The sequence below is a fragment of the Diadema setosum genome, chromosome 6, assembly GCF_964275005.1.
Source record: "Diadema setosum chromosome 6, eeDiaSeto1, whole genome shotgun sequence".
Lineage (NCBI taxonomy): Eukaryota > Metazoa > Echinodermata > Echinoidea > Diadematoida > Diadematidae > Diadema > Diadema setosum.
This window is the reverse complement of record NC_092690.1, coordinates 34,535,450-34,607,538: the sequence shown is the minus strand read 5'-3', so window position 1 is coordinate 34,607,538 and position 72,089 is coordinate 34,535,450. Positions and strand designations below refer to the sequence as shown.

Below are 72,089 nucleotides of genomic sequence, written 5' to 3'. Positions count from 1 at the left end.
CAATTCCAGATGAATGCATCAATGTAGATGGATATAATATTGTTAGGAAAGATAGAAACAGGAAAGGAGGTGGAGTTGCAATCTATGTAAAAAATGATGTGATTTATAAGACAAGAGAGGATATGTATGATGAAGAGCTTGAGATGATTGTACTCCAAATTGAATTAGCCAAACAAAAACCATTTCTTGTTTGTGTATGGTATCGTCCACCCAACTCCCAGGTGTCATCTTTTGATAAGTTATCCCAAGTATTCCAAAAGATAGAGACAGTAGGCCTAGATGTACTTGTCATGGGTGATTTCAATTGTGATATGCTCAGATCTAACACCAATCGATATGCTGCGCATCTTATACGTCTTACCAAAGATTTTAATCTGACACAACTTATAGATAAACCAACTAGAGTTACAAGCTGTTCGTCTACTCTGATTGATTTGATATTTACCTCTAACACTGAAAAGATTATTTACTGTGATGTAGTCGAGATCGGTTTGAGTGATCATTATATGATTGTTGCTTCATGGGGTAATGTAAAACAGAAGTGTAATAGTCATAGATATATGATTTCACGGAATATAAGAAAATTAGATACTGAACATTTTCAGACAGAGTTGGCTGGCGTAGATTGGAGTAATGTGTATCAAGAGAGCGACACTGAATTGGCGTATGATAATTTCATAAATAAATTTCGCTCGATTTTGGATAAGCATGCACCACTGAGAATGAGGCGTGTTAAGCAAAATAATGATATTCCGTGGTTAAATAAAGAGGTTAAAGATATGATGAAGCAAAGAGATAGTTTAAAAAAGAAAGCTAAGGTTTATGGTAATCCAAGTGATTGGGAATGTTACCGTAAGTTAGGAAATAAAGTAACAAGTAAGCTTCATAAGCTGAAAACTGATTATATTCAGAGTAGCATTGAACGTAATATTCTGGTGACAGTGGAAAGACGTGGAAAACATTACGCTGTGTGATTCCTAAGAAGCGTTGTAACCCCAGTGTATACTCTGTTCAAGTTGATGGTGATGTAATTGAAGATAATCGTGAGGTTGCTGAGTTATTCAATGAATATTTTACTAAGATTGTTGGCAAACTAAAGAGTCAGTGTGAATTTGGGGATGGTTTCTTAAAATATTTTGGTGAATCTGTGAAATCGAAATTTGAATTTAATTCAGTAACAGAGATTGAAGTTGAAGAAATTTTACACGAGCTTTCGATGAATAAATCTACTGGGCTGGACAATATACCGGCAAAGGTCATTAAAATCGCAGGCTCGCTTATTGTGTCACCCCTAACACATGTGATCAATTTGTCTTTGAAAAACGGCATTGTTCCGACTGAATGGAAGATTGCTAAAGTCATTCCTTTGCCTAAGTGTAACAGTGCTTTTGAAATGTCCAACTATCGTCCTATTTCTGTACTGCCGGTATTGTCAAAAGTTCTAGAGAGAGTGGTCCAGCGACAAGTAACTAAATACTTGAACGAGAATTTAATTCTCTCTTGTAAACAATCGGGTTTTCGTGCAAACCACTCAACCAATACTGCCCTGTTAAATGTTGTTGAAGATTTACAGGATAGTATGGACAAAGGTCTTATTACTTGCCTTGTAACTTTAGATCTTAAGAAGGCATTCGACATGGTGGATCATGCTATTCTAGTAGAGAAGCTGAAGCATTATGGTTTTGATGAGGGAAGTGTGTCCTGGTTCCAAAGCTACTTAACTGGTAGACTTCAGGCCACTATGGTGAATGGATATACTTCATCGCACAGGAGAGTCGAGTTCGGTGTACCTCAAGGATCGATACTCGGCCCACTGCTGTTTTTGTTGTTTATCAATGATATTCCAAATGCAATACAACACTGCTAACTATCACTTTATGCTGATGACACTTGTCTCTATTTTTCATCTAGCGATCCTCATGTTATGTCTGTATCAATTTACGAAGATTTACAAAGTATTTCGTCATGGCTCACGCATAACAAATTGATTCTGAATGCGGCAAAGTCTGAATATATGCTTATTGGTTCCCAAAGGCGATTGACTAGATTTAATGATGATCTGATTAAACTTGCTATAGGTGGGGAAATTTTGAACCGTGTTTCAAAATGTAAATATCTGGGAGTGATTTTTGATTCTACTTTAAATTGGAAATATCATATTGATTATATTCGTAGCAAGGTTGTTAAGAGTTTATTTCTTCTTCGCAAAGCAAAATCATTTTTGAATACTCATGTTATAAAAATGTTATATCACACAATTATTCAATCTCATTTTGATTATTGTTCTTCTGTATGGACCAGTGCTAATAAGTCACATCTGAATATACTTTTTATTTTACAGAAAAGAGCTTTGAGAATTATTCTAAATGCTGATATGTTTGCACGAAGTGATGAATTATACAATCAGTCAGGAATTGAACCTCTTCAAAGGAGATGGAAAAAAATGAATCTTATTCTCCTGTTTAAATGTATCCATCATACTGCTCCTGAATACCTTGCCAATCGAATATGCATGCAAACTTCGCAATATTCTCTCCGTAATACTTTATGTAAAATATTTTTGCCAAAGCCAATCACAAATTTTAAACGGAACAGTTTTTTATATTCTAGTGCAATATTGTTTAATAGTCTACCATATGATATTCGTTCGAGTGATACAATCTGTATTTTTAAACGGAATATAAGGGGATATGATTTGTTTTGAGGCTGCGTTTTAAATATACATAATTTTTGTTGTTATTATACATACATTGATTAATATTCATATCACGAATGATTGTTTGCATACTCTGGCAGAAAATTCAATTCATCTAGGCACATTTTTTATGTTTTTGAAGTGAATAGGAATACTTGTACTTTTTATGTTGAGTATTTTTATTTTCATTCGTTTGTTTGTTGTATACAATTATTTATGTAATTTGTATGTATTGTTTTACCCTGTAAATCAGTGTATTTTTACGTGGACCCCTTTGAAAATCAGTCTTGTGCTGAAAGGGCTATCCACCCTGTGAATGGAAATAAATAAATAAATAAATAAAAAATGTTACAGCGCCATGCTTTGTTCATTTCTGTGGCAAGAAATGATCTCATCACTTAACTGTGCCCTATGTCCCGGGTATGTTGATGCACAGAAATGGGAGGCTTAGTTTCAACATTTCTTGAGAGTTTAGTGACAGTAATGGCTCCTTATATTGAATAATCTGACCATGCAACTCATCACAATAGCAGGTCAATGTCGATTTTTGTTGTTGTTATTGTTTGTCTCTGCAACTGAAATCGTATACTGCAGTTCTGAAACTCCAACTGTCCTAGAGGTATTGCAAATAATTTCATTTTTAGCACTTATTCACATGCTCTGCTATTTTACATTAAACAACTCTTTCATGTTATCTCTGAGGAGTAACATAAGATGACTGGCTCTTCAAAACTCAGCAAGGCATGCAATTTCATTATCTGCCTTTTCAAATTTACGATGTGCTTTCATTCTGGAATTTACTCTTTAATATAACTCAAAACTGACAATTTCTTTCACTTTGAGAGCATTAACTAAAGGGACGGTGTATAAAATGGTGATTGTGCACGCAGCTTTGTTCTTGGTCTACAGTGTAAAATGTATACAAGCATTCAGTATGAAAAGGACAAGATGATTGTTGGGCAACAAGTAGATTTTAGTGGGGCATGATGCATTTCTCATATACTAGTAGTATAATGAAATCATGTGCTTTTATGACTAATGGTGTGACTGCATCAAATGTGCAGACTGTGAATGTGCTTTTTACATGGTGAAAGCCACAGATAACAAATGACATCTTGATGTCAATAAGAATGTTTATATGTGCATGTATGTATGTGTCAATATACACGATCAGGGGTGGATCCAGGAATTCTGTAAAGGGAGGGGGGCACAACTAATATTCCTGGTGCCAATTCCAGGTTTCATTTAATTTTTTTCTTTTTATATCTTTTGTTTTAAACGAAAAATAAAGGGGGGTGGGGGTGTAGGCCAGTTGCGCCCCCTGGATCCGCCACTGCATATACATGTATCTATATTTTGTGTACATGTATTATACATATATATATATATATATATATATATATATATGCGTGTGTGTGTGTGTGTGTGTGTGTGTGTGTATAGATAGCTTATGTCGGATACATTCAAACTTTCAAAGAAAAGTAAACAACCACTGCAAAAATACTAGTAAAAAGATTTTCAATGCAGAAGTATAGCAGTTTGATTGATGAGTAAAAGTTGTCGCCGATATGGACATTTGTCGCAAGGTTAAGAGCTGTGACAAAATTTCACCAGATTTTGTTTGGTGGTGCTAATAAATACTTTCATTCTCAAAATCTGTTTGTTTTCATTGTTTCCAATTGGATGATTTTGGGGAACAATGCAATGGTATGCCAGGTTCCTTGAGTGACATGTTTATCCTTCACTGTTTACAGACTGCGATATGCACACAATGACTGTAACAAAGCAATTTAGAAGTAACTTTCAATAACTGTGAAGAGTAATGGTGATCTGCCAACACTTGACGATAGCTCAAATACATGCAATTAGTGAGCCGTGAGATCTTCCATTTTCTAGGCAAGGAAGACATGTAAGAACAATGGAAATGCTCACAAATTTTCAATGACCCGTTCATGTATTACTGTTGTCCCTAGACCAAGGATAATGTTCAGCCTTGTATTAGGTTATTGCAACAAAACCAACATTTCAAGTACACATTGTAATACATATAACTGAAATTGAACCAAGAATCAGAAGCATGTTCATTGGTACATACTAGAAGTGGCATGAGTATATGGACCATGGCAGTAATTGCATTACTGTATTTTATTGATATGTGCATTACATAATAAAAATGGCGATTTCATTGAAAATATGATTCTCAAAACGAAACTTTGTAAAATATGATGGGAGAACAATCGTTTTGTTGTTGTGAGTCGAAATGATTGCATGAAAGACAGATGATGGTTATCTGATGCATGTGATTGTGATAAAAGGGGGAATCTTGGAAACTGGCAAATATTTCTGATAGATTCCATATTCCATAGATCCACAAGTTAAAGTGAAAGTGGTAATAAAGTAATATAAAAAAAACTGAATTGTATGTATGTGATCGTTTGTGTGTGTGTGTTTATGTGTGTATGTAAGGTGTGAGTGACTGAGTCCATCAGTGTTTAGCAGCTCAAATTTTCTCTGCCTTTCTCTGCTCCTCTCCTCTCCTTTCCGATCTCCCTCTCCCTTTCTTTTTCCCGTTTTTTTTTCTCTCTCTGTGGCTAAACTTACGGTTGTTTCATTTTCTCCTCAAACAATCAGTTTCCAGTTGTGGTTAAAAAGGAAGAATTCAATTGCTCAGCCAACGACCTAAATTAAACAATAACGTAACTGGCATCTATGCTCATCACCATTATGTAGACCAAATACTGTACAGGTACTGTAATGATCAGTGCAAAGTAATACTGAAGAACAGTATACTGAAGAAGCGGTAAAAACAAATGAAAGTAACATGAAACAAATGTCTACACATATAGGATATATAACATAAAAAAATAAGAAACAATCACAAAAATCATAATATGTGAAATCAACGCCATAGGCCTATTCATTAAAAGTCAACAGACTACACTAAAATGTGTCGATTTCATTTTAGCAGACGCAAAGTAAAAAAACAAAACACTCTCATTCCAAATGAAATAATGAAATCATAATTCCATAACTTAGATATTCATCCCCTACACAAGATATCTCAGCTCATCAAAATGATTTAGACACGTATTTTTCCCCTACACAAGATATCTCAGCTCATCAAGAATATTTAGACACGTATCGGCTATAGCAGATTAAAAAAACAAAAACATATCCTGAAACAAGGCTAATTTTTCAGGACCCTGGCGTGGCGTCGTGTACACTTGACTACGTGTAGTCAACCTGACGTTACGTGTGCCTACCCCACGCGTAACGCGTGGTGGACTACGCGTAGCGCCAGGTACAACCACGCGTTACGCCAGGATACACGTCGCGTAACGTGTACCCACGCGTCGCGTTACGCGTGCTTGACCACGCGTTACGTGACGTGTGGGTACACGTAACGTGACGCGTGGGTACACGTAACGTCAGGTTAGGCACGTGTAGTTGTTTTGGACCACACGAGGTGTTTGAGAAACCTCACGTACTTCCAAAACCTTACGCGTGCCTGACCACACGTAACGCGTGGGTACACGTCACGTTACGTGTACCCACGCGTCGCGTAACGCGTGCCCCCACCACACGTAACGTGTGGTGGGGGCACGCGTAACGCCAGGTCGGGCTCGCCTATGGAATTTGTACAGTGAAGCCTGACCTGGCGTTACGCGTGCCCACACTACACGTTACGTGTGGTGTGGGCACGCGTTACGCGACGTGTGGGTACACGTAACGTGACGTGTACCCACGCGTTACGTGTGGTCAGGCACGCGTAGGTGTTTCGAGGTACGTGTAGTGACCTGACGCAGTGAGCCGTATGGCTTGCCATACTGGCGTGGCGTCGTGTACACTTGACTACGTGTAGTCAACCTGACGTTACGTGTGCCTACCCCACGCGTAACGCGTTGTCGACTACGTGTAGCGCCAGGTACAACCACGCGTTACGCCAGGGTACACGTCGCGTAACGCGTACCCACACGTCGCGTTACGCGTGCTTAAGTACACGTTACGTGACGTGTGGGTACACGTAACGTGACGTGTACCCACGCGTTACGTGTGGTCAGGCACGCGTAGGTGTTTCGAGGTACGTGTAGTGACCTGACGCTTTGACCCGAACGGCTTGCCATAGTACACGTCGCGTAACGTGTACCCACGCGTCGCGTTACGCGTGCTTAAGCACACGTTACGTGACGTGTGGGTACACGTAACGTGACGTGTACCCACGCGTTACGTGTGGTCAGGCACGCGTAGGTGTTTCGAAGTACGTGTAGTGACCAGACGCAATGACCCGAACGGCTTGCCATATACTGTATACATGTACAACACGGTCCACATCACGCACATGGTTTTGCAGCAGATTTCACGGTCGACGGTCGGTCGATGCTACACTACAGCAGTGAATGCGATTGAAGGATAGCGAGCTTCGCGATGCCGCGGGCTGTATGTGATGATTTTAATCACAAATCGTGTTTGGTAGTGTGATTTTTTGAGCAAATTTGTGCTCAAACCTTCTGAAAAGACCTTTAGTCTGACATCAGATAGAAAAAGAAGACATACGAGAATGAAGTGAGTATCAGTATGTTATAATAAAACTGAATGAAAATTGTGTCATTTTCGCGTTTTCAGGAGCCGGTGAATTCGCCCGGCTCGCGATCGCGAGTTTGTTTTATTCTGTTACGGAGGGATACCATGCAAGAAGCCTCGCAAAATTACATGACGGTCCTATTAACGAACCTTTTGACACACTCTGGTTAAATGACCGACTATGACGCACATAATGGGTCAGTATGTGACGGACATTTTGCTCCCGTGACGGTACCACGCGTCATCAAATTGGTGGTACTTGACGCGACCATGACGCACTTTTCCCGGGGGGTCAAGAGGTGCGTCATACAAATGACAGCTGCATAAACATATACACTCGTGGCTATCTGGTTCAATGCTCAGACACTTCTGCTTGGAGAACAGTTGCTCTAGTTTGCGTTCCTAACAAGAAATATTATCCGTAGTGTTGCTCCACATAACAAGTCATGATGTACAATTTTATTATAACTAGCGGGTACCCGTGCTTCGCAGTGGCCATGGCCACTGTGCACAGTGAACGCGTCGCCGCAGTCACCGTGCATTCGCGTCTGACGCGAGCATCACCGTCATCGCGCGTATAACATGACCCTGATGTTGCACGCGTAATCCATGTGTAGGACCGCATAGCAACCAAGCTGTTTATTGTTCATTTTTTTTTTGTTATTTGCATAGTAAACGATTGACCCCCTACTCTAACCTACCCATTGCACATCTTAGATACCTGTTCTATCATTGTACGGGGTCAGTTCAGTATATGAAAGTACATCGTTTAGGAGCCTATTCGTGAACAGACAAAGAGAGAGTCTCTGATTTTATTAGTTTAGATTTCAAACGGGTTAAGTTTGCATCATGTTTGCTCTAAATAGTAGGTGCCAAAAGAGGTGTTGCTAATGAGTAATGACATCCAAATAGTAGGCCTAATAATGTTACTTCTGAAAAACTGTTGCTGCTTATTGTCAATTAGAGAATGAAGGTATTGTTTTTAGTTGCTGACGTGCATCTGTCGTCTCATATAACACAGGCGATATCAAGAACTGTGAGACGTAGCCGAACGGTTCTATGCTAAAAATAATGGAATCCGATCGCTTGTTATATGATATATAGATGCAAGTCAGCAGCTAAAAACAATACCTTTATTCTCATTCTTAAACACTTCAATTCAAGATTGGTTTTAATTTTAAAAATAGACTAACTTTTAGACTAGGCAATTTTTACATTTTTTACACAAAATATTACCTGGGCTTTAGAATCGATTAGTCCCGTTATTACTATGCGGCTCCAATTGGTTCGAGCAGCGCGTGTGCGCATTGCGTAGACGTGCACATGCTGCAGCCATGTGTATATCATCTCATGTAACACGGCCAGGAACCAATGAAATTTCAAGAACTGACTAAAGTGTTTAAGAATGGTTGATAAAGTTTAGTGATAATGTTTGTGAGACAAATATTTCACCTTTATAAAACATTGTTAGAATTACACGCTTCATATAAACTGTGAAAAGTGTTAGTCATGATGAGAAGTACATAGGCTTAGGACATGATGATTTTGATTGGTGGGGGGGGGGGGGGGGGTTGGGACTGAGATGCAATGAAATTTCTGTCCAATGTTATGTATTCCAGGAGGCAAAGCTACTTGGCAGGGGTTCCAGGGGGAAAGCCCCTTATTGAGGATCATGGCAAAAATGTGACCGTCCACAACGAATCACTCGTTAAGTTGGTACCAAGGTGAGTCTGGTTTCTGGGTTCTGTTTGTTTCCAGTGGAAGAATTGAACAGGTGTTCTCTACGATAATGTGATCCATGGGCGTTTGTTTGCATTGATTGAATGAAGTATGTTATACATGACCGACCCAGTTACCACCCATTGCCTTTTATCGTTCTTCGTAATCAACAATGCCCAGGGATTGCACTATGGTACAGAACACCTAATCAATTCTTCTACTGAAAACAAACAGAAACTAGTCTCAAGTCGGTGCCGACTTTACAAGCGATTTGTGGTGGATGGTCACAAATATGCTGATGCCTTAATGAGATAATGAAGGTCTAGTAGATTTGTTCATAGGGTCTTCCTTTGCATATGAAGTGATGGCTTGAGAAAACTACTGGTAACCACAGTATTTCTTGTGTTTTTACTACTATGTAAAGTGTGCTTGTGCATGTCAACAAAAATCAGTATCAGGTAGCCATTGCACATAGATATACCACTATTGTTATTTATATTAGGCCATATGAGCCGACCCATTCATTTTTAACAGAATTTTTATTGGACTTTTTTTATGGGAGTATCCGCTACAGACCCTATATGCATTCCACCATGCGGAACAGCATTACAATTGAAATTGCCGCTATCGTGGAGGGCATGGCTTGTCATGTACACCATTTCGCTGGTTTGCATCAGAGTTGACAACCCATTGATACCGGGAATCGGTTGACCAGGCAACATTTCAATATAACCATTGTTTTCTGGCATCTTGTAGGGGCAGAAATTCTATGCATAGGGTCTATTGCATTTGCAAATGAAAGTGAGTCAGAATTCCCAGTTACGCCAGCCCAAATCAAATTATTGTCCCCTGGATTTACATTTGGAAAACTGTTTATAAACAATGTCCCTGCTGTGCATGTATCACAAGCAGTGGTGTGTGTATTGTGTAAAAGTATATTTCTTATATTTAAGAATCCCTATATTCCTTAGTTTCTTTTTGTTTGTTTGTTTGTTTTGTTTATTTTTTAAAGATATCGAAATGACAAAACTGGCTCAAAGCCTGTTCACTTACTCCTTTATCTAATTTTTATTTTCTTGTGACAGCTTCTAAAATCCACCAGGAACTAGTAAGAGAACTTAAGTCTGATGGAAAATGGTCAGAAAATTGTAACAAGCTCCTCTGCAGCACAGATGCTTCGTTTCTCCTTTATGAGTTTGACCGATTCAGGAGCATGACTGGCAAAGTTTATGGCAATAAGACCTATGAAGTACTGACAATAAATCCAGTTATGTTCTGGTGTCCAGTGATGGACTGTAAATCAAAGAAAGGTATGATACAATTATCTATAATGGAGCTCTAGGGTCATTCCATGCCAATTCACCCAATGAAAGTGCAATTTTGCACCCTTCCGTCTCAGAATTTGCTCAAATTTGGTACACATAAAGTTTAACATTACCTTCCCATGAAACAAAAAAAAAAAAATTAGCATTAACGGTCCGTCGGTTTCCGAGCTATGGCCCGCCCTATTTGATTCGTTTTGGCAAAAATGGTTGTGACCTTCCATTTCAACGGCACAATGCGCCTGAACTGGTTGACCAATTTTTGTGAAACTGGTACCATTCAAAAGGAAATTCAAAGAGGAATTCAAAAATGGTATCAAACATATTATTGGAGAAAGTTAAAGTGCTATGACCTTTGACCTTTCCTTTAACCTTGCTTTTGCCCCCCCCCCCCCCAGACGAATAATATTTTTACTTGATTTTTATGTATGTTAATTGTCAGTATAGTATTAACATAACATGTAAATATCCAGGATGATATTTTATTTCTTCACCTTTAAAAACTCTTTTTAATGCAATTTACAAAGTTACTGTTACCCCCACATACTGATATTGTGTTGGTAATGTGTGTACAAGACTCCATTATAAATGAATACTTTCAAACTAAAGTAACATTACAATCAAATGCAATAATGTATTCCATATCTGTTGCTGATGCTTCAAAGATCTCAAGGATGTATCCAGTTTGGGACAGTAGAGCTGACTACATGTAGGAAGCATTTTGTTTCTGTCAAAACTGCAGATTTCTGATGATTTGTATATGTATACCTATTGCACCCCAATCAAAAGGGCTAAACAAATGTCTCTCTTCATAAGCAAATGGAGTCTACGTACATGTATACATTATCATTGTGTTTAATGTTTCCTTTATTACCTGAAATGTTTAGTTTTCTGTTTTAATTGAATGTAATTTAACTTCAGTTTGGAAGTATTCAAGTAAGCCTGAAGACACGTGTAAAGAACGTCGCTGCATTATTTTTTTTCGCAAAAGTTCTTAATTTTTTTAATTATATTTTATGCAAATGAGGTGCATCAAATTTCATAAAATTCACAAATATATCAATATTTCCTTCAAAAATTATAATTGGATTCTAATTCTTTGCAGAAAGTATCCCAGAAGCATTGTCAACAAGATTATATGGTAATATTTTCAAATTTCAAAACATTTTCTTTGTATTGTATTGTTTTCCGAATTTCTTATGTATTCTATTGTTTTTAATTCTTATGTATTTCTTTGTTTTTAAGATTTTTTTTTTGTTTTCTAATCTAAAATTAGTTGATGTGAAGTCACATAACATCTTTTAAATGGCCTAGAAGATTGAAAAAGCTGTGTTTTAGAGCAATTTATGAAATATGCTGCTTTGCACACAAACGTATGGGAAAAGCAGGTTTTTGCCAAATTTTGGGCAGACATGCACTTACGAAATGTCACGTGACCTCGCGACCGGTGGTCGGATTTTCGCAAAATTTATTTCAAAAGAAAAAAAAAGTCACCAGAAATTATCACGCGATCAGCGGCGGTCGCGCGGCAGCAGAAAATTTTGTACGGGGGGGGGGGGGGGGTCAATTTGACCCCCCCCCCCCCAGTGGACATAGGGTTAAGGGAATCTCTTAACCATGATTAAGTTAAAGGAAGCACATAGTTTAAGGGACTCATGGCGAGTGTTTTATTACACAAGTGTTAATGGTGAAAATGGCCACAGGACAAAAGTTCCTTCTAAGTCAGCAATATTTAATTCTCCATTTTCAGTGCCACAAAAATCTTCTTAATGTGTGTAATTATGGAAGTTACATCTCACTATGATAAATGCTTTTTCCTGACCCCCCCCCCCCACTATACTTCATGATCAATTTTGCCAAAACTGGTTTACGTCATTAAGAGACAATGCCGACGAACTGTTCAATACAGTTAGAGGAAGGGTAGTAAACAAAATCCAGCAGTCATATCACATGTATCACATTTTTAAGTATAATAAATTGTTTCTTCCATTACAAAATATTTTTGCAAGCAGGTCTTTTTATTTTGTTCACTAGTACCACATAAAATACTCCAGGCATTGCATGTCATCGTTAGATTTGCGATAGTATATTTAATTAGTTAATGCTAGAGTTCCATGTAATTATCTCCCAAAGAATTTAAAAGGTGGGTGATCCGTTCCACAGCATCATCCCCCACTTTACCGTATTGCATATATGGAGATTTTGGAACCACATGAATGTTAATATTTTCTCCATGATCCCTTTAGATATGAACAAAATATTATAGAGGGCTAGAGGATTAAAAAAAATAATAAAGAAATCTTTTATATACATGCACATCTGACATTGCACCATTCTTGGTGTCCTCACACTCTGTGACTGAAGTACATGTATGAATACAGAGTTTCAAAGATGATGTTCAACTATGTGATTGTTTGGCAGAAGTGCATGACCACAGGAAAGATGCAATAGTATTATTATAAAGTCCTGATATTTGAAATCATATACAAGATAAGATTTTGTGACGAATGAAAGAGAGCAGGCACCAAAAGTCAATATATTTTGAAAACCTGCTCAAAGTGGCATTGTATTGTGTGCAGGTGCTAAAAATTGCTAAAAAATGTTTGATATTGTGCAAAGTTCCCTTAAATTGTGCAAACTTTTCCAAAGTTTCCTGAAAATGTGCTAAGTTGCACAAAATTGCTGGAAATGGCGCAAAGTTGGGCAAAATTGCCTAAAATGGCGCAAAGTTGTACAAAATTGCCTGAAATGGTGCAAAGTTGCGCAAAATTGCCCGAAATGGCGCAAAATTGCACAGAAATGCCGGAAAATGGCGCGAAGTTGCGTAAAATTGCTGGACATGGCGCAAAGTTGCGCAAAATTGCCGGAAGTTGCGGAAAATTGTCAGAAATGGGCACAAAATTGCCGGAAGTTGCGGAAAATTGCCAGAAATGGGCGCAAAATAGCCGGAAATGGCGCAAAGTTGCGCAAGCAAATGCAAAGTTGCCTAAACTTGCATGTCAACTTTGCATAATGTTGCGCAATCTTTGTCAATTTTGTCAATTTTTGGCAACTTTTGTCAATTTCCATTGTGACATGGGGCCTCCTTTTCTTTGGCAGATAGACACACAACCCCTTTGAACACACTATAATTGACAAGGAGGGACATGAAAAAGTTCATTACTACTACTAAACAGTGATGCCTTCTACTCATGTGGCACACGATACCTCTATAGCAACATAAAACCTGTCTACAATTCCGTTATTGGGTCAAACAATAACAACCTGGAATTTCAAAGAGACGAGCGAGACGCCATACACCTGGCCTAGAGTTAATTTATTCAGTTGCCATTCCTGCTCCAGTTGTGTTATGTAAATTATTTTCCGACCTGTCTTGTGCAGTGTAACAGGAACAAACGTAGAGAAAAGGAAAGAGAAAACGAAAGGTGGCAAGCGGGGCACTGTATACCAAGGGCAATTTACAACATTACGTATGATAAATGAAGCAAATCCAACCTCCAGCCTCCGACAAAAAAAAAAGGGGGGGAACTTGAGTGACTGTGTGTCGTGGGGTAATGACATCGGAATGAAGCTGAACTGCCAAAAGAAAAACAAAGAGAGAGAGAGAGAAAAAAGAAATAATAGCGTCCTGCGGGTTTCAAACATCTCGTCCTAAGGTGGTGCGTAATGACCATGCCGCGCGCCAAGTGACTATGGCTGTGTTTATCAACTCCTTTTCTCGGCAGAAACAGGTTATCCAAACAGCTTTCAAGGAATTTTCATGAGTTGATAAACGCAAAGCTGTTTTGAAAGCCCTTTAGGAAAGCCTTTTCGAAAGCCCGAAATTTGTGACGATCCAAACAGGTTTCCTAAACAGGTTATCAGAAACCTGTCTGTAAAAGCCTTTCGAAGTTGATAAACGCAAAGCTGTTTTAAAAGCCCTTTAGGTCGCCCTACTGCGGTTACGCAACCATGCGTTTCCAGTTTCTGAAAAGACGCGCGCCACGTAAAGTGCACACGAGTACGTGTACACAGGTGTATACATACAGCTGTGTGTAATGCACGCATATGCTTGGAACAAGGAGATGTTTCTCTCACCAACAAGGTTTGAGAAATAAAGTAACAACAGTCTCATTCCCTTTGATCCCATGTCTCATGCTGCTACTCAGAAATATTTGAAGTATGTGCTAAACTGGAGCTGCCTCACAGATAGGAAGACAATTGATTCATGTGGCATTGTATCATGACTCGTCACTCTCAAAGGAAGATTATGTTTTTATGATGGTAATTGCTTTTCGCCGTCCTTTCTTAGAAAACAAGCGGCACATTAATAGTACAGGCAGTCAGGGCTTTGGAAAGGGCTCTCGAAAGGGCTATGGAAAGGGCTATGGAAAGGGCTATCGAAAGTTGATAAACGCAGCCGACGAAAACAAGCGGCACACTAATAGTACAGGGAGTGGACAGGGCTTTCGAAAGGGCTATGGAAAGGGCTTTCGAAAGGGCTATGGAAAGGGCTATCGAAAGGGCTATCGAAAGGGCTTTCAAAAGTCGTTTAAACTGGGGAAAGTTGATAAACGCAGCCTATAAAGCCACACGGCTGTCCCGAAGATTGGATGTGAAATTTATATCTTTATACCATACTAATTATACAACATGAAAAAGTTCATTACTACCACTAAACAGTGATGCCTTCCACTCATGTGGCACAAGATACCTCTATAGCAACATAAAACCTGTCTACAACTCCGTTATTAGGTCAAACAATAACAACCTGGAATTTCAAAGAGATGAGCGAGACGCGGCTCGGCCAAAAGGCCAAATGCGGGGCCAAAATTGGCCTCGCATAAGGCCACGCTCTGGAGGTGGTCTCGGCCGCGGTCGCTCCCGGCCTTTTTCTCAGTGTAAACGCAAACTGGGGTAAATGCGCGGCCAATTTTTGTCTGGCTTCCAAACCCTAGCCTGTACTATTTCGCTATTCAGGATATTAACCACTTCAACATCGATAACTAGTATAATTTAAGGTGGTTTTGTCCTGCAAAAGATTTTCTCCTTCGGCAAAGGCCTTTGCCCGAACGGCGACTTCGTCGCCGCAGAATTCAGTTGGCAAAGGATCTGAAAACCAGACAATACCAAATTGCGTTTGTTTACAAGTAGAGGGCCACTACGACAAAATATTGAAAGGTTTGAATCAAAAGCGCGGCAGAGCCCGGCAGTGTAAACGGACTAAATTGCGGGGCTCGGCCTCGCAATTGAGGTTGGCCGCGGCCGCGGCTCGGCCGCGGCTCGGCCCAGCCCCGCACCGTAAACGGGGTCTAAGTTTATGCACTTTACGTACTCAAAAAGTCCGTAAATCGATTTAGTCGCACAGGCACAGAATTTCCACTTAGTTTGTGTGACAGAAAAACAAATGTGATCTGAATAATGAAGGCCCAAAAAAGTTCAACTAAATATCTCATTATAACTTCAAGGTGCTATATCACATTCTTTTCTTTGTCGATCACGGATGACCGACATCTGACGACCCCAAGCGTATCACCTAACTCGTCTTCAGTGTGACGAGTTTCATATCTCGTTTTTTATTCTTCTTTCTTTCTGCCACATTTTGTGTCGTCAATATCTCAACAATGACATTACGGAATGACATGACATTTTCAGTCAACTTGTCTCATAACAATATCTGGGCACAATAAGGTTTTCATGACAGTAACATATCTATGACGTCATCTAGGCGCCATTTTGTGATTTTCGGACCTTGTCACATGATCGATCATAACTTCATAACTAGATATCATTTCTGTATCATTTTCGGTGGACATAAAGTTCAGGTCAGGCTCTATCTTACTTTCTAACGCTAGTCACCCAGGTCATCATTACGCGCGCGTTTGCGCGCGTCAAAATTTTAAAAGGCTCTAAACGACTTCCCAATGGGAAATCTCGAAGTTTCAGACAATTTTAAGCGTTTGAAACATTTTTTTCGCGTGCGCGTCCGTCCGCGCAATTTCGCGCGCAGAGGGCGTAACCAACATGAAAATACAATTATTTTGACTGATTTGGATTTCTGATACTTTGAGTAACAATATCCTTTGATTTCCGATCGATTTTGACCTATAACAAAGGCATGCACTGGCGTCAAAGTTGAAATTCCGCGCGCGCGTCTTTCTGCAAATATAGTAAAAAACATGCTTTTGTTTATGTCGCCATAGCTCTTTAAAACGTCTGGTGACCCTATATTTCTATTGCATATTACAAAAACATATGAATTGGAAATAACGTTTCAAGTACCAATATTGCCAGGAAAACTCATGACGTCATATCATCATCTGAAATCAAAAAAATGGAATTAATTATTTTGAGGTAGGAGCCTACTATTTCTGACATTCATTTACTCGTATCTCTGTTGTTTAAGCTCAATATTATCCCAAATTCAGATATGTTGTACTTTGAACATTTGCCTTTTAAGTCCATGTCATGCTTTTAATATTTGATGACGTCATCATACCTTAAATTGTGATTAAAGGTAAAGACGCAAAATCGGACTAGTTTACGTGTATTGTCTATGGGAGGTGATTTTTTTTAAAAACCATGCATTGACTTAACAACGTTTAAGCACCTTTATCTCAGCTGATTTTGCTTCATTTCCTCTGAAACTTTAGTATGTTGTAGCTGAGACAATAAGCTGCAGTAATCATGTATTTTATTCTTTGAAATCTTCTCATCAGATTGACAATTTTGCAGTTTAAAACTGAAAGTGAAAATGGAATGTGTACAAAACGATTCCTCATGTATCTTTCACATACATAAGTTTACGTTCCCCATTTTTTCTCGTCGAGACGTATGGCCGAGTGGATAAAGGCGACGTCTCAGAGACTTGAGGTTGCGGGTTCGAACCCCACAAGATCACGAAACAAAATACTTAGCTATTTTACTTTTTTTTTCTTCAATTTTGTATTACATATTCGTCCATGTAGAAATCACGTTCGTATATAAACGCACCTATACACACACACAGACACACACACGCGCCATATCCCTCTTTTTTGTGTGTTGGAGACCACATTGCTTCGACTGCAGCAAAATTTTGCAGGTTGACTTTGTCAAACCGATCAAAGTATGTAATGACGACGACTGAGGTGTTGTACTTTGAACAATTGTCTTTCAAGACGATGTCATTGTTTTGTAATTTGATGACGTCATTACACTGAAAATTGTGATTAAAGGCAAGGTATGAAAACCAGCCGATTATAGGTTTTATGTCTGCGGGACGTATTTTTCCCAAGTTGCCAGAAATGGCATAGCTACCTCAGTCGTTACAAGGCCGCTTTTCCGTCTAGCAATGCAATAGATGTTCACACGGCCACGTTAGTTGAGTGGGCATTGACTTTCCCCCTGTTATATCTATACATTGTTGTTGTTGTTTTTTTTTTTTTGTCTTACCATTTCCGCGGATGACCCGTGGCCGAGTGGTTACAGAAACGGTTTCGCATGCACGCTCAATATAACTTCAAGGTGCCTATATCACATTCTTTTCTTTGTCGATCACAGATGACTGTCATCTGATGACCACAGGCGTATCACCTAACTCGTCCTCAATGTGACGAGTTTTCATGTCTCGTTAGGTGATACGCTATCAGCGTATCACCTATTGTGATTGTCAAAATCTGTCTTTTTAGGTGATACGCTTTTAGCGTATCTCCTATTGTGTTTGTCAAAATCTTCCTTTCTTTCTTTTTATTCTTCTTTCTTTCTGGCACATTTTGTGTCGTGAATATCTCAACATTGACATGACGGAATAGCATGACATTTTCAGTCAACATGTCTCATGACAATATCTAGCCACAATAAGGTTTTCATGACAGTAACGTATCTTTGACGTCATCTAGGCGCCATTTTGTGATTTTCGGACATGTTACATGATCGATCATAACTTCATAACTAAAGGACATTTCTGTATCATTTTCGGTAGACATAAAGTTGAGGTCACGCTCAATCTTACTTTGTAATGCTAATTACTAAGGACATCTTTACGCGCGCGTACGCGCGCGTCAAACTTTTTAAAGGCTCAAAACAACTTCCCAATGGGAAATCTCGAAGTTTCAGACAATTTTAAGCGTTCCGCGCGTTCGCGTCCGTCCGCGCATTTCCGCGCGCAGTGCGCGTAAGCAACATGAAAATGCACATTTTTTGACAGATTTGGATTCCTGATACATTAAGTAACAATATCCATTGATTTCCGATCAATTTCGACCTATAACAAAGGAATGCGCTGGCGTCAAAGTTGAAATTTCGTGTGCGCGTCTATGTGGAAATATAGCGAAAAACATGTCGTTGTTTATTTCGCCATAGCTCTTTAAAACGTCAGGTGACCCTATGTTTTTATTGCATATTACAAAAGCATATGAATTCTCGCTATCGCCAATGACGTAAAAAGTACCCGGATGTGGCTTTTTCGTCAAGATTTAGTGCACTTGGTAGCAAGGGCACTTCCGGCGCGGGGCATAATTTGCACAACGCTAGCGTGCGCGTACGTGTACCTTACCTATAGCGCAGCGCCGACCACGGATACTAGTACAGTAGGCCGCTGTACCGCCCAGTCGAGCCAGCGAGTGATGGCCAGGCCTGTCATACTCGCACACTGTAGTCCCCGCCGGCGGCCGGCCTTGTATTAGCATGCACCACTGCACGCAGCGCATAAGCTAACACATACCGGTACAGCGTACTGCTTGATCATGCGATCGATGTGCACATCACAGATCAGTCATCTCTGCATACGCTGAAAATATGCTGGAAAATATTCACCAACCTGGATATACAGTATATCGTCATGGAATGCCCATCTTTTTTCTTTATTTGTTCTCTGTCGAAATGTCGCGAACACAATCGGGAACGAACAGTGATCTCGAACTTACCCTGTCTCCGAAGCAATTCTTCCAAGTAAGTACGTACAATGTACGTAGGCACTAGGCCTACCTAGTGCTACTACCACTACTAGTAAGTCGCGCGTGCACGTACTGCGCTGTGGAGTCACCCGCAAACTTCACCCACGCTGCCACGTCACGTCTCGCATGCCAGTAAGGGTCCTATTTCTGCAGATTTTTTTCATTTATTGTCGTGCGGACAACACATGGCAGCTTCGCAGCAACAACCAATAGTTGTGTTAACAGCAATTTCTTAAGAATGGAGAAATTTCAAATCATATTAAAGCTGTAATTCAAGTTGAGAAAACCGGAAGTACACGTAGAATACAGTCGGTTGTGTGTGTAAATAGCATTAGTCACGTATCACGCGCGTACGAACAGAAGTGACTTTGCTACCGGACTATCCCATAATGCACCGTAAATGACGCTTAAATCAACATCCGGGTACTTTTTACGTCATTGGCGATAGCGAGAATTGAAAATAACGTTTCAAGTATCAATATTTCCCTAAATACATTATGACGTCATCATACCATCATCTGAAATCAAAAAAGTGGAATTAATTTTTTTGAGGTACTGTTTCTGACATTCATTTGCTCGTATCTCTGTTGTTTAAGCTCAATATTATCCCAAATTCAGATATGCTGTACTTTGAACATTTGCCTTTCAAGTCCAAGTCATGGTTTTGAAATTTGATGACGTCATCATACCTTAAATTGTGATTAAAGGTAAAGATGCAAAATCGGACAAGTTTACGTGTATTGTCTATGGGAGGTGATTTTTTTTAAAGCATGCATTGACTTAACAACGTTTAAGCACCTTTATCTCAGCTGATTTTGCTTCATTTCCTCTGAAACTTTAGTATGTTGTAGCTGAGACAATAAGCTGCAGTAATCATGCATTGTATTCTTTGAAATCTTCTCATCAGATTGACAATTTTGCAGCTTAAAACTGAAAATGAAAATGGAATGTGGACAAATCGATTCCTCATGTATCTTTCACATACATAAGTTTACGTTCCCCATATTTTCTCGTCGAGACGTATGGCCGAGTGGTTAAAGGCGACGTCTCAGAGACGTGAGGTTGCGGGTTCGAACCCCACAAGATCACGAAACAATTTTTTTTTTATTTTACTTTTTTTTTCTTCAATTTGTATTATATATTCGTCCATGTAGAAATCACGTTCGTATATAAACGCACCTATACACACACTCAGACACACAGACAAACAACATATCGCTCTTTTTTGTGTTGGAGACCACAATGCTTCGACTGCTGCAAAATTTTGCAGGCAGACTTTGTCAAACCGATCATAGTATGTAATGACGACGACGGAGGTGTTGTACTTTGAACAATTGTCTTTCAAGACCATGTCATTGTTTTGTACTTGGATGACGTCATCACACTGAAAATTGTGATTAAAGGCAAGGTATCAAAACCAGCCGATTATAGGCTTTATGTCTACGGCGCGTATTTTTCCCAAGTTCCCAGAAATGGCATAGCGACATCAGTCGTTACAAGGCCGCCTTTCCGTCTAGCAATGCAATACATGTTCACGCGGCCGCGATTGTTGAGTGGGCATTGACTTTTCCCCCCTGTAATATCTATACATTTCTTTTTTGCCTTACCATTTCAGGGGATGTCCCGTGGCCGAGTGGTTAGAAAAACGGTTTTGCATGCACGCTCAATATAACTTCAAGGTGCCTATATCACATTCTTTTCTTTGTCGATCACAGATGACCGACACCTGATGACCCCAAGCGTATCACCTAACTCGTCAACGTGACGAGTTTCATATCTCGTTTTTTATTCTTCTTTCTTTCTGCCACATTTTGTGTCGTCAATATCTCAACAATGACATAACGGATTAACATGACATTTTCAGTCAACATGTCTCATAACAATATCTAGCCACTATAAGGTTTTCATGACAGTAACATATCTATGACGTCATCTAGGCGCCATTTTGTGATTTTCGGACCTTGTCACATGATCGATCATAACTTCATAACTAGATATCATTTCTGTATCATTTTCGGTGGACATAAAGTTCAGGTCACGCTCTATCGTACATTTTAACGCTAGTTACCCAGGTCATCATTACGCGCGCGTACGCGCGCGTCAAAATTTTTAAAGGCTCAAAACGACTTCCCAATGGGAAATCTCGAAGTTTCAGACAATTTTAAGCGTTTCAATAATTTTCTCGCGTGCGCGTCCGTCCGCGCAATTTCGCGCGCAGAGGGCGTAACCAACATGAAAATGCAATTGTTTTGACTGATTTGGATTTCTGATACTTTGAGTAACAATATTCATTGATTTCCGATCGATTTTGACCTATAACAAAGGAATGCACTGGCGTCAAAGTTGAAATTCCGCGCGCGCGTCTTTCTGCAAATATAGTGAAAAAACATGTCTTTGTTTATTTCGCCATAGCTCTTTAAATCGTCTGGTTACCCTATATTTCTATTGCATATTACAAAAGCATATGAATTAGAAATAACGTTTCAAGTACCAATATTGCCAGGAAAACTCATGACGTCATCATATCATCATCTGAAATCAAAAAAGTGGAATTAATTTTTTTGAGGTACTGTTTCTGACATTCATTTGCTCGCATCTCTGTTGTTTAAGCTTAATATTACCCCAAATTCAGATATGATTTGCTTTGAACATTTGCCTTTCAAGTCCATGTCATGGTTTTGAAATTTGATGACGTCATCATACTTTAAATTGTGATTAAAAGTAAAGACACAAAATCGGACAAGTTTACGTGTCATGTCTATGGGAGGTGATTTTTTTTTTTTTAAACCATGCATTGACTTGATAACGTTTAAGCACCTTTATCTTAGCTGATTTTGCTTCATTTCCTCTGAAACTTTAGTATGTTGTAGCTGAGACAATAAGCTGCAGTAATCATGCATTTTATTCTTTAAAATTTGCTCATCAGATTGACAATTTTGCAGTTTAAAACTGAAAATGAAAATGGAATGTGGACAAAACGATTCCTCATGTAACTTTCACATACATAAGTTTACGTTCCCCATATTTTCTCGTCGAGACGTATGGCCGAGTGGATAAAGGCGACGTCTCAGAGACTTGAGGTTGCGGGTTCGAACCCCACAAGATCACGAAACAAAATACTTAGCTATTTTACTTTTTTTTTCTTCAATTTTGTATTACATATTCGTCCATGTAGAAATCAAGTTCGTATATAAACGCACCTATACACACACACAGACACACACACACGTCATATCCCTCTTTTTTGTGTGTTGGAGACCACATTGCTTCGACTGCTGCAAAATTTTGCAGGCTGACTTTGTCAAACCAATCATAGTATGTAATGACGACAATTTTGCAGTTAAAAACTGAAAATGAGAATGCAATCTGTACGGAACGGTTCCCGATTGTTCTTTGCAACTGTATATTGGTTGAATCCACGCGGCCACTTGTGGGAAGTTGAATAGCGCCATCTCAGTCAGCACTGTGACGATAGCATAATCATACATTTAAGTTTCGCATAGGATCTTCAGGACAGCCGTATGGCGTAATCGCTTAGCGCGCCGGGTGTTCATAACGCCATACCGGAAGGAGAGAAGTTCGACTCCCGCAGGAGTTTTCTCTTTCTTTCTTTTTCTTGTTTTTCGGCAGTTCAGCTTTACTCCGATGTCATTTATCGTATTATTTTATCAAGTATACGTAACCCGTGAACACGGCTGCTCTATTTCCCTTGTTTTGTATTGGAGTTTGGAGATTGGGTTTGCTTCATTAATTTTGTCACACTTTAAAAATGTTGTAAATTGCCCCGTTACAGTGTCCCGCTTGCCACCTTTCGTTTGCTCTTTCCTTTTCTCTTCATTGGTTCTTGTTATATTGTAACAGGATAGGTAGGAACATGTATATACGTTTAGATAACTGGCAGGAATGGAAGCTGAATTGATTAACTCTAGTCCAGGTGTATGGCGTCTCGCTCATCTCTTTGAAATTCCAGGTTGTTATTGTTTGACCCAATAACGGAGTTGTAGACAGGTTTCATGTTGCTGTAGAGGTATCTTGTGCCACATGAATGGAAGGCATCACTGTTTAGTAGTAATGAACTTTTTCATGTTGTAAATGATATAAAGATATGAATTTCACATCCAATCTTCGGGACAGCCGTGTGGCTTTATAGTCGCTTAGCGCGCTGCATGGTCATTATGCACTACCTTAGGACGAGATGTTCGGGACCCGCAGGACGCTATTATTTTTTTTCTCTCTCTCTTTCTTTGTTTTTCTTTTGGCAGTTCAGCTTCTTTCCGATGTCATTACCCCACGACACACAGACACTCAAGTTCCCTTTTTTTGGTCGGAGGCTGGAGGTTGGATTTTCTTCATTTATCATTACGTAATGTTGTAAATTGCCCTTGGTGTACAGTGCCCCGCTTGCCACCTTTCGTTTTCTCTTTCCTTTTCTCTACGTTTGTTCCTGTTACACTGCACAAGACAGGTCGGAAAATAATTTACATAACACAACCGGAGCAGGAATGGCAACTGAATAAATTAACTCTAGGCCAGGTGTATGGCATCTCGCTCGTCTCTTTGAAATTCCAGGTTGTTATTGTTTGACCCAATAACGGAATTGAAGACAGGTTTTATGTTGCTATAGAGGTATCTTGTGCTACATGAGTAGAAGGCATCACTGTTTAGTAGTAGTAATGAACTTTTTCATGTCCCTCCTTGTCAATTATGGTGTGTTCAAAGGGGTTGTGTGTCTATCTGCCAAAGAAAAGGAAAACCTTATTTTCGTCATGGCTATTTCTCTATACGTAACCGTAGGTAATGAGTGTTGTTGGTATCTTAGCAGTGAATAACACAGCATCAGGCTAAAATCCCCCTTAGTTTATACGCGCTAAGCGTTCAATTTGATATATCTTTATTTATGTAGTCAATCACTGCTAATGGAGTTACAGAATTATGTTATGACACCTTTCACTGAAAGTTTGTAAAGCAAAGTTTATGGACAAGGCAAGCAATTGTACATGAATAATACCAATGATTTCAGAGGGAAATTATGGTATACCTAAATGTAAGGGTATCATTGCTTTGGAATTGCTGAGACAATATCTTGGTACGAGGGCTTCCACCTCTAATAACTGATCCCTTTGAAGATGTGTCGGTCACGGGAGATCGTCATGATTCATCTTTCACGTAGAAGCTTCCGTTCCACACTCTTAGTTCGAGAAGACTTACCATCATACTTCAAATTGAGATTAAAGGTAAAGACTCAAAATCAGACAAGTTGACGTGTTATGTCTATGGGAGGAGATTTTTTTTTTTTTAAACCATGCATTGACTTGACAACGTTTAAGCACCTTTATTTCAGCTGATTTTGCTCCATTTCCTCTAAAACTTAAGTATGTGGTAGCTCAGACAATAAGCTGCAGTAATCATGCATTTTATTTTTTCAAATCTCCTCATCAGGTTGATAATTTTGCAGCTAAAAACTGAAAATGAGAATGGAATGTGGACCAAACGATTCCTGAATCATCTTTCACATATAAGCTTACGTTCCTCATATTTTCTCGTCAAGACGTACATGGCAGAGAGGATAAAGGCGACGTCACAAGAGACGTGAGGTTGCACACGTACGGGTTCGAACCCCATAAGAGCACGAAACAAAATACTTACATCTTTTGCTTTTTTTCTTTTATGGAGTATTCACCTTCGTCCATGTAGAAATCACGTTTTCATATAAACGTACACACACACACACAGGCACACACACACACACAATATCCCTTTGTTTTGTGTTGGAGACCACATTGCTTTGACTGGCAATTTGGACTTGAAATTACAAAATGTTAAAGTGAAGATGACTCTTAAAAGACCGCATGGCCATGTTTGATTTTCTTTTACAATATAAAGACCTAAGTATTGGTTAATATTCATTCACATATCCTTTCCAATCAACTTACATGGACACGCCGACACCACACGAAATTTTCAATTGGTTGCATGACAGAAACAATTTCATCTGAATTATGTAGGACTGTATAAAGAATTGGACTTCACGAATATTTCTCAATATTACTTCAAGTCGCTACTTAACATTATTTTCGTTGTCGATCACTGAAAATGAGAATGGAATCTGGTCGAAACGATTCCCGATTTATCTTTGCAACTGTATATTGATCGAATCCAAGCGGCCACTCGTGGGAAGTTGAATAGCGCTATCAGTCACTTGACGTATATCGCCAAAAAACTGAATATCAATGTAAATTTGTGTTGTGTATAGCATACATAGATAGATTTAAGTTTCGCAGAAGATCTTCGGCTCTTCCGTGAGGCAGAATCGCTTAGCACGCTGCGTGTTTATAATGCCCGACCGGAAGGAGAGAAGTTAATCGAGTCCCGCAGGACTTTTTCCTTTTATTTCTTTTTTTCTTTTTATTTTCTGCAGTTCAGCTTCACTCTGATGTCATGAACATCACTCTGATGTCATGAACACAGCTACTCTATTTCCCTTGTTTTGTATTGGAGTTTGGAGGTTGGGTTTGCTTCTTTAATTTTGTCACACGTAATGTTGTAAATTGCCCCTTGAAACAGTACCCCGCTTGCCACCATTCGTTTTCTCTTTCCTTTTCTCTTCATTTGTTCTTGTTATACTGTAGCAGGATATTTAGGAACGTGTACGTTTACATAACTAACAGGAATGGGAACTGAATTAATTAACTCTAGTCCAGGTGCATGGCGTCTCGCTTATCTCTTTGGAATTCCAGGTTGTTATTGTTTGACCAAATAACGGAGTTAAAGACAGGCAGGGAAGGAAGTGATTTGATATTGCTTCAGAATGAGGAATTTCGGGCAACACCTTTCCAAGTGTAGTGATTATGACGGGGTTCTCTGTCGTTTATTTTCGTCATGGCTGTTTCACTAGTTTAGCCATAGGTGATATATGTTGTTGGCATCTGGGAGAATAGAACAGATCAGTACCAAACTGGAATAGCCCTATAAGAAATGTGGTAAGCGTTCAATTTTTTGCATTATCTTTCTTCTTTAAAGTCAATCACTACTGATCGAAATACACAATATAATATGACACGTTCCACTGGTAGTTTAGGAAAAGAGAGTTAATGCACGATGCAATGATAAATGTGCTACCATTGATTTTAGAGATGTCATTGTGGTGTGGTACTGGTGATGGTAAGGGAACCATAGATTGCTTTTAAAGTAATGAGACAATCATTGGACCTTTGCATCAAGACCGTATTCCCACCTAGAATATAATGCATGTTCGTGCGGCGTTTTTTTTTTTTTTTTTTTAATCCTGACGTGGACATATTCTTTTTCTTGTTTTTAATTTAAGAATGTTATATCTAAATTTGTTTCTTTCCCCTAACATTTTTTTTTTGTTGAATATAAAGTTGGACGTTCCGTGAACGAGTAGAAGAGCAGCGATTTAGTTACAGTTTGAATGCGTCTTGTTTACCATCTTCTCTGACATTAAATTGATGGTTTTTATATTTGACATTGTCTGTCTATTTGCCTGTTTATGCTCGTAAAACGCTGCTATCACAACTAATACATTTGCTTCACTTGTCACACGCAATGATATGGATTGCAGTTGTGCATGCAGTTTTACTTCTGCCACCTCTCGCTTTTCTCTCCCCTTTTCCCTCACTTTGGTTTTGTTATACTGCAAATGGGAATGATTACAATAACATAACCCAACTTGAAGTAAGAATGAGAACTGAATAAATTAACTCTAGGCCAGGTGTATATAGCGTCTCGCTAATCTCTTTGAAATTTCAGGTTGTCATTGTTCGACCAACGGAGTTGAAGACAGGCTTTATGTTGCTATAGAGGTATCTCGCGCCACATGAATGGAATGCATACGCTGTTTAGTATTAGTAATGAATTTTTTCATGTCCATCCCTGCCAATAAAAGTGAAGTGTGTTTGACGGGGTTCTGTGTCATTCTGCCTATGAGAAAGCAAAGTTTTATTTTCGACATGGCTGTTTTTCTATGCGTGGCCGTGGGTGATGGGTGTTGTTGGCATCTGGGCAGTAAAGAACCGAGTATCATGCTATAATACCCCCCCCCCCCGTTAGGTTCTAAGCGTTCAATACGGTGATATATCTCTCTTCTTTATTATGTCAATTACTGCTGATGGAATTACAGAATTATGTTATGACACGTTTCACTCAAAGCTTAAAAAACAAAGTTTATGCACGATACAAGTAATGGTGCATGAGTCCTATAGACCATTGATTTTAGATGAGAAATTATGATATGCCTATAGTAGGGGTGTCATTGATTAGGAATTAATGACACGATTAAACACTCCTTCCACTTCTAACTGTCCCCTTTGAAAATGCGTCGGTCACGGGTGATCGTCATTATTCATCTTTTACGTAGAAGCTTACGTTCCATCTAACACTCTAGGTTCGAGATGACTTACCATTTAATTACGTGGTTATAGCGATGTCTCTTTATTTATTTGGAAGGAGGTAATGCCGCTTTCGTCCAGGTACAAATCACACTGTTATCTAAACAACCACACACTCTCTCTATTTGCCTTTGTTTTGTACTGGACGCTTTATTGATTTTACTGCTTGAAAGTTCCATAGGAGCTTTCTTTCTTTTCTTTTTTTTTTCTTTGGCAGTTCAGCTTTACCCTGGTGTCATTTTCTTTTATCGTACAGTTTCATCAAGTACTCAGTATATGCAACCCCCTGAAAACAGCTACTCTACGTCCCTTGTTTTGCATGGGATTTGGAGGTTGGGCTTGCTTCATTAATTTTCTCACACGTAATAGTATGAATTGCCCCTTGAAACAGTGCGCCGCTTGCCACCTTTTGTTTTCTTGTTCTTTTCTCTTCATTTGTTCTTGTTATAATATAACAGGATAATTAGGAACGTGTACGCAACTAGCAGGGATTGGAACTGAATTAATTAACTTAGTCCAGGTGTATAGCGTCTTGCTCATCTCTTAGAAATTCCAGGTTGTTATTGTTTGACCCAACAACAGAGAAATTTTGCCAGGAAGGGAAGGAATGGGCTTCATATTGCTTTATATCATATGAGTTATTTCATGCCACTGATAGTTTAGGAAAAGGGAAGTAAATGCACGATGCAATGACATGTGTATGAGTGCTACCATAGATTGATTTCAGAGACGTCATAGTGGTGTGGTACTGCAGGTGGTAAAGGAGTCATTACTTTGAAATGAATGAAACAATCGTTTGTATCAAAATCGTATTGCCATCTTAAGTATAATGCATGTTTCTTTCCCCTAAGGGTTTTTTTTCTGTGTGTGTGTGTGTGTGTGTGTGTGTGGATATTCCGTAGCCGAGAAGTAGAGCAGCGATTTAAGTTACGGTTTTAATGCATCTTGTTAAGTATCTTCTATGACATTAAGTTTATGGCTTTTTAATTTGACATTGTCTGTCCTCTATTATTTTGTTTGTTTATGCTTAAAAAACACTGCTATAACATCTAATACATTTGCTTCACTTGTCACCCAAAAGGTTATAAATGGCAGTTGTGCAGTTTAATTTTTGCCAGCTCTCGTCTTCTTTTCCTTTTCGCTACGTTTGTTTTTGTTATACTGAAGGTGGGGATTTGTGCATTTTGCATAACACCAACTTGAGTGGGAATAAGAACTGAATTAATTTACTCTAAGCCAGGTGTATGCGGACTCGCTCGTCTCTTTGGCATTTCAGACTGTATTGTTTGACCCAATAACGGAGTTGTAAACAGGCTTTATGTTGCTTTAGAGGTACAAGTGTATCTTGAGCCACATGAGTGGAATACATATGCTGTTTAGTATTAGTGAAGAGCTCTTTCATTTCCCTCCGTGCCAATTACAGTATGTTTAAAGAGGTTGTGTGTCGATCTGCCAAATAAAAGGCAAAGGTGTTATTTTAGTCATGGCTGTTTCTCTATACGTAGCCGTAGGTGACGAGTGTTGTTGCCATCTGGGCAGTGAAGAGCAGAGTATCAGGTTATAATCCCCCTGAGTTACATGTGCTAAGCGTTCATTTTGATATATCTTTGTTTATGTAGTATAGTCATTGGTAATGGAGTTACATAGTTATGTTATGACACGTTTCACTGAAAGTTTGTAAAGCAAAGTTTATGGACTATGCAAGCAATGGTAGGCGTACATGATTAATACCATTGATTTCAGAGCGAAATTATGGAATGCCGTATTGCTTTGTTGAGACAATATGCTTGACACTCCTTCCACTTCTAACTGTTCCCTTTGAAGATGTGTCGGTCATGGTTGATCGTCATGATTCATCTTACGTTCCACACTCTTGGTTCGAAAAGACTTACCATTTAGCTACGTCATTAGAAGCTATGTCTCTTTCTTTATTTTAGTTGAGGTAATGCCGCTTTCGTCTAGGTACAAATCATATTGTCATGTAAACAAACACACACTCTCTCTATTTGCCTATCTTTTGTATTTGACGTTTCATTGCTTTTACTGCTGGAAAGTTTCACAGGCTTGTAGCTGTAAGGGCTTTCTTTATTTTTCCTTTTTTTTCTTAGGCAGTTCAGCTTCACTCCTATGTCATTTCTTTTACTATTTCCTCAAGTATGCGCATCCCCACGAACACAAACACGCAATTTCCCTTGTTTTGTATCGGAGGTTAGAGCGTTTCTATTGCTCGTGGGAATTTTTGGTTATCGCCGAATTACAATTCATTTAGCTGAACAAGGAAACTCAAGCAGCAGAGCCCTTAAAATAAGTCGGTAAGTAGTTACACGAGACATGAAAACTCGTCACATTGAGGACGAGTTAGGTGATACGCTTGTGGTCATCAGATGACGGTCATCTGTGATCGACAAAGAAAAGAATGTGATATAGGCACCTTGAAGTTATATTGAGCGTGCATGCGAAACCGTTTCTGTAACCACTCGGCCACGGGTCATCCACGGAAATGGTAAGACAAAAAAAAACAATGTATAGATATAACAGGGGGAAAGTCAATGCCCACTCAACTAACGTGGCCTGGTGAACATCTATTGCATTGCTAGACGGAGAAGCGGCCCTGTAACGACTGAGGTCACTATGCCATTTCTGGCAACTTGGGAAAAATACGTCCCGCAGACATAAAACCTATAATCGGCTGGTTTTGATACCTTGCCTTTAATCACAATTTTCAGTGTAATGACGTCATCAAATTACAAAACAATGACATCGTCTTGAAAGACAATTGTTCAAAGTACAACACCTCAGTCGTCGTCATTACATACTATGATCGGTTTGACAAAGTCAACCTGCAAAATGTTGCTGCAGTCGAAGCAATGTGGTCTCCAACACACAAAAAAGAGGGATATGGCGTGTGTGTGTGTCTGTGTGTGTGTATAGGTGCGTTTATATACGAACGTGATTTCTACATGGACGAATATGTAATACAAAATTGAAGAAAAAAAAGTAAAATAAAAAAAAAATGTTTCGTGATCTTGTGGGGTTTGAACCCGCAATCTCACGTCTCTGAGACGGCGCCTTTAACCACTCGGCCATACGTCTCGACGAGAAAATATGGGGAACGTAAACTTATGTATGTGAAAGATACATGGGGAATCGTTTTGTCCACATTCCATTTTCATTTTCAGTTTTAAACTGCAAAATTGTCAATCTGATGAGGAGATTTAAAAGAATAAAATGCATGATTACTGCAGCTTATTGTCTCAGCTACAACATATTAAAGTTTCAGAGGAAATGAAGCAAAATCAGCTCAGATAAAGGTGCTTAAACGTTGTTAAGTCAATTGATGCTTTTAAAAAAAATCACCTCCCATAGACAATACACGTAAACTTGTCCGATTTTGCGTGTTTACCTTTAATCACAATTTAAGGTATGATGACGTCATCAAATATCAAAAGCATGACATGGACTTAAAAGGCAAATGTTCAAAGTACAACATATCTGAATTTGGGATAATATTGAGCTTAAACAACAGAGATACGAGCAAATGAATGTCAGAAACAGTACCTTAAAAAATTAATTCCACTTTTTTGATTTCAGATGACGATATGATGACGTCATATTGTAATTATGGAAATAATGATACTTGAAACGTTATTTTCAATTCATATGCTTTTGTAATATGCAATAAAAACATAGGGTCACCTGACGTTTTAAAGAGCTATGGCGAAATAAACAAAGACATGTTTTTTTTCACTATATTTGCACATAGATGCGCACGCGAAATTTCAACTTTGACGCCAGTGCATTGCTTTGTTATTTGTCAAAATCGATCAGAAATCAATGGATATTGTTACTCAAAGTATCAGGAATCCAGATCAGTCAAAAAATGTGCATTTTCATGTTACTGACGCGCTGTGCGCGCGAAAATGCGCGGACGGACGCGCACGCGCAAAATTGTTTGAAACGCTTAAAATTGTCTGAAACTTCGAGATTTCCCATTGGAAAGTTGTTTTGAGCCTTTTAAATGTTTGACGCGCGCTTACGCGTCCTAGATGACGTCCTAGGTAATTAGCATCAGAGAAAGAAAGATAGAGCGTGACCTGAACTTTATGTCCACAAAAACTGATACAGAAAGGACCTTTAGTTATGAAGTTATGATCGATCATGTAACATGGTCCGAAAATCACAAAATGGCGCCTAGATGACGTCATAGATACGTTACTGTCATGAAAACCTTATTGTGGCTAGATATTGTCATGAGACATGTTGACTGAAAATGTCATGTTACTCCGTAATGTCATTCTTGAGATATTGACGACACAAAATAGGCCAGAAAGAAAGAAGAACGAGATATGAAACTCGTCACGCTGACGAGTTAGGTGATACGCTTGGGGTCATCAGGTGTCGGTCATCTGTGATCGACAAAGAAAAGAATGTGATATAGGCACCTTGAAGTTATATTGAGCGTGCATGCAAAACCGTTTCTCTAACCACTCGGCCACGGGACATCCCCGGAAATGGTAAGGCCAAAAAGAAATGTATGGATATTACAGGGGGAAAAAGTCAATGCCCATGCACTCAACAATCGTGGCCGCGTGAACATGTATTGCATTGCTAGACGGAAATGCGGGCTTGTAACGACTGATGTCGCTATGCCATTTCTGGCAACTTGGGAAAAATACGCGCCGTAGACATAAAGCCTATAATCGGCTGGTTTTGATACCTTGCCTTTAATCACAATTTTCAGTGTGATGACGTCTCTCATCAAAGTACAAAACAATGACATGGTCTTGAAAGACAATTGTTCAAAGTACAACACCTCCGTCGTCGTCATTACATACTATGATCAGTTTGACAAAGTCAGCCTGCAAAATTTTGCAGCTGTCGAAGCAATGTGGTCTCCAACACAAAAAAGAGGGATATGGTGTGTGTCTGTGTGTCTGTGTGTGTATAGGTGCGTTTATATACGAACGCGATTTCTACATGGACGAGTATGTTATACAAAATTGAAGAAAAAAAGTAAAATAGCTAAGTATTTTGTTTCGTGATCTTGTGGGGTTCGAACCCGCAACCTCACGTCTCTGAGACGTCGCCTTTAACCACTCGGCCATACGTCTCGACGAGAAAATATGGGAAACGTTATGGACTTGAAAGACAGTTGTTCAATATATAACACATTCATCGTACGTTGTCAGTTTGCTATTGACATGAAGATATATCACATGAATACGAGGCAGGTATTAGTACCTGTATGAAATTATTATAGGCATGGTTATCAAATTCCCCTAAAATTTCCTTATAATTGCCTTATTTTTACACACAGTTATGCTATCCCTTTAAACTCGTCACAGTTTAATTAGAATCATTAACATCATACATTAGTACCATATTCAGTTCCATAGCTGATCATGTTTGCTAATTAATTAAGATTAATTGTCTAGAATGTGTCATATGGCCAACCTGTATACATACGTATATACACACACACAATGCTAAATGTATGTATCAAACATCTGTAACACAACTTTGAACTAACTGTAGGAATTATCGCTGCACTTATCATCCATACTTTTTATCACTATCTGAAACTCCACAAAAACCACTAATTGACAAATAATCATCAATACAGAAGACTGACTTAAAGGAACAATGAAAATACCTTTTTTACAATGTATAGCTTGTTACATGTATAAATCAGCACAAAGTAACCACGACTACATTGTGTTACTGAATTGATATGAACAAATTTCATTTTGTAACAATATACTATATCAGTTTGAAAAGCCCAGCCTGCAAAATTTTGCAGCAGTCGAAGTAATGCAGTCTCCAACGCAAAACAAAGGTATGCTGTGGGAGTGTGTGCGTATAGGTGTGTTTACATGGAAACGTAATTTCTACATTGACGAAGGTTTAGTACTCCATTGAAGAAAAAAAAGAAAAAAAAATAATTGTTTCTTTCGTGCTCTTGTGAGGATCGAACCCGTACGTGTGCAACCTCACGTTTCTGAGACGACGCCTCTAACCACTCGGCCATACGTCTCGACGAGAAAATTGGAGGAACGTAAACTTATGTACGTGAAAGATGAATCAGGAATCGTTTCGTCCGCATTCCATTCTCATTTTCAGTTTTAAATTGCAAAATTGTCAACCTCATGAGGAGATTTCAAAGAATAAAATGCATGATTACTGCAGCTTATTGTCACAGCTACAACATACTTAAGTTTCAGAGGAAATAAAGCAAAATCAGCTGAGATAAAGGTGCTTAAACGTTGTCAAGTCAATGCATGGTTTCTAAAAAAATCACCTCCCATAGACATAACACGTAAACTTGTCCGATTTTGCATCTTTACATTTAAACACAATTTAAATAATGATGACGTCATCAAATTTCAAAACTATGACATGGACTTAAAAGGCAAATGTTCAAAGTACAACATATCTGAATTTGGGATAATATTGAGCTTAAACAACAGAGATACGAGCAAATGAATGTCAGAAACAGTACCTTAAAAAATTTAATTCCACTTTTTTGATTTCAGATGATGATATGATGACGTCATAATGTATTCATGGAGATATTGATACTTGAAACGTTATCTCCAATTCATATGTTTTTGTACTATGCAATAAAAACATAGGGTAACCAGACGTTTTAAAGAGCTATGGCGAAATAAACAAAGACATGTTTTTCGCTATATTTGCACATAGACGCGCACACGAAATTTCAACTTTGACGCCAACGCATTCCTTTGTTATAGGTCAAAATTGATCGAAAATCAATGGATATTGTTGCTTAATGTATCAGGAATCCAAATCTGTCAAAAAATGTACATTTTCATGTTGCTTACGCGCACTACGCGCGAAAATGTGCGGACGGACGCGAACGCGCGAAACGCTTAAAATTGTCTGAAACTTCGAGATTTCCCATTGGTAAGTTGTTTTGAGCCTTTTAAAAGTTTGACGCGCGCGTACGCGCGCGTAATAATGTCCTAGGTAATTAGCATTAAAATGTAAGATAGAGCGTGACCTGAACTTAATGTCCACCGAAAATGATACAGAAATAACCTTTAGTTATGAAGTTATGATCGATCATGTAACATGGTCCGAAAATCACAAAATGGCGCCTAGATGACGTCATAGATATGTTACTGTCATGAAAACCTTATTGTGGCTAGATATTGTCATGAGACATGTTCCCTGAAAATGTCATGTTATTCCGTAATGTCATTCTTGAGATATTGATGACACAAAATTGTCCAGAAAGAAAGAAGAATAAAAAGAAATAAAGAGAGATTTTGACAATCACAATAGGTGATACGCTATCTAATAAGAAAAAAGACAGATTTTGACAATCACAATAGGTGATACGCTGATAGCGTATCACCTAAATATAGCACCATATTTCTTCCGGGTATAAATCCCATTGTCATGTAAGGACACACACTCGCTGTATTTTCCTTTGTTTTGTATTGGACGATTCATTGCTTAACTGCTGGAAAAATTTACAGGCTTGTAGCTGTAAGCGCTCTCCAAACTGATCATATTAATGACAAGATTCGATATAGCAGTTTTGGTTATGGAATTAAGGGCTAAAGTTCATATCTTTAAAAGACCAATATCAAAGTCAAGACGATCTTTGAAACACTGTATTGACGTGTTTCAATTTGTTCGTGTTTATATTTGTTCGTCATCGTACAGGTACACTGTACTAAGAAAACCTGTTTATCTACTTGGGCCTACTTGCACACGCAGACACACATACAGGACTTTCCATGTGGTTTGCATTGTTATAAACAATTTGATCTGAATAATAAAGGTCCAAAAAAAATCGACTTTGCTCAAATATTATTGCAGAAATATAACGTAAAGTCGCTATATTTTATTGTTTCGTTGTCGATCACTGGTGACCGATATCTTTATGACCCCAAGCGTATCACCTAACTCGTCTTTGAAGTGACGAGTTTCATGTCTCGTTTCTTATTCTTCTTTCTTTCTGGCACATTTTGTGTCGTCAATATCTCAAGAATAACATTACGGAGTAACATGACATTTTCAGTCAACATGTCTCATGACAATATCTAGCCACAATAAGGTTTTCATGACAGTAACGTCTCTATGACGTCATCTAGGCGCCATTTTGTGATTTTCGGACCATGTTACATGATCGATCATAACTTCATAACTAAAGGTCATTTCTGTATCATTTTTTGTGGACATAAAGTTCAGGTCACGCTCTATCTTTCTTTCTCTGATGCTAATTACCTAGGACGTCATCTAGGACGCGTAAGCGCGCGTCAAACATTTAAAAGGCTCAAAATAACTTTCCAATGGGAAATCTCGAAGTTTCAGACAATTTTAAGCGTTTCAAACAATTTTGCGCGTGCGCGTCCGTCCGCGCATTTTCGCGCGCACAGCGCGTCAGTAACATGAAAATGCACTTTTTTGACTGATTTGGATTCCTGATACTTTGAGTAACAATATCCATTGATTTCTGATCGATTCTGACAAATAACAAAGCAATGCACTGGCGTCAAAGTTGAAATTTCGTGTGCGCGTCTATGTGCAAATATAGTGAAAAAACATGTCTTTATTAATTTCGCCATAGCTCTTTAAAACGTCAGGTGACCCTATGTTTTTAGTGCATATTACAAAAGCATATGAATTGGACATAACGTTTCAAGTATCATTATTTCCATAAATACATTATGACGTCATCATATTGTCATCTGAAATCAAAAAAGTGGAATTAAGTTTTTTAAGGTACTGTTTTTGACATTCATTTGCTCGTATCTCTGTTGTTTAAGCTCAATATTATCCCAAATTCAGATATGTTGTACTTTGAACATTTGCCTTTGAAGTCCATGTCATGCTTTTGATATTTGATGACGTCATCATACCTTAAATTGTGATTAAATGTAAAGACGCAAACTCGGACTAGTTTACGTGTATTGTCTATGGGAGGTTATTTTTTTTTAAACCATGCATTGACTTAACAACGTTTAAGCACCTTTATCTCAGCTGATTTTGCTTCATTTCCTCTGAAACTTTAGTATGTTGTAGCTGAAACATTGAGCTGCAGTAAACATGCATTTTATTCTTTGAAATCTTCTCATCAGATTGACAATTTTGCAGTTTAAAACTGAAAATGAAAATGGAATGTGGACAAAACGATTCCTCATGTATCTTTCACATACATAAGTTTACGTTCCCCATATTTTCTCGTCGAGACGTATGGCCGAGTGGATAAAGTCGACGTCTCAGAGACGTGAGATTGCGGGTTCGAACCCCACAAGATCACGAAACAAAATACTTAGCTATTTTACTTTTTTTCTTCAATTTTGTATTACATATTTGTCCATGTAGAAATCACGTTCGTATATAAACGCACCTATACACACACAGACACACACACACGCCATATCCCTCTTTTTTGTGTGTTGGAGACCACATTGCTTCGACTGCAGCAAAATTTTACAGGTTGACTTTGTCAAACCGATCATAGTATGTAATGACGACGACTGAGGTGTTGTATTTTGAACAATTGTCTTTCAAGACGATGTCATTGTTTTGTAATTTGATGACGTCATTACACTGAAAATTGTGATTAAAGGCAAGGTATCAAAACCAGCCGATTATAGGTTTTATGTCTGCGGGACGTATTTTTCCCAAGTTACCAGAAATGGCATAGCGACCTCAGTCGTTACAAGGCTGCTTTTCCGTCTAGCAATGCAATAGATGTTCACATGGCCACGTTAGTTGAGTGGGCATTGACTTTCCCCCTCTTATATCTATACATTGTTGTTTTTTTTTTTGTCTTACCATTTCCGTGGATGACCCGTGGCCGAGTGGTTACAGAAACGGTTTCGCATGCACGCTCAATATAACTTCAAGGTGCCTATATCACATTTTTTTCTTGTCGATCACAGATGACCGTCATCTGATGACCACAAGCGTATCACCTAACTCGTCCTCAATGTGACGAGTTTTCATGTCTCGTTCTTCTTTCTTTCTGCCACATTTTGTGTCGTCAATATCTCAACAATGACATTACGGAATGACATGACATTTTCAGTCAACATGTCTCATAACAATATCTGGGCACAATAAGGTTTTCATGACAGTAACATATCTATGACGTCATCTAGGCGCCATTTTGTGATTTTCGGACCTTGTCACATGATCGATCATAACTTCATAACTAGATATCATTTCTGTATCATTTTCGGTGGACATAAAGTTCACGTCAGGCTCTATCTTACTTTTTAACGCTAGTTACCCAGGTCATCATTACGCGCGCGTAAGTGCGCGTCAAAATTTTAAAAGGCTCAAAACGACTTCCCAATGGGAAATCTCGAAGTTTCAGACAATTTTAAGCGTTTCAAACATTTTCTCGCGTGCGCGTCCGTCCGCGCAATTTCGCGCGCAGAGGGCGTAACCAACATGAAAATGCAATTTTTTTGACTGATTTGGATTTCTGATACTTTGAGTAACAATATCCATTGATTTCCGATCGATTTTGACCTATAACAAAGGAATGCACTGGCGTCAAAGTTGAAATTCCGCGCGCGCGTCTTTCTGCAAATATAGTGAAAAAACATGTTTTTGTTTATGTCACCATAGCTCTTTAAAACGTCTGGTGACCCTATATTTCTATTGCATATTACAAAAGCATATGAATTGGAAATAACGTTTCAAGTACCAATATTGCAAGCAAAACCTATGACGTCATCATATCATCATCTGAAATCAAAAAAGTGGAATTAATTTTTTTGAGGTACTGTTTCTGACATTCATTTACTCGTATCTCTATTGTTTAAGCTTGATATCACCCCAAATTCAGATATGTTTTACTTTGAACATTTGCCTTTCAAGTCCATGTCATGGTTATGAAATTTGATGACGTCATCATACTTTAAATTGTGATTAAAAGTAAAGACACAAAATCGGACAAGTTTACGTGTTATGTCTATTAGAGGTGATTTTTTTTTTTAAACCATGCATTGACTTGACAACATTTAAGCACCTTTATCTCAGCTGATTTTGCTTCATTTCCTCTGAAACTTAAGTATGTTGTAGCTCAGACAATAACCTGCAGTCATCATGTATTTTATATTTTCAAATCTCCTCATTAGGTCGACAATTTTGTAGTCAAAAACTGAAACTGAGAATGCAATCTGTACGGAACGATTCCCGATTTTTCTTTGCAATTTTGTATTAGTGAATCCACGCGGCCACTTGTGGGAAGTTGAATAGCGCCATCACAAGTCGACTGTCACGACAGGATTATTATAGATTTAAGTTTTACGATCTGTCTTCAGGACAGTCGTGTGGCGTAATCGCTTTGCGCGCTGGGTGTTCATGACGCCATACCGGAAGGCGAGAAGTTCGACTCCCGCAGGAGTTTTCTCTTTCTTTCTTTTTCTTTTTTTTTTCGGCAGTTCAGCTTTACTCCGATGTCATTTATCGTATTATTTTATTAAGTATACGTAACCCATGAACACGGCTGCTCTATTTCCCTTAATTGTTTTGTATTGGAGTTTGGAGATTAGGTTTGCTTCATTAATTTTGTCACACAAAGGGTGCGTTTATCAACTCCTTTTCTCGGCAGAAACAGGTTATCCAAACAGCTTTCAAGGAATTTTTACGAGTTGATAAACGCAAAGCTGTTTTGATAGCCCTTTAGGAAAGCCTTTTACGAAAGGGTGCGTTTATCAACTCTCCTTTCTCGGCAGAAACAGGTTATCCAAACAGCTTTCAAGGAATTTTCACGAGTTGATGAACGCAAAGCTGTTTTGAAAGCCCTTTAGGAAAGCCTTTTCGAAAGCCCGAAATTTGTGACGATCCAAACAGGTTTCCTAAACAGGTTATCAGAAACCTGTTTGTAAAAGCCTTTCGAAGTTGATAAACGCAAAGCTGTTTTGAAAGCCCTTTAGGTCGCCCTATACTGCGGTTGCGCAACCATGCGTTTCCAGTTTCTGAAAAGACGCGCGCCACGTAAAGTGCACACGAGTACGTGTACACAGGTGTATACATACAGCTGTGTGTAATGCACGCATATGCTTGGAACAAGGAGATGTTTCTCTCACCAACAAGGTTTGAGAAATAAAGTAACAACAGTCTCATTCCCTTTGATCCCATGTCTCATGCCGCTACTCAGAAATATTTGAAGTATGTGCTAAACTGGAGCTGCCTCACAGATAGGAAGACAATTGATTCATGTGGCATTGTATCATGACTCCTCACTCTCAAAGGAAGATATGTCTTTATGATGGTAGTTGCTTTTCGCCGTCCCTTCTTAGAAAACAAGCGGCACATTAATAGTACAGGCAGTCAGGACTTTGGAAAGAGCTCTCGAAAGGGCTATGGAAAGGGCTATGGAAAGGGCTATGGAAAGTTGATAAACGCAGCCGACGAAAACAAGCGGCACATTAATGGTACAGGGAGTGGACAGGGCTTTCGAAAGGGCTATGGAAAGGGCTTTCGAAAGGGCTATGGAAAGGGCTATCGAAAGGGCTATCGAAAGGGCTTTCGAAAGTCGTTTAAACTGGGGAAAGTTGATAAACGCAGCCAAAATGTTGTAAATTGCCCCTTGTTACAGTGTCCCGCTTGCCACCTTTCGTTTGCTCTTTCCTTTTCTCTTCATTGTTTATTGTTATACTGTAACAGAATAGGTAGGAACATGTACGTTTAAATATTTTGCAGGAATGGGAGCTGAATTGATTAACATTACTCTAGTCCAGGTGTATGGCGTCTCGCTCATCTCTTTGAAATTCCAGGTTGTTATTGTTTGACCTAATAACGGAGTTGTAGACAGGTTTTATGTTGCTATAGAGGTATCTTGTGCCACATGAGTGGAAGGCATCACTGTTTAGTGGTAGTAATGAACTTTTTCATGTTGTACATAAAGATATAAATTTCACATCCAATCTTCGGGACAGCCGTGTGGCTTTATAGTCACTTGGCGCGCTGCATGGTCATTACACACCACCTTAGGACGAGATGTTTAAGACCCGCAGGACGCTATTATTTTTTTTTCTCTCTCTCTTTCTTTGTTTTTCTTTTGGCAGTTCAGCTTCGTTCCGATGTCATTACCCCACGACACACAGTCACTCAAGTTCCCCCTTTTTTTTGTCGGAGGCTGGAGGTTGGATTTGCTTCATTTATCATACGTAATGTTGTAAATTGCCCTTGGTATACAGTGCCCCGCTTGCAACCTTTCGTTTTCTCTTTCCTTTTCTCTACGTTTGTTCCTGTTACACTGCACAAGACAGGTCGGAAAATAATTTACATAACACAACCTGAGCAGGAATGGCAACTGAATAAATTAACTCTAGGCCAGGTGTATGGCGTCTCGCTCGTCTCTTTGCAATTCCAGGTTGTTATTGTTTGACCCAATAGCGGAATTGTAGACAGGTTTTATGTTGCTATAGAGGTATCTTGTGCCGCATGAGTAGAAGGCATCACTGTTTAGTAGTAGTAATGAACTTTTTCATGTCCCTCCTTGTCAATTATAGTGTGTTCAAAGGGGTTGTGTGTCTATCTGCCAAAGAAAAGGAAAACCTTATTTTCGTCATGGCTATTTCTCTATACGTAACCGTAGGTGATGAGTATTGTTGGTATCTGAGCAGTGAATAACACAGCATCAGGCTAAAATCCCCCTTAGTTATACGCGCTGAGCGTTCAATTTGATATATCTTTATTTATGTAGTCAATCACTGCTAATGGAGTTACAGAATTATGTTATGACACCTTTCACTGAAAGTTTGTAAAGCAAAGTTTATGGACAAGGCAAGCAATTGTACATGAATAATACCAATGATTTCAGAGGGAAATTATGGTATACCTAAATGTAAGGGTATCATTGCTTTGGAATTGCTGAGACAATATCTTGGCACGAGGGCTTCCACCTCTAATAACTGATCCCTTTGAAGATGTGTCGGTCACGGGTGATCGTCATGATTCATCTTTCACGTAGAAGCTTCCGTTCCACACTCTTAGTTCGAGAAGACTTACCATCATACTTCAAATTGTGATTAAAGGTAAAGACTCAAAATCAGACAAGTTGACGTGTTATGTCTATGGGAGGTGATTTTTTTTTTAAACCATGCATTGACTTGACAACGTTTAAGCACCTTTATTTCAGCTGATTTTGCTCCATTTCCTCTCAAACTTAAGTATGTGGTAGCTCAGACAATAAGCTGCAGTAATCATGCATTTTATTTTTTCAAATCTCCTCATCAGGTTGATAATTTTGCAGCTAAAAACTGAACATGAGAATGGAATGTGGACCAAACGATTCCTGAATCATCTTTCACATTATAAGCTTACGTTCCTCATATTTTCTCGTCAAGACGTACATGGCCGAGAGGATAAAGGCGACGTCACAAGAGACGTCAGGTTGCACACGTACGGGTTCGAACCCCATAAGAGCACGAAACAAAATACTTATATCTTTTGCTTTTTTTCTTTTATGGAGTATTCACCTTCGTCCATATAGAAATCACGTTTTCATGTAAACGTACACACACACACAGGCACACACACACACACACACACACAATATCCCTTTGTTTTGTGTTGGAGACCACATAGCTTTGACAGGCAACTTGGACTTGAAATTACAAATGTTAAAGTGAAGATGACTCTTAAAAGACCGCATGGCCATGTCTGATTTTTTTTTTTTTTTTACAATATAAAGACCTGTTGGTAAATATTCATTCACATATCCTTTCCAATCAACTTACTTGGACACGCCGACACCACACGAAATTTTCAATTAGTTGCATGACAGAAACAATTTCATCTGAATTATGTAGGACTGTATAAAGAATTGTACTTCACGAATATTTCTCAATATTACTTCAAGTCGCTACTTAACATTATTTTCGTTGTCGATCACTGAAAATGAGAATGGAATCTGGTTGAAACGATTCCCGATTTATCTTTGTAACTGTATATTGATCGAATCCACGCGGCCACTCGTGGGAAGTTGAATAGCGCTATCAGTCACTTGACGTATATAGCCAAAAAACTGAATATCAATGTAAATTTGTGTTGTGTATAGCATACATAGATAGATTTCAGTTTCGCACAAGATCTTTGGATCTTCCGTGTGGCAGAATCGCATAGCACGCTGCGTATTTATAATGCCCGACCGGAAGGAGAGAAGTTAATCGAGTCCCCCAGGACTTTTTTCCTTTTATTTCCTTTTTTTTCTGCAGTTCAGCTTCACTCTTATGTCATGAACACAGCTACTCTATTTCCCTTGTTTTGTATTGGAGTTTGGAGGTTGGGTTTGCTTCATTAATTTTGTCACACGTAATGTTGTAAATTGCCCCTTGACACAGTACCCCGCTTGCCACCATTCGTTTTCTCTTTCCTGTTCTCTTCATTTGTTCTTGTTATACTGTAGCAGGATATTTAGGAACGTGTACGTTTACATAACTAACATGAATGGGAACTGAATTAATTAATTGTAGTCCAGGTTCATGGCGTTTCGCTTATCTCTTTGGAATTCCAGGTTGTTATTGTTTGACCAAATAACGGAGTTAAAGACAGGTAGGGAAGGAAGTGACTTGATATTGCTTCATAATGAGGAATTTCGGGCAACACATTTCCAAGTGTAGTGATTATGACGGGGTTCTCTGTCGTTTATTTTCGTCATGGCTTTTTCACTAGTTAGCCATAGGTGATATATGTTGCTGGCATCTGGGAGAATAGAACAGATCAGTACCAAACCGGAATAGCCCTATAAGCAATGTGGTAAGCGTTCAATTTTTTGCATTATCTTTCTTCTTTAAAGTCAATCACTACTGATCGAAATACACAATATAATATGACACGTTCCACTGGTAGTTTAGGAAAAGGGAGTTAATGCACGATGCAATGATAAATGTGCTACCATTGATTTTAGAGACGTTATTGTGGTGTGGTACTGGTGATGGTAAGGGAACCATAGATTGCTTTTAAAGTAATGAGACAATCATTGGACCTTTGCATCAAGACCGGATTCCCATCTAGAATGTAATGCATGTTCGTTCGGCGTTTTTTTTTTTTTTTTAATCCTGACGTAGACATTTTCTTTTTCTTGTTTTTGATTTAAGAATGTTATATCTAAATTTTTTCTTTCTCCTAACATTTTTTTTGAATATAAAGTTGGACGTTCCGTGACCGCGAGTAGAAGAGCAGCGATTTAGTTACAGTTTCAATGCATCTTGTTTACCATCTTTTCTGACATTAAATTGATGGTTTTTATATTTGACATTGTCTGTCTATTTGCCAGTTTATGCCTATGAAACACTGCTATAACAACTAATACATTTGCTTCACTTGTCACACGCAATGATATGGATTGCAGTTGTGCATGCAGTTTTCCTTTTGCCACCTCTCGTTTTGCTCTCCCCTTTTCCCTCACTTTGGTTTTGTTATACTGCAGATGGGAATGATTACAATAACATAACCCAACTTGAAGTAGGAATGAGAACTGAATAAATTAACTCTAGGCCAGGTGTATATAGCGTCTCGCTCATCTCTTTGAAATTTCAGGTTGTCATTGTTCGACCAACGGAGTTGAAGACAGGCTTTATGTTGCTATAGAGGTATCTCGCGCCACATGAATGGAATGCATACGCTGTTTAGTATTAGTAATAAACTTTTTCATGCCCGTCCCTGCCAATAAAAGTGTGTTTGACGGGGTTCTGTGTCATTCTGCCTATGAGAAAGCAAAGTTTTATTTTCGCCATGGCTGTTTCTCTATGCGTAGCCGTGGGTGATGGGTGTTGTTGGCATCTGGGCAGTAAAGAACCGAGTATCACACTATAACACCCCCCCCCCCTCGTTAGGTTCTAAGCGTTCAATACCGTGATATATCTTTCTTCTTTATTATATCAATCACTGCTGATGGAATTACAGAATTATGTTGTGACACGTTTCACTCAAAGCTTAAAAAACAAAGTTTATGCACGATACAAGTAATGGTGCATGAGTCCTATAAGCCATTGATTTTAGATGAGAAATTATGATATGCCTATAGAAGTGGTGTCATTGATTAGGAATTAATGACACGATTAAGCACCCCTTCCACTTTTAACTGTCAACTTTGAATGTGTGTCGATCACGTGAGATCGTCATAAATTATCATTCACGTATAAGCTTACGTTCAAAGTGTACTCTTAGTTGGAGGAGACCTATAGTTACATGGTTAAAGGTGATGTCTCTTTCGCTAGAGCCGTACGTTTGGCCCGTTTTTCTTTTGCCCTTTTCTCTTTAATTGAGGTATCACTTTCGTCCACGATAAATCACATTCTCATGTAAACAGACTCACTTGCTCTATTTCCCTTGTTTTGTATCGGAGGCTTCATTGGTTTTACTGCTGGTATCTCACAGGCTTGTATATAGCTGTAAGAGCTCTCTGAACTGATCATTGTGATAGCAAGATTAGAGGGAGTCATATTGGTTATGTAAATAATGGTCAAAGGTCATGTTTTAAAAGGCCACTGTTAAAGCCAGGATGGTTATAAACACTTATTATTGTCATGTTTTATTTGTACGTGCCGAGGATCACTTGGACCCCGTTTACAGTGCGAGGCTCGGCCGCGTTCGGTGTAAACGCGCAAAAGGCCAAATGCAGGGCCAAAATTGGCCTCGCATTAGGCCACGCTCTAGAGGTGGTCTCGGCCGCGGCCGAGCCCCGGTCACGCCCGGCCTTTTTCTCAGTGTAAACGGAAACTGGGCTAAATGCGCGGCCAATTTTAGTCTGGCTTCCAAACCCTCCCCTGTACTATTTCGCTATTCAGGATATTAACCACTTCAACGTCGAAAACTAGTATAGTTTAAGGTGGTCTTGTCCTGCAAAGGATTTTCTCCTTCGGCAAAGGTCTTTGCCCGAACGGCGACTTCGTCGCCACGGAATTCAGTTGGCAAAGGATCTGAAAACCAGACAATACCAAATTGCGTTTGTTTAAAAGGGTAGAGCGAAACTACGATAAAATATTGAAAGGTTTGAATCAAAAGCGCGGCCGAGCCCGGCAGTGTAAACGGACTAAATTGCGGGGCCCGGCCTCGCAATTGAGGTTGTCCTTGGCCGCAGCTCGGCCGCGGCTCGGCCCAGCCCCGCACCGTACACTCTTAGAAAAAAAGGTTCTTTTGAGAACCATTAAATGGTTCTCAGCACTGTCACAATAGCGACACCCTTTTAGGTGCTCGTGAGAACCTTTTCTAAATGGTGCTTGTCGGCACCTTTTGCAAAAGGTGCCCATTAGAACCTTTTTCCCGATGAAATGGTGCTCGTGAGTACCATTTAAAAGGTGCCCATGGGCACCTTTTTGACTAAAGATGGGCACCTTTTTGACTCTTTTCAAAAGGTGCTCATGGGAACCATTTCTTTGGAAAAGGTTCTAATGGGCACCAATGTTAAAAGGTGCTGACAGGCACCATTTAAAAAAGGTTCTCACAGGCTCCAAAAAAGGTGTCGCTATTGTGACAGTGCTGAGAACCATTTAATGGTGCTCAAAAGAACCTTTTTTTTTTCTTAGAATGTAGTATGTGAATTGATGTCTGTGTATTTTTGGTGTGTTTCACATGCTGTGCTGGTAAAGTGCTTCACTGGCACCATTCTTAAAGGTACATTACCTATCTGCATTGAAAATGTGCATCACAAACTCATTTGAAATGAAATGAATTCATCTGAATTTCATCTCATCAGTCAAACATACGTTCAAAACATGTGTATGAGCAATACATCAGCATATCATACATTATCATTGACACTGGAAAAAAAAAAGAGCAAGGATAACACACCCATGCACACACAGTTTCACAAGCATGAATACATGTACATGACATTCACCAATTTTTTTTTTCATGAAACATTACTCAATAACTGAAAACCATAGAAATTTGCTTTCACAAATTCGCAGAAATGTATTTATTCACCTTCACTTTTACAATCTAAAGGTGAGGTTTGTATTTGTCTTTTTTCCACAATATTTGTCATTTGTGTACCGAGCAGTTCTTGAAACACCATCACACATCTCTGTACAGATGATATGAAATAGCAAGAGGTGCATCAGGCTTTTGAAATGCATGTACATAACAAAATTTCTATTTCTCTGTGAAATAATTCCTGCATGGATGAGATACAGTATAACTGTGTAAGTCTTAAGATAGGCAGAAGTCAAGTACATTACCTGCTTAAGCAGAATGAGGAACTTTTTCCACATATTTGCTAGTTTGTTCGGTGTTGTTTTTTTTTTCGTTTAACGCATTTGTCCCAAAAGCAACTACAAAGGGCAGGAGAACAATTCCATTAAACAGGACCTTTGGTATTGTCACAGAAAACACACATTATATTGCTGGAATGATACTTGGGATAGGATAAGCCTTACACTTCTTCACTTCACTTCACTTCACACTCATAACGTCGAGTACTTGAATTAACTTATCTTTGTTTGTATACGAGTGACCTTTTTTGTTGTTGTTGTTCTGCAATTTGAAAGCACCATACCACACATCTATACAACTGCAAATACAAGAAGAGTATCAATTCAGGTTAATCATGACTTCTGACAATTTACAGCATGTCCTACGAAAACACACACACAAAAAAAGAAAAGAAAAGAAAAGAACACATTGTTTTATGATGAGAAGGATAATAAGAATCCCAAGGGGAAAAGAGCTAGGATACCACACCCACACAGTTTCACAGGCATGAATGAACAAAATTCCTCAACCATGATCTAAAATATATAACATTGGGAATCGATAAAAATTTGAAGAGTTTGATAGCAAAAACCGATAAGTCCATTTTTGAAGATTTTGAAGTACGGTCTCTGTCATAAAGTACAAAATAATACCTTTTAAATTATATATTGGTTACTACATATAAAGGTACATTTTTGAAGTTATGGTCAAAAGAAGCAACAATTTTCTTATTGTTCTCTTTATTGTTCTTGACCTTTAATCGCAAATATCTCCATTTGGCAAATATGGACTTATCGGTTTTTGCGAACAAACTCTTCATTTACACTTTTTTTTTTTAAAGCAGAGCAACAAATTCATTAGAGTAAACTATAATGCAGGCCTAAAGCTGAGGTTTGAATTTGCTGTCCTATAACCTGGCTATGACAATATGTTGTTAGCATTTTTGCCATTTTGTTCACCAAATTTGCCAACAGTCTTTTAAACACCACCACCACGTACATGTACATTTTGTATTTCTGCAAAAGCAATATAAACTGGTGACAAGAGGTGCATCAGTGCTTTGAAATAAATTACATAATCTTCAATTCTCTACACAATACGTAATTCCTGCGTGGGTATAAATGCAATAAGTTTTGCCAGTCTAGGTGCAAACTTTAAAAGTGAGCAGAAATCGACCACACAATGACTGGAGAAGTATAAAGAGCATTTTCCGTTTGTGCTTTTAAAGTTTAGAACTATGAATGACTCCACTTCTCAGATTGGCATCTGGTCTGATCTCATTACGTCAACCCCCCCCCCCCCAATACAGTTGATTCAAAGATGTTAAATGCAAATTATAGTGAAACATTATCACTGGTACATTGTAAGTTGCAAATACTGTATTGGGATCATAACAAAACATATGTGACCCTCCATCACACAAACCAACAAAAAGTCGCCTGACATGAATATTTGGTTGACGGCAGATTCTGAAAGAGCAGCTATAAAATACACTATGGCCCGAATTCACGAAGGTGGTTTAAACTTAGACCATGGTACAAATTTAGACCATGGTCTAAAATAAGCGTTAAATAGGCGTACTAATACATGCGCGCATCAATGCACGTTTTTTTTTTTACTGGATGCCTGTTAGCGTATGCAATCTGTCAATCATATCTACGCAGAAGAAATATAAATGAACCATGGTTTAAATTTAGACCACCTTCGTGAATGCGGGCCTATAAGTCAATGCAAACGGACTTACCTACCCTATCTACATATTTCTCAAAGGTTTTCTCTGGCAGCATCAGTGTTTTTTTCTTTGACTCAGCTCATTCTTGGCTAGCGTAGGTTTCTGGTCGATGCTGTCAACGGGCTATCAGGCTAAAATTGTCATTCTGATCGATGTATTCTTTTGGTCACCCAGCTCATTCTTGACTAGCCCATCGGTTCTGTTTGATGCTTTCAACGGGCTATCACAGGCTGTCATTCTGGTCGATGTATCGTCTTAGCCACACAGCTCATTCTCGCCTAGCCCAGGGTTCTGGCTGATGCTGCAAATGGGCTATCCCGGGCTCTTATTCTGATTGATGAATTCTTGTGGCCGCCCAGCTCATTCTTGGCTAGTGTTAAGCCTACGGTTCTGGCCAATGTTGTCAACGGTCTGTCACGGGCTGTCTCTCTGATCAATGTAGAGTCTACCTTTTTCCCTAACCGCACCAGCGACCCAAACACGTACGTACTGCTTCATCGTCCCGGCCAGAGTTACTAGTTGTTCCCTGGTTTCTGTGCATGTTGGTGTGTCCACTTCCCTGATATATGAATTGAAAGATACAATAGACCTACACCGCGTTAATAAAACAATGTCATTGCTACAATTTGATAAACAGAACATGGCATTACATGACGCGACTCCTCACTTAGAACAAGCCTGAAAACATACTGAAGACATTTTGACCTAACAGTTAGGCCTCCTGGGCTGTAGACAAACCTCCATTGGCTCTAAGTCAATGTTAACACTGACAGTTATAACTTATATTAGTTATAGAACAAATTTCCTTATTGCATGTAGACGGTATATTCTCTAGACCTTACCCCGGGGCGCTCCTTGTACACAGTTATCTTTGCGTTCGGCGTTTGGGCTATGTTTCGGAGTTAGTAGACTCTATTTTTAATAGTCATAGAAATCGTCGGTGTTTTCACGAAGTGGCACGACCGGCCAAAATCGAGTAAATTTTCGATTTTAAGATTTTTGCATATTATGATAGTATATACCGAGATCTACAACCTGACAAATTTTTGAACCTCAATCTCAAATAATTACGTAATAATAACGACCGTGTCACTTCGTGAAAACTCCGACTGGTCGGTCTACGATTTTCACGAAGTGGCACGATCGCGGGTTGATGGTGCGTACACGCCGGACGTCATCATAAATCATTTATCTGCCAAACGTCCTCGTACGCGCGCGTCCAAAATGGCTGCGCCCAGAGCAACGGAAACAAGACAGATGAAATCGGTAAAGTTACATGTCGCTCTGTATTGACACTTTAATTGTTCGGATTTTTCACATTCTTAAATGTAGATTTATGAATGAGGAATTAGAATATCAAAACAGCGTAAATATGTACTCTTGCAGATCACATTGACTTCGTTTGGCGCTGTCCTAGCTTCGTGATCTACGTATGCAGTCCCACATCTATTATTCGGTGTAAGTGGAGAATATGCAGGGAAAGCGATTCGAACTAAAGTCAAATGAACACGTCTCACATTTGCATCGAATCTTAAACGCACTAACTGGTGATATGTTGTGAAGTTTTATTGTTACCTGTATTACGAGCTCAAATATGTAATGCTACGACCTACATCTTCCCAGGTAATAAATTCTAACTCTCTTCTCTTTAATGTCTGAATCTTCCAGGAATTAAGATCTAACATGTTAACGTTAGGGAGTCTATATCTACAACGATTCTACTTCTAGATCTAATTTAGATAGTTAACTGTGTTACAGTGTTAATAGTGTTCTTGAATACCGTTGGCATTACCTGTCCAAGTTACTGTAAACAGTGACGTTATTTCACTGACTACCTTTGAATTATCAATGAAAAAAAAAATGATTTTAGAGTTACTTCTGCTAAAGTCTAAATCAGGGAGGTCCTCTTCCCACCTCCCTGTTTAAATTGAGGCGTTACCAGGGTACCAACAACAATGAAGTTTGATAATGTTGTCGTGAATACCGCACTAGCAAATTTGATTTGGATAGACAACAAGCAAAAAAAAAAAAAAATTGTTTTGCAACGTTTATGCTCAGCACCTGAATTAATAAATTGTTCTATCATGCTATATTATAAGCCTAAAAGCCTAAATGTAGACGTAATAGGCCTATACGTGGTAAGTACTTTTGCCTATAGTTTGCGATATTTCATTTTGTTTGTGTTGATTTTCTATAATCTATGGTTCTGTGAAACACACAGGGTTTTTTCGGGGGGGGGGGTGGAGGCTGGGAATTTGGAGCTGGGCAAATTGTAAAATTAAACCAGAGTGATGTTCATAAACTTCAGAATCTGGTAAGCTGTAGAAAATAGACCTAAAAGGGATGGGGGGGGGGGGGAACAGTGTGATGTTTTGCAAATCTGTGCATCAATTTTATGATCTTACAGAATTGTAAGTACTGGTAGTGATGGAGTTTCATGTGACTGACATCTTGCATTCATCTTCCATTACAAACAGATATTAAGGCATTTGTGTGGACAACCCAACAACTTGCAGACTGGAATGAAATGAGCGCTGTCCTTCGATGATGGGCTACTTTACAATATTGTACTCCATACCGCATTCCTGTAGATTTCTCCTATCATCTCAAGCTTGAACAAGAACTGTAAGTTACATTGCTATCTGCCAAGGATTTAGACAGACCAGTGTGTGATAGACAGTGCAGGCACACTACTAGTAATAATACTATTACTGATATGATTTGCCACATACTGAAATAATTGTATTGTCTTACTCTTTCTTTAATTACAACTGTTTTGTAGTTTCATGAATGTGAAGCACTGACATAACATGGAATCCAACATTTTGACATCTAATTACCTGTAGTCATGTTGCATTTTGGTATAAAGGCAATGCTGTCCCTCAGTCTGATTTTGATATGGTACCAGTATGCATTTCTTCAGTGTCATGTATCTTAGTTTGTGATATTTCATTTTGTTTGTTTTGATTTTCTACAATCTATGGTCCTTTGAAACACAGGGTGTTTTTTTTTTTTTTTGGGGGGGGGGGGTAGGGGTGGAGGCTGGGGATTCGGAGCTGGGCAAATTGCAAAATTAAACCAGAGTGATGTTCATAAACTTCAGATTCTGGTAAGCTGTAGAATATAGACCTGAAAGGGGTGGGGGGGGGGGGCAGTGTGATGTTTTGCAAATCTGTGCATCAATTTTATGATCTTACAGAATTGTAAGTACTGGTAGTGATGGAGTTTCATGTGTCTGACATCTTGCATTCATCTTCCCTTACAAACAGATATTGAGGCATTTGTGTGGACAACCCAAGAACTTGCAGACTGGCATGAAATGAGTGCTGTCCTTCGATGATGGGCTACTTTACAATATTGTACTCCATACCGCATTCCTGTAGATTTCTCCTATCATCTCAAGCTTGAACAAGAACCGTAAGTTACATTGCTATCTGCCAAGGATTTAGACAGACCAGTGTGTAATAGACAGTGCAGGAACACTACTAGTAATAATACTATTACTAATATGATTTGCTACATACTGAAATAATTGTATCATCTTACTCTTTCTTTAACAACTGTATTTGTAGTTTCATGAATGTGAAACACTGACATAACATGGAATCCAACATTTTGACATCTAATTACCTGTAGTCATGTTGCATTTTGGTATAAAGGCAATGCTGTCCCTCAGTCTGATTTTGATATGGTACCAGTATGCATTTCTTCAGTGTCATGTATCTTTCAGGACTGTTGTAACTGTAGTTCTGGGGTTGTTAGTTCGATTATTTGTTGTGTGTTTATTTATTTATTATTATTTTTTTTTTGGGGGGGGGGCAAGGGAGATGAGGAAGAACAGTTATACACTCTGTACTGATATGAGATACCATCAACTTTGCAAAAGTCAATGGCACATACTGTATGACAAATTTTTGGCAGAGACGATGAAAATGAACTGTCTCAATATACATTTATAGTTTTACTCATGTCAATGTGTTTTTTTTTTCTTTGTACACTCAGAAGTCAAATGTTGTAAGAGTCTGAGACATTACTTACATGGAATTGACTATGTCACTGATTTTCACTTGTGATGTTCTGCTTTCTTTATTCTTTACTTTAGTTCTGCTCCTGATTCTAATCTACAATGTGTTCATTCACCATTTCGTCTGGCTTAGCATCCTCTTCTTACTGCACTGCAAGGTTACATTGTGCCCCATGCTAAAGGTGAGCAAGATATAAACAGCAATCCATGCAACACCTTTTCATGTAGTATTTGGTTTTATTTTGTCATAGACAATTACTAAGAAAATCCAATGTCAGTGGACAATTAGGTGTAATCCTTGTACAATCTTGTTATGCACATTATCACATTGATTTAAACTTATAGAAAAAAAAATGCATTAGCACTTTTGAGTAAAACATTACCAAAGTGTTGCTATGAAAGGAACATTATCATATAATTATTTTCTTAGGGAAATTGGTGTAGCTTTGAAAATGCGGAAAATTAATTAAGAAGTATGTTATGACTGTTGTATCAAATGACATCATTCCCCTCTGCAATGGAGAAGTAACATTGTCTGTGAAAAACAATTGTTCCTCTTTGCATAGGGAGAGAAGCAGATTACAACTATCTACTGGAGAAAGCCAAGAGAAACCCGAAACAGCTACAAATGACTAGGATGGCTGAGCTGAACATCTGCACGAAAATCCAAGCCATGGGATCATTATAGAAGGAGATCATAGTGTAACAAAATTGGCCTTTGGCCTAAGAGGGCAGCATATAGTCAGAAATTCCCTGCACTGGGTTAAACCAATGTATGATATACACACACATGTATAAACAAATGCTAGTGTGTCCAGTGTGGCAGTGCCCTTTGCCACTTGGCCTGGGTATAAAAGGCCACATGTGCGCAGTAAGAGTTCAGTTGTCTAGCAGCGGTGTCTTTCAGCAGTGTGTCAGGAATCTTGCTGTCTTACAGCTGCAGTCTTATAGCTGCCCCCATTACAATTCATCCAGTTTAGTTCTGCATCTCTAGTACTCAGTAGTGAGTACATGCAGGGAAGCTGGGAGTTCCTAGTGCTTGCAGCATGCACTTAGTACCTGTTGTGTAGTAGAGTGCAGGTCCAGTTTGTACCATTAATAGATCAGCGTTCTCCAAATACTTAGTAGCAGTTCATGAGTTGTTTCCACGCTTTGGCCTGGTTGCTACATGTACCACGTTGACCAGTGAATAAAGACCATCATTGAGACGGTATGTATTAGTTACTTCTGGCGCAAATTATTATCGTGCTCATCTGATCATGTTGATGACAATGATTGAGTGACGTGTGCCATGCCAGATAGCATAGTCCTCTGCATGTGAATAATGAGTGTGTTTGCCAGCAGCAATGAACTACCTGAGCAGGCTGAGGCTGAGGTGAAGTGCGTGTGTGCAAGGGATTGTGAGTGCTGAGTTGGAGCCTCATAATTACTCCAGCGACCATATAGCACAGCATAAACATCACAAATATCAAAGACCCAAAATCGCTACAAATTGGTGGCAGCGGTGGGATTTTATGCACCAATCCCTTCCAAAATTTTAGTTGCTGAAGAAGATTTTAGTGCACTTCATTTTTCATTGTGATGTTCATGTGCTGTGGCAGACAAGGAAATTAATGCTCAGAATTGATGCATATTTCGACCTAGCTACCAATACCATGAATATAGATGCTCAGAATTGAGGCATAACTCCACCTACCACAGTCACAAGATGAAGATAAATGCTCAGAATTGATGCATATTTCTAGATGTATAACCTACCATGAGAATGAACGGTCAGAATTGATGCATGATTCAACCTTCCATGAAGATACGTACTGTAAATGCTCAGAATTGATGCATAGAATCTACATGTATTTCGATAGACCTACCGTGAAGACAAATGCTCAGAATTGATGCATAATAGTCCGAGTACAGAGGTAAATGCTCAGCATTGATGCTACATTTTTTTTTTGACAACCATGAAGATAAATGTTCAGAATTGACGCATGATATACCAACGAGGGAAGCAAGTGCTCAGTATTGATGCACGATCGACCAAATTTTGTAGACAAATGCTCAGAAGTGATGCATAAGAACCATATAGAACTACATGCACATGAACTGTAACAGTGAAATTGGCTTGACAGTATACATTTTCATGTTTTTATACACTATTCATGGATTGAATGAACACGAGCCGGGCAATGAACGGAGACACGAGCCGAGCTATGAGCTGTGAACCACGAGCCGAGTGATGAACCGAATTACATTATGACATGAGCCAGACTGGTCATTACAGGTACAGGTGAATTTTGTGTCAGTACAATCAGAGGTAGCAAGTGACATTTTTGTTTTCTTTCATTTCTTTTCGAAGCATTTATATTGCAAGTGGAGAACTATTGATTGATGAATGCTTTTGTCAATTTATACCTGTCTATTTCCACATAACAATTGATTGAGAGTAAGAAATATGGCATTGTCCAGGAGTGAAAAGGCTGAGGTGTTGGGGCTGATGGAAGAATTAGAGAAATCAAGGATGGAGAAGGAAATCCTTAGATGGGAAAAGGCACAAATGGAGGTGAAGTTGGAGAAGTTGCAAGGGACTAAGGAGAGAATGCATCATGAATTGGAAGGAAGTGAAACTCCAAGCAGACCCATGGGAAGTGTAAAGAAACCATATTATGCAACAGTTGACTCAGAAGTCAAAATTAAAGTCCCCTCAGCAATGTCAAGATATGGAGGTCAGACCTCGGGTTACCTTTCCCAAGATTATGCTGCACAAGTATCAGACAAAGACTACAGCCCTTTCCATTCGACACTACGCCCAGCCCGAATGTCTACCCCATTGGCTCCAAAGAGGCAAGAGCCTACTTCATCAAAAGGAAACCCCTTCCACTCGTCACCTACCGATGAGCATGAATTGATTTTGAACACATTTGATCCACTACACAGAAGTGAGAAAGAGAGTTCTACAATGAATAAAGTCGGCCGTGAACGACCAGTGATGATGCCAGATAGATATGATGGTACAACACCATGGCAAGATTACCACCAACATTTCGAAGCCTGTGCCGAAGTAAATGGATGGAGTGACAAACAGGCAGCAAATTTTCTAGCTGCCAGCCTGCAAGGAAATGCAATGCGTGTGATATGTGACATTCCGACTATGCAGCGAAACTCATACATTGAGTTAGTAAGACTGCTCGATCGTCGTTTTGGACCAGGACATCAAGCAGAAAATTATTTAGTGGAGCTACGACACCGAAGGCAGGGACAAAGAGAGTCACTACAAGAGCTAGGCCAGGCCATCCATGAACTAGCCATTAGAGCGTATCCTGAGATTCCAGCCTCTGCAAGAGATAGACTTGAAAGGAATCACTTCATTGACGCAGTAGAGCACCAGTCCATTCGTGAAGGCATCCATCGTGCCCGTCCTACGTCACTTGACGAAGCTATACAGGCTGCAATTGAGACCGAAAGCTTTGAAAGAGTAGAATTTCAAAGGAGGAATGAGAGAATGAGACATGGGAAATTTGTGCGAACATTGGACAGCGAGACAGAAAGTAGATTCAGACAAGTGGAACACATGTTGTCACAACAGAGCAGGCAAATGGAGTCAATCACACAGCTCCTTACGGAAAGGCAGAAGAAAACAAATTTTCAAGAGACAACACAAAGGCAAAACCAGACTCAACAAAGAAGATGGCCTGCTGGTTTTAAGTGTTTCAACTGTGGAGAACCAGGACACCTTGCTCGTCAGTGCCCTGCACCCCAGAAGCAGCACCAAATGAAGGGAAACGGAAGTCAGCCTCCCAAAGGATCCATGGAAAGGCTGGAAAAGCCAACGGATCCACAAGCAAACGAGAGCACACAAGTCAAGCAGAGCCCACAACCAAAACAGAGCCCCCTACCTCAAGCAACCCAACAGTAGAAGAGCGAGTGGTTACGTTACCAAAGTTTGATCCAGAACCAAAACAAGGCTTGTATGTCAATGGACAACTGAGATCGCAAAATTGCAGATTTCTGATCGACACTGGTTCAACAGACACTATTGTAAGTGCTAGTATGTACCACATGATCGACAGTAAACAGAGACCAATGCTGGAACATGAACACATACAAATACGACAAGTAGATGGAAATCCTCTTCAAGTGTTAGGAGCTGCATGGGTAGAAGTACAAATTGGACAGACGACTCGGCTTGTGAGAGTAATCTTCGCAGACATCAAATGCCCAGGTATATTGGGAATGGACTTCTTGCTTCCAACAGGAGGTAGCCTCGATTTCAAAAGGTTAACTTTGAAGATAAATGGAGAAGAAATCAAATGTACGAGCCAGGAAGGTGAACCTTTTGTTGGGAGACTGGTGGTTTCATCAACAATGTCTGTGCCAGCTGGTCATGAGGCAATTATCCCCGGTAGGATAGCTAACAAGAGTGATGCTATGACAGGCCCAGCTATCATTGAAGCAGTCGATGGAGGTAGCGATCTCGAAAGCAAAGGCTTAATTTTAGCCAGGGCACTAGTGGAAGCTGACACTGAGACTCTTCCTTTGCGAGTATTCAATCCCAGCGAACACGAGTTAACAATTCGAGAAGGTATGACTGTGGGAGTTGTGAGACCTGTGACAGTGGAGGATGATGTGCAAGCAACAAATTCAGCTGAACCGCCAGATATTCCTGAACATTTGAGGGACTTGTTTGAAAGAAGTAAAGCAAATTTACATCCAAGACACTACAATGATGTAAAGCAATGCCTCCTTGATTTTCAAGATGTTTTCTCAACCGACAGTGGAGACATAGGGAGAACGGATGTGGTGAAACACAGCATAGAAACAGGAGATGCGAAACCCATCAAAGAGCGACCAAGAAGGCAACCACTTTGTAACCAGGAAGAGATTACAAGACAGGTGAAAGAACTTGAGAAAAGAGGAGTGATTGAACCATCCAGCAGCCCCTGGGCCGCTAATGTCGTTCTAGTCCGGAAGAAAGACGGCTCAAAACGCCTCTGCATAGACTATAGACGACTGAATGAGGTAACAATCAAAGACGCATATCCCATTCCGCGTATTGACGAAACCATCGATGCACTTGGCAAGGCTAAGTGGTTTTCAACATTAGATCTATCTTCAGGATATTGGCAGGTCGCCCTAGACGAAGATGCTCAGGAGAAGTCAACATTTGTGGTCAGAAATGGATTGTACAAATGGAAAGTCATGCCATTTGGCCTGGCAAACGCACCAGCCACATTTGAGCGACTAATGGAGAGAGTAATGAGAGGATTACAGTGGGACATCCTGCTCATATATCTCGACGACATCATCGTCTTTGGGGAGTCAGTAGAGGAAGATATACAGAGACTGCGAGTGACTTTTTCTCGTCTACGAGATGCTGGTTTAAAGCTCAAGCCAAGCAAATGTCACCTGTTTCAAACATCTGTGTTGTACCTAGGCCATGTAGTGTCAGCAGACGGAGTGACAACAGACCCCGACAAGATCAAGGCAGTGGCTGACTGGCCTGTACCCAAGTGCAAGAAGGAGGTTAGAAGCTTTCTAGGTCTCGCCTCATACTACAGAAGGTTTGTGAAAGACTTTGCAGAGATAGCAAACCCGCTACATGAACTAACGGCAAAGTCTCAAGCTTTTGTGTGGTCAACACAATGTCAATCAGCATTCGATGAACTTAAACAGAGACTCCTGTGTGCGCCAATACTAGCTTACCCATTGCCAGGGGGTAAGTTTATTCTGGACACTGATGCTAGTGCCGACGCCTTAGGGGCAGTCTTATCACAGGTGCAAGATGGAGAGGAAAAGGTCATCGCTTACTACAGCCGGAAATTCACCAAACCAGAAAGAAACTACTGCACTACAAGGAGAGAATTGCTGTCAGTGGTAGCCTCACTCAAGCAATATCGACCGTACTTGTATGGACAAAAGGTCCTTGTCCGCACAGACCATGCATCCCTCCGATGGTTGTTAAATTTCAAGAATCCAGAGGCCCAAATGGCTAGATGGCTGGAACAGATCGCAGAGTACGACATTGAAATACAACATCGACCTGGGAAGAAACATGGAAATGCAGATGGGCTGTCTCGCCAACGATGTAAACAATGTGGCCGAGAGGAAATGGTGGAGCATGCTAGGGAAGCTGACGGTCTAACACCACCCAGTACAAGTGAAGAAAGTGAGAAGATGGTCAGGGGCATAGCAGCCAAGCCCTCTCTGTCATGGCAAGATGTGAGAAATGCACAGGAAAATGATGACACTCTGAAATGGCTGGTAGAAGCAAAAGAAGAAAACAAGCCGCGACCAAAGTGGTCAGAGATTTCACACATGTCAAAGTCAGCCAAGACGTATTGGTCCCAGTGGGAACAGTTGGGAATGCACAAGGGCGTTTTGTGTAGGCGATGGGAGGCAGATGACGGGAAGTCTCTGCAGTGGCAAGTGATTTTGCCTGAAGCACTCCGTAGTGAAGCCTTAGCCGAGTTGCATGCTGGTCCAATGGGGGGACATTTTGGGCTGAAGAAGACACTAGCTAGAGTAAAGGCTAGGCTGTACTGGCCTGGAATAACAGCTGATGTACGTGTGTGTATCAGAAAGTGCGAGCTGTGTGAGCGAAGAAAATCGCCCCCAAAGAAGAGATTGGCACCCCTCCAACAGTATCGGGTTGGAGCGCCCATGGAGCGAGTAGCGATCGACTTGCTAGGACCGCTACCAAAGAGCAGTCAGGGAAATCAGTGGGTAATGGTGGTAGGAGATTACCACACGAAATGGATGGAAGCATACGCCATACCTGATGCACGGGCAGAGACGGTGGCCAAGAAATTTGTGGAAGAATTTGTGTGTCGCTTTGGGGTCCCACATGAGCTACATTCCGACCAAGGGACAAACTTCGAATCACAGCTATTTTCAGAGATGTGTCAACTTCTAGGCATACGAAAGACGAGAACAACAGCGTACAATCCAAAATCCGACGGAATGGTTGAACGATTCAACCGCACACTACTGAGTGCTGTGTCGATGCTTATTGGGGAAAGTGGTGGTGAAAAAGACTGGGACGATGTCCTCCCCTACGCCACCAGTGCCTACAGAAGTTCACCCCAAGAATCAACAGGAGAAAGCCCTAATATGATGATGTTAGGGAGGGAGACAAGTCTCCCCATTGACTTGACCATACCATCCACCCCTCCACAAAATGAAAGCCTCGGCGACTTCGCTGAAGAATTGAGGCAACGACTGCAAAACGCGCATGAGAGAGCTGCAAGGCACTACAGGTCAAACGCAGCAAGACAGAAGCGTAATTATGACAGGAGAGTGACGGATCCAGCGTTGCGAGAGGGGATGTTTGTATGGTTATACGACCACTCAAGGAGAAAGGGGGTCTCCCCAAAGCTACAACTTAGGTGGAAAGGCCCATACCTGATCGTGACACAACTATCGGACGTGACCTTCCGAATTCAAGCCTCGGAGAAAGCCAAACCTATGGTAGTGCATGCGGACCGGCTTAAACCATACAGGGGAGAAGAAAGGAAAAAGTGGGATTTCATACAACCATCGCCAAAAGAAGTCCCGGATGATGACGTCCTGGCTGTCAAGCCAGACAAATCCCTAATAGACGAGCCAAATGATTATGATCATGTCAGAGGAGATCATGATCTCAGTACACCGGCACAGCAAGATACACCCCCCGCCCCATCACCTCGCCAACCTCCAACCATGGAGGAAAACGCCATGCACAGTGACATATCAGAAAATGAGTCAATCCCTAATGAGCCGCCAAGGCGATATCCGAAAAGGAGAAGAAGACCCCCTAAATTCTTTTATTAGTAATAGCTTTGCATTATGTCATATCTTTTGCACATTGCAGATGGAGGGACGAGGCTCCAGCCGTTACCACAGACAAAGAAGGGACCCCTACGGTTGCAGGCGGTGCGGGAAGTCCTACACCGAAAGGAGGGGGCTGGAGTGCCACCTGAGAAGGGAGCATGGCGGCAACAGTGGCAGAGACTTCGCATGCAACGAGTGCGACTACCGTGGCAGCAAGCAATATAACCTGTCTCGGCACATACGACATGTGCATACTCACAGAAGACCAGCGCCCCTCCCCACCCAATTAGAGGGAAATCGCCGCACAGTCCAAGTCATGGAGCCCCAGCCAGACCAGCCCCAGCCAATCCAGCCCCAGCCAGACCAGCCCCAGCCAGACCAGCCCCAGCCAGTCCAGCCCCAGCCAGTCCAGCCCCAGCCAGCCCAGCCCCCGCCCAGCAATCCTGCAGTCATTTCCCTTGCACCCACCCCCGACCCCTATATTTTCCCCACGCCTCCAAGGGGAAAACCGAGGGGAATGCTGGCTATGATGATGGCCGATGCCAAGGATGACGACGATGACGACGATGACCCTGACGAGGACGACGACGAGGACGACGACAACGAGGACAACACCCAGGAAGCTCAACGTGACGACGATGTAGAGGATGAACCCCTTGCCCCACACACCGCCAAAAGTGACCCCGCCCCCAACCCCATCACGCCTCTCCCGTCCCTGCCGGCCCATAAGATTCTGGCGACAGTAGTGGAGACAAAGAGCATCCAATATTACGCTGAGGGGGTGCTTATTAGGAAAAATGAATTCACAGAGACATATGCAGCAGTCGTCCCGGCTAAATGGAACAAAAGAGTAAATTGCAACTACGGAATGTCAAAATAGAGTCATATACTTTAATCATAATTTTGGCCCACAGTTTAAGCATAATTTTCCCTTTTTCCTTTCTGGTACTATGTCATCACAGAATGCTATAAGTTTGATGCGACAATATCATCAGTTTTCCCCGGTTTTCCCGGTTTTCCCGGTTTTCCCAGCTTCACCAGTTTCACCAGTTTTCAATAAAACGTTTCATATTAGATATCCCAGAGATAATTTGAACGTTCAATGAATAGAAAAATATTATCAGTGGTTTGGGAAACTTTTGCCAAAATGACAACCTTTTATATCAGATTTCTCGCTTTACATAATTTGTGAAGTATAATGTTTGTTGTGTACAGTTCCCTTTGCCAAAAAGGAAGGAAAGAAAAGGGAAACTGATTTAATTTTATGTTTCATAAGATTTGATGGTGAGCTGGCATCAAACTTATACATGTACAGAAGTGAACGAGTTAGTTGTTTTTCATTTTTGTATGTCATAGTATTTGTTGTATATTAAATGCTGACAAGAGACAGATAGGGAAAGACACCCTAGTCAGTACAAGTATCCAAAGCATTTAAAGAAAAGAAGTATTTTTTTTTGCATACATGTAGTTACAATTCTGCATGACCTTTGTAAATAGTTGTATTTATTTTTCATACACACCGTTGCAGGTGCTTAGTCTCACTAACTTGCATGCTGCAAGGTAAAGGAAACAGTATTGTTCAGATTAAAGTACTTGAGTTGTAAAGTTATATGTTTAATGTTTGTGTTCTGCAGCCTCAGTTTCAGAAAGATGAGTGAAAAAAAAAAGTATAACAGATAATGTTTTTCTGCTATGTAATATCATATCAGTGTGTATTGTGATTCAAACTTTTAACTCTTTGGTGGTATTTCTATAATTCTTGTCTTATGTTTCTCCCTCTAGCAGATTACTGCTTTGACTCCGTTTCGACCTGTTTCAGATCCTCCTCAACCTGTCCGTATCTGCAGCTGTATCTACACTTTGGCTCTCTCTCGCTCTCTCACTCTGGCTATGTTTCTTTTCCCTCCTACAGGTCTGTGTATTCAGGTACCACCAATGACAAGTTATAATTGTGCTTGTGTTTGTTGGACAGATTTTCTATGGCGACGAGAAAATGGATTAATATCGCTACCTCGTATTGTTGTGTAATGTTGACATTCGTGCCAAATTTCTTGATGTATTCACTGTATGTCCTGATTTGGATTTGTGGGCATACAAGTATAATGCAAGTGTCTTATTATGATAAATGTACTGTATTCGTTCTAGTCAGGGACTAAGGACGTCACCATTAGGACCTGTTTTATGCAATGTTTTCTATGCAAAGCAGCTCGCTTGGATATCAGGATGTACACATGTAATTACAGTGTACAGGTACAATTTGTAGTGTGTGATAAGATGCTATAGAGCTACATATTAATGGTGTTTCAACATCATGCTTTTATGTTTTGAGCTGCAACCATTTACAGATATTATTATGTGCTTTTAACATGCCTTCCAATTGTTTTATGTTAAGATTGTGTCAAACGCGTAAGTTTCCTCTTCGTGAGTTTGAGAAAGAAGAGTTAAGTTAACAGTTAAGTTATAGAACATGTGTTATTGATGTCCTTTTGTAGGAAGCTATGCCAAACACAGAAACATTCCTGCCGTTGATCTCCACCAAAAATTGATGTTTTGATACTTTGCGTTGAATACGTCTTAGGATCGTATTGGGTTTTAAAGCGTTATGTACAGTGTAAATGTGTTCGTTAGTCTAGCTTTTATACATTTAACTGAGTATATTTTTATACTTCATATAACCGTCCAATTTTGTTCTTTTTAGTGTTTTCGTTGAAACGGGGACGTTTCAATTTAGGTGGGGGGTTGTGTAACAAAATTGGCCTTTGGCCTAAGAGGGCAGCATATAGTCAGAAATTCCCTGCACTGGGTTAAACCAATGTATGATATACACACACATGTATAAACAAATGCTAGTGTGTCCAGTGTGGCAGTGCCCTTTGCCACTTGGCCTGGGTATAAAAGGCCACATGTGCGCAGTAAGAGTTCAGTTGTCTAGCAGCGGTGTCTTTCAGCAGTGTGTCAGGAATCTTGCTGTCTTACAGCTGCAGTCTTATAGCTGCCCCCTTACAATTCATCCAGTTTAGTTCTGCATCTCTAGTACTCAGTAGTGAGTACATGCAGGGAAGCTGGGAGTTCCTAGTGCTTGCAGCATGCACTTAGTACCTGTTGTGTAGTAGAGTGCAGGTCCAGTTTGTACCATTAATAGATCAGCGTTCTCCAAATACTTAGTAGCAGTTCATGAGTTGTTTCCACGCTTTGGCCTGGTTGCTACATGTACCACGTTGACCAGTGAATAAAGACCATCATTGAGACGGTATGTATTAGTTACTTCTGGCGCAAATTATTATCGTGCTCATCTGATCATGTTGATGACAATGATTGAGTGACGTGTGCCATGCCAGATAGCATAGTCCTCTGCATGTGAATAATGAGTGTGTTTGCCAGCAGCAATGAACTACCTGAGCAGGCTGAGGCTGAGGTGAAGTGCGTGTGTGCAAGGGATTGTGAGTGCTGAGTTGGAGCCTCATAATTACTCCAGCGACCATATAGCACAGCATAAACATCACAAATATCAAAGACCCAAAATCGCTACAATAGCAATATTTCACCACATTCACAGAGTTGCTCCACACAGCAGCAGCAAACTTTTCACAAATGTGTGTGCCCTATGAATGGACAGGCAGGTTGTGGCAGAACATTATCTCGATGTTCTTTTTGATTTTCTATTTAATGACTTTGGGTTTGTATGTGTACAGAAATGGGGAGGGGGTAGTGGTGTCATAAAATAGGACATCATTTTTAATAATAATAATAAAAATCATCATCATCATAATCATAATCATTATCATAACAATAAAAATAGTAATAATTATAATAATCAACAGTGCTTATATAGCATATGGAACATTCTGCATTATGCCTTTTGTGCTCAAGGATAAAAATGATGGAACAAAAACATACAATTGCAATAACAATAATACCTTGTTTCACGTTTAGACTGTAATGACAGGTGTTTGCAAGGCAGACTTAGATTTGTCAACATTTGTAATTCATTTTAAATTCTGGGTAAGATTATTCCATATGGTAGAGACATTACAAGCAAATGTATGCCATTGCTTTTTTATTCAGAATAACAAATAAGTCACTACCTTTTGAACGAAGGTTTCTCTCTCGTGTGTTTCCTATTTAAAGTAGTTCTTTCATTACTAGTAGTGTGAATTCAAAAGTTAATATCAACATTTTGATCTGTATATGAATTTTGACTGGAAGCTAGTGCAAGAGTCTTAGAACCGGTGAAATTTTTGTTCATGTTTTTCGAATTTGTAAACTACTCATGCAGCAGAGTTTGGAATAGCTTGTAATCTCTGTAACTGTTTGACTGACAATCCACAAAGTAATTAATGACAAAATCAACATGTCACATTAAGAAACCATGATCTGAATGTACTGCTGTGCATTTATCAGTAAAGTCTCAAATTTTCCAAACATTGTATGTGAAAGAATCAAGGAGACATTAAGGGACATTAATCCTACATACTGTATCTCTCACTGTCACCTTATTCACTGACATCACCATTGATAACCATCAATCCATGGGTCTCTCCCTACAACTTTGTCACAATGATGTCATCCTCAATTTCCACGGTATTATGCTTCCCCTCTCTGACTTTAAACAGTGCTTTTCACAACAAAACCATACCAATGTTAAATACCATATAGATGTCTCTTCTTTTGCTTTGTTTATGAACCAGCTCTCCCATCAAACTATTCATTTTGTCTCCCTTAGCCCAGCCACCAGTAGGCCAAGCCCGTAAACAATTTTCAGTATTTTTGAATTATGCCTACCCCAGCACCTGTGACACCCACAGCAGACGAAAACTAAAGTCAGGACCAAGTCAAGTCAAGTTTTACAAGTTAGAAAGGTATTAGTAGACTGCAAGAGGGATATAAGCAATTGGATGCTTACATTTCCTCTGCTTGCTCTCTCTCTGCAACTCAAGAATGACTAATAAACTTTGACAGAAAATGTTTTCTTGGATGATAGATGTACTGCAGTACACAGCCATATTCTTGCAGTCTGTGTCCACATCAGAAATTATGGCCTAGACATCATTCTGTATGTCTTTTTATATTGTATATTGTTGTGGATTTTATTTTTGAAACAAAAATGAGTAAATGCAGATCTGATAACTCACTTCTTACAGAACTTAGATAAGGAACTTTGTATATGGTAACCTCTAGCAGTGAGAGATAAGAAAGGGAAACATGAGGATTTATATATTTTGCAAAATAATATGGGAATAAATTAAATTTCAGGCACGTACTGTGCATAATATGAGTGCTTACAAACTTTTACAAAATTAGGGAAGATCAAGACTGTTTGCAGAAGATTCATAATACACTTTATGCACTGTCACAGCAATTTAAACATCAATTAGTTCAGTCACTGTCTACAAGATTTTATTGCCTTTAATATGAAGAAGGTTATCCATACTTAATCAGCTAGTGTCTTTGTAATTAAGTACTTGTATTCATATCATCAAATTCTAGATTCATTATAAAGTTAATGTTTGGTAAACAGCATTTGACCAGGTTGAAGTTAGGTGATGGGATATGGAGGGAGGTGGAACATTTTGACCATTATTTTGTAAGATTTTCGAGCTTTCAAGGCAAAAGTCAGTATAATCTCATACATATGACTAACATTTTTGAATCTGAAAAAAAAAAAAATATTGTAGTACCCTGAATGCCATAAATTTAGATATCATCACGGTGGGTGATACATACAGAGCTTGGTATGTTAGAACAAAACAGAAATCTTCGTTACATCTGAAAAATAAATGAAAGGTAATGTACTGTACCTTAACTTCATTCAAGTTGGAATCTATACTATATGAGTAGTATGATCCACGTATAGTTTATTGAAAAGCCATAATTAAAACTCGTGTACACACGTCGTAATAATTTGTGAATGAGAAAAAATACCCAAATAAAGCTCATTTAGTTTTTATGTAATTTAAAAAGTTTTGTAAGGTGTCACGTGTAGGAAATAAATAGAGAGAGAGAGATTGATTGTGTGTTTGTGTGTGTGTGTGTGCGTGTGTGTGAGGGAGAGAGAGAGAGAGAAAGAAAGCGAAAGAAAGAGTGGAAAAGAGTGATATTACCAGCGCAGAATTATTTTCTTAACAAGAATGACTCATTCACAAAGCAATAGAGCAAATAGATTACATTTCATATTCGAAAACAACTTGCTTCGTGGTTATAGCACGAGATACAGAGTGATTCTTGAAAATCATGATCCGAAATAATGTGCATAAAGACCGATGCAATGAGCTGAGAGCAATGATCAATGTGTAATAATGAAGAACAATTCAATAATAATGCCTTTCTTCGAATGGATGAGAGATTTAGAAGGGGCAAAGCAAAAAAAAAGTATCAAACAAAATCTTGATACCCAATTCATATCACTAGTATACAAAGGAGCATCGCTAATGCGCGCGCTCGATTATGTGCGCGCGCGGCTATGAGAAATGATGAAGATAACATAACGCGCAGCGCGTGCGCGCCGATGGTGTCACTTCGTGAAAAATGAAATTCGCACCATGCGCGAAGAATCAAAGCGGCACGGCCGACGGTGCCGGTTCGTGAAAATATTGGAAGCGTTATTTACGTGTTTTTGTGTTTTCACGAACCGGCACGACGGACTTTGCCCGATATTTCAACGAAACTTTTGTTTTTCACGATGAACCAAGAACATGAAACACACAAAAAAACTCCTAATCTGTCGTGCAGCGTGATATTTGGGTAACTGGACGTGAAATATAGGCGCAATCATGGATTTTGCAAAGGCAAAAACTTCAGACGCGATTATCTCGAAAATTACTTTCGCGGCTCCGGGGCCGGCTGTGCCGGTTCGTGAAAACACCAGCGAAATGTCTAAACGTTACATGCATACCTAGCTAAGTAACTTAGTCCGGCCCAGTCGCTGTAAAAACGTGACAGCCATGCTCCGGCCCCGCACGGCGTCTGTTCGGGCTAGCCCATGAGCCATTGCCATGCCAAATTTCTAATTGTAAAGTGTCAGGCCTAACATGTTATTGTTAGATCTGGATCTACTGTACCTGGTAAACATTACACAAGATAGCAGCTTCGATTAAATTAGATCTAACATTAACTGCTAGGATTTAGCTAACCGTTAAAGGTTAATCACTGACTGAAAACGAAAACTTAGTCTGAGTGATGAATCCAACACGTATTACAGTCACGTAACAATATTCTAACTTGATTTTGTACCAACGAATGTCATCTAAAAATGAGATAAAACCACATTAAAACTAAAAATCTTACCTCTTCTCCTAAATTGTGATGACTGCCATGGCGAAAATGGAATTGACAGTGACACGTTTCCAGTCCACTTTGTCAAAATTAATGTCTAACGTTACCGGGTGCCGTTCGTTATGGGTGTGATGTGTTTATGTGTAGAGCTTTATGTGTAAAAGTGTCTACACTAGCCGTCTGCTGCTATGCTGCATGCATGGGTATTGCATTCACACTCTGCCGCTATGCGGTGGTAGGTTTGAATTGCATAGGCGCAGGCTAGGCGCAGGCAGGCAGCACAGGGCTACACAATACGTATTATAGTCCTACAGTGCAGTACTAGTATGTGTACGTTTACGCGCACGCATATCTGATCGAGCGCTAAAATTGGATCGTGGCAGCTGTCAGTTGGCACGCAGCCAAGAGAAGTCATTAGTCTACGATAAAAACAATATGTACTTTTTATTATCACAGCAGGAGAAACACATACAATATTTTTGTACCAATACCACAGTTTTGGTGATTCTTACATCTGGCATTCATTAATATACAGCAAGGGAAAATGAAAGTGGACCTAGAGATATTGTTTGACCTGCAGGAGTACAACAAATAACACTCGGGGACTGGGTCGCATACTAGCAAATGGTGACGAACGGAACCATTTCGATTGGGAACCATTTATAGGTGCTCATCGGAACCATTTTGCGAGAACCATCTGATGAGAACCATTTTGGAGCCGACGAGAACCATTTGAGAACCTTTTTTTCTTAGAGTGTAAACGGGGTCTAAGTTTATGCACTGTAAGTACTCAAAAAGTCTGTAAATCGACTTAGTTGCACACGCACAGAATTTCCACTTAGTTTGTGTGACAGAAAAACAAATGTGATCTGAATAATGTAGGCCCAAAAAAGTTCAACTAAGTATCTCATTATAACTTCAAGGTGCTATATTACATTCTTTTCTTTGTCGATCACGGATGACCGACATCTGATGACCCCAAGCGTATCACCTAACTCGTCTTCAGTGTGACGAGTTTCATATCTCGTTTTTATTCTTCTTTCTTTCTGCCACATTTTGTGTCGTCAATATCTCAACAATGACATTACGGAATGACATGACATTTTCAGTCAACATGTCTCATAACAAAATCTAGCCACAATAAGGTTTTCATGACAGTAACATATCTATGACGTCATCTAGGCGCCATTTTGTGATTTTCGGACCTTGTCACATGATAGATCATAACTTCATAACTAGATGTCATTTCTGTATCATTTTCGGTGGACATAAAGTTCAGGTCACGCTCTATCTTACTTTTAACGCTAGTTACCCAGATCATCATTACGCGCGCGTAAGTGCGCGTCAAAATTTTAAAAGGCTCAAAATGACTTCCCAATGGGAAATCTCGAAGTTTCAGACAATTTTAACCGTTTCAAACATTTTCTCGCGTGCGCGTCCGTCCGCGCAATTTCGCGCGCAGAGCGCGTCAGCAACATGGAAATGCAATTTTTCTGACTGATTTGGATTCCTGATACTTTGAGTAACAGTATCCATTGATTTCCGATCGATTTCGACCTATAACAAAGGAATGCACAGGTGTCAAAGTTGAAATTCCGCACGCGCGTCTTTCTGCAAATATAGTGAAAAAACATGTCTTTGTTTATTTCGCCATAGCTCTTTAAATCGTCTGGTTACCCTATATTTCTATTGCATATTACAAAAGCATATGAATTGAAAATAACGTTTCAAGTACTAATATTGCCAGCAAAACTCATGACGTCATCATATCATCATCTGAAATCAAAAAAGTGGAATTAATTTTTTTGAGGTACTGTTTCTGACATTCATGTACTCGTATCTCTATTGTTTAAGCTTGATATCACCCCAAATTCAGATATGTTTTACTTTGAACATTTGTCTTTCAAGTCCATGTCATGGTTTTGAAATTTGATGACGTCATCATACTTCAAATTGTGATTAAAAGTAAAGACACAAAATCGGACAAGTTTACGTGTTATGTCTATGGGAGGTGATTTTTTTAGAAACCATGCATTGACTTGACAACGTTTAAGCACCTTTATCTCAGCTGATTTTGCTCCATTTCCTCTGAAACTTAAGTATGTGATAGCTCAGACAATAAGCTGCAGTCATCATGTATTTTATATTTTCAAATCTCATTAGGTCGACAATTTTGTAGTTAAAAACTGAAAATGAGAATGGAATCTGTACGGAACGATTCCTGATTGTTCTTTGCAACTGGATATTGGTCGAATCCACGCGGCCACTTGTGGGAAGTTGAATAGCGCCATCACAAGTCAACGTTCTCATAACAGCATAATTATACATTTAAGTTTCTCATTCGATCTTCAGGACAGCCGTATGGCGTAATCGCTTAGCGCGCTGGGTGTTCATAACGCCATACCGGAAGGAGAGAAGTTCGAGTCCCGCAGGACTTTTCCCGTTCTTTCTTTTTCTTTTTTTTTTTTTCGGCAGTTCAGCTTTACTCCGATGTCATTTATCATATTATTTTATCAAATGTACGTAACCCGTGAACACGGTTGCTCTATTTCCCTTGTTTTGTATTGGAGTTTGGAGATTGGGTTTGCTTCATTAATTTTGTCACATTTAATGTTGTAATTTGCCCCTTGTTACAGTGTCCCGCTTGCCACCTTTCGTTTGCTCTTTCCTTTTCTCTTCATTGGTTATTGTTATACTGTAAAGGGATAGGTAGGAACATGTACGTTTAAATAACTTGCAGGAATGGGAGCTGAATTGATCAACTCTAGTCCAGGTGTATGGCGTCTCGCTCATCTCTTTGAAATTCCAGGCTGTTATTGTTTGACCTAATAACGGAGTTGTAGACAGGTTTTATGTTGCTAAAGAGGTATCTTGTGCCACATGAGTGGAAGGCATCACTGTTTAGTGGTAGTAATGAACTTTTTCATGTTGTACATAAAGATATAAATTTCACATCCAATCTTCGGGACAGCCGTGTGGCTTTATAGTCACTTGACGCGCTGTATGGTCATTACGCACCACCTTAGGACGAGATGTTTGAGACCCGCAGGACGCTATTATTTTTTTTTTCTCTCTCTTTCTTTGTTTTTCTTTTGGCAGTTCAGCTTCATTCCGATGTCATTACCCCACAACACACAGTCACTCAAGTTCCCCCTTTTTTTTGTCGGAGGCTGGAGGTGGGATTTGCTTCATTTATCATACGTAATGTTGTAAATTGCCCTTGGTATACAGTGCCCCGCTTGCCACCTTTCGTTTTCTCTTTCCTTTTCTCTACGTTTGTTCCTGTTACACTGCACAAGACAGGTCGGAAAATAATTTACATAACACAACTGGAGCAGGAATGGCAACTGAATGAATCAACTCTAGGCCAGGTGTATGGCGTCTCGCTCGTCTCTTTGAAATTCCAGGTTGTTATTGTTTGACCCAATAACGGAATTGTAGACAGGTTTTATGTTGCTACAGAGGTATCTTGTGCCACATGAGTAGAAGGCATCACTGTTTAGTAGTAGTAATGAACTTTTTCATGTCCCTCCTTGTCAATTATAGTGTGTTGAAAGGGGTTGTGTGTCTATCTGCCAAAGAAAAGGAAAACCTTATTTTCGTCATGGATATTTCTCTGTACGTAACCGTAGGTGATAAGTATTGTTGGTATCTGAGTAGTGAATAACACAGCATCAGGCTAAAATCCCCCTTAGTTATACGCGCTAAGCGTTCAATTTGATATACATTGTATCTTTATTTATGTAGTCAATCACTGCTAATGGAGTAACAGAATTATGTTATGACACCTTTCAGTGAAAGTTTGTGAAGCAAAGTTTATGGAGAAGGCAAGCAATTGTACATGAATAATACCAATGATTTCAGAGGGAAAATATGGTATACCTAAATGTAAGGGTATCATTGCTTTGGAATTGCTGAGACAATATCTTGGCACGAGGGCTTCCACCTCTAATAACTGATCCCTTTGAAGATGTGTCGGTCACGGGTGATCGTCATGATTCATCTTTCACGTAGAAGCTTCCGTTACACACTCTTAGACCGAGCATCATACTTCAAATTGTGATTAAAGGTAAAGACTCAAAATCAGACAAGTTGACGTGTTATGTCTATGGGAGCTGATTTTTTTTAAACCGTGCATTGACTTGACAACGTTTAAGCACCTTTATTTCAGCTGATTTTGCTCCATTTCCTCTCAAACTTAAGTATGTGGTAGCTCAGACAATAAGATGCAGTAATCATGCATTTTATTTGTTCAAATCTCCTCATCAGGTTGATAATTTTGCAGCTAAAAACTGAAAACGAGAATGGAATGTGGACCAAACGATTCCTGAATCATCTTTCACATTATAAGCTTACGTTCCTCATATTTTCTCGTCAAGACGTACATGGCCGAGAGGATAAAGGCGACGTCACAAGAGACGTGA

General features: G+C 39.6%; 1 protein-coding gene across 1 annotated transcript; it reads left to right on the top strand.

The window, feature by feature from the left end:
- The first annotated feature begins 53,556 nt into the window (after positions 1-53,556).
- LOC140229758 (uncharacterized) lies at positions 53,557-61,273 on the top strand. Its single transcript, XM_072309992.1, has 2 exons — positions 53,557-54,868; positions 60,434-61,273. Exon 2 carries the CDS (start codon positions 60,434-60,436, stop codon positions 61,271-61,273), a length of 840 nt encoding a protein of 279 aa, XP_072166093.1. The 5' UTR covers positions 53,557-54,868.
- The last annotated feature ends 10,816 nt before the right edge of the window (positions 61,274-72,089 follow it).

What these genes read in the sequence shown, in the direction of transcription:
- LOC140229758 (XM_072309992.1), top strand. Translation starts at nt 60,434, where the DNA reads ATGGAGGGACGAGGCTCCAGCCGTTACCACAGACAAAGAAGGGACCCC.